Raw genomic sequence first — 72,089 nt, 5'->3', positions numbered from 1 at the left:
AGCAAAAGTGAAGGCAGCTGGATGAAGACAGAAAGAAAGCACTAAAGGAGGAGGTGGACAGGCTGAAAGCAAATAATTTTATAAGGGACGCTTTTTACCCTGATTGGGTGGCCAATCCAGTGTTGGTCCCAAAACCCAATGGGACATGGAGGACATGCATTGACTACTCGGACCTCAACAAGGCCTGCCCGAAAGACTGTTTTCCCCTGCCGAGAATTGATTAGCTCGTAGATGCCACGGCAGGGCATGGTTTGATGTCGTTCATGGATGCCTATTCTGGATATAACCAGATTCCCATGCATGCCCCCGACCAAGAGCATACGAGCTTCATTACAGACAAAGGGCTCTACTGCTACAATGTCATGCCATTCGGAATCAAGAATGCCGGAGCCACGTACCAGCGGCTCGTAAACATGATGTTCTCAGAGCAAATAGGGAACAACATGGAAGTTTATGTTGACGACATGCTTGTAAAGTCTCAACTTAACAAGAACCATGTTGATGACCTCGAAGAGTGCTTTGGCGTGCTCAGAAAGTACAACATGAAGTTGAATCCTCAGAAGTGCACTTTTGGGGTGTCTTCAGGAAAATTTCTGGGTTTCATTGTCAATTCTCGTGGGATCGAGGCTAATCCCGACAAGATAAAGGCCCTCATCGATATGCCTTCACCTCAGAAGCATAAAGATGTTCAAAGCCTGACTGGCAGGATGGCAGCTCTGAGCAGGTTCATCTCGAAGTCAACAGACCGCGGTCTCCCATTCTTCAACTTATTGAAAGGAAGTAAGAAGTTCGAATGGACAGATGAGTGCGAGCTAGCGTTTCAGGAGCTCAAAAAGCACCTAGCCGAACCGCCCATCCTATCAAAGCCTGAGACGGGAGAAGTACTGTTCCTGTACCTCTCAACTACCGAACACGCGATAAGCGCGGTGCTCGTCCGAGAGGAAGAGAGAATACAGAAACCCGTCTACTATATCAGTAAAAGATTACTGGGGGCAGAGTCAAGGTATCCACTGATGGAGAAGCTCGCCCTCAGTCTGATCCACTCATCTCGAAAGCTCCGCCCTTACTTTCAGGCACATCCTATCCATGTATTAACAGATCAACCACTAAGGCAAGTCTTGTCTAAACTAGAGGCGTCTGGTCGACTCCTAAAGTGGGCTGTTGAACTCGGACAATTCGAGGTCACCTACCATCCGAGGACGACCATCAAGGCACAAGCATTGGCGGATTTCATAGTGGAGTGCACCGGCATCGCTGATGACGAGGTAACAACCACGGCCCACGAGCTGTGGAAACTTTACGTCGACGGGTCGTCAAATGAAAATGGAGCGGGGGCAGGAGTTATTTTGATCACTCCTGCAGGGAGCAAATTTCACTCTGCATTAAGGTTCGGCTTTAAAGCATCTAATAATGAAGCTGAGTACGAGGCTTTACTGGCGGGACTACGAATAGCAAAGGAACTCAAGGCCAAAGCTATACATTGTTACAGCGACTCTCAGCTCGTAGTTAATCAAATCTTGGGAGAGTACCAGGCTCGTGGCACAAAAATGGCAGCTTATCTGGAGAAGGCAAAGTACGCATTGGAGTTTTTTGAGTTTTATGCAATCGAACAGGTTCCCCGAGAACAAAACTCAAACGCAGATGCCTTAGCTCGCCTCGCCACCTCCGCCGAAAATGAGGAGCTGAATGTTGTACCCGTAGAGCACCTGTCAATGCCCAGCATAACTAAGCCTGACGAGGAAGATGTGAGTATGATCGAGACAGAGCCGACCTGGATGAGCCCGATAGTTGAGTACCTCAAAAATGGAATTCTTCCGAAAGATCGAAATCAGGCTCGGAAACTAATGTATCAACTTCCCCGTTACACCACCCTGGACGGAAGGCTATACAGAAGAGGGTATTCCATGCCATTGCTCAGGTGTGTGACTCCCCCCGAGGCAAAGAAGATTATTGAAGAAATTCATGAAGGGTTCTGCGGAGATCATACCGGGGGGCATAGCCTATCCAAGAAGATTATACGCCAAGGATATTTCTGGCCAACCATTAAAACGGATTCTTTCGAGTTCGTGAAAAAGTGCGACAAGTGCCAGAGATTCGCCACGATACCCCGAGCTCCACCTTCCGAACTAACCATGTTGACATCCCCATGGCCTTTTGCGGTATGGGGCATCGACCTCATAGGCTCACTCCCAACTGGCAAAGGAGGAGTAAAATATGCTGTGGTCGCGGTTGATTACTTCACAAAATGGACGGAGGCTGAACCATTGGCGACCATAACTTCGAAGAAGATCCTAGATTTCGTGGTAAAGAACATCGTATGCCGATATGGAGTGCCAAGAAAGATTGTGTCTGACAACGGAACCCAGTTTGACTGCGATTTATTTACCAACTTTTGTAACAAGAACGGTATAATAAAGAGCTTTTCGTCAGTGGCTCACCCTCAGGCAAACGGTCAGGTCGAAGCCGTTAATAAAACTCTCAAGAGTTCCTTGAAGAAAAAGTTGGAAGAAGCAAAGGGACGATGGCCTGAGGAATTACCCCAAGTCCTTTGGGGATATAGAACTATAGCTCGGACATCAACTGGGCATACCCCGTTTTCTCTAGCATACGGCTGCGAGGCAATGTTGCCCATTGAGGTCGAAATTCCGACAATTCGAACTCAGATTTACGACCAAAGTTCCAATCATACTCAGCTCGAAGAAACCCTAGACTTGATCGAAGAAAAAAGGGAAGAGGCTCAGCTGAAAAATGCTGCTTACCAGCAACGGACCACGAGATATTTTAATAAGAGGGTTCGAGACCGAAAGTTCGGAGTGGGAGACCTGATTTTGAGACGAGTATTCTTAGCAACCCGAGATCCAGCAGCTGGGGTGCTCGGGCCGAACTGGGAAGGACCATACCAGATAGAGTCAATCATCCGACCGGGCGTATACAAACTTGCGAGATTAGATGGGAGCCTCATACCACGAGCATGGAATGGCGAACACCTTAGACCTTATTATCAATAGTATAGGAAAAGTGTTGCCTGTAACCATGATTTTCTATCCACGTTAGTTTGTTTTTGAATTTCATCAAATAAAATGTCTACTTTGTTTCACATGTAATTTATTTTTATTTTTGCAATCTCTCTTAATTTAATAACCTATGGTCACACTCATAGGATATTAAGGGGGCATCATTGGTATACATACCTCCAGCTTAAAAAATAAAAAATATAAAAAGTATTTGGATATAACCAAATACGCGAGCTTAGATAGTTCGGACTTAACCGAGCGAGCTTAGATAGTTCGGACTTAACCGAGTTATCAAAAACATTAAGTATTTGGAAATAACCAAGTACGCGGGCTTAGATAGTTCGGACATTACCGAACTACCAAAAACGTTTGGAGTTAACCAAATGTGCAAGCATAACAGGTTTGGAACAAACCAGCCAAATTATCGATCGATGATAAATGGGATCCAAAACCCATCACAAAATATGACGAGATCGAGGCTGGAACATCTTAAAATAGTTTCGAACTCATAACCTCGGAGCTAAGATACTAAGGATGAGGAAAAGTGACTAAAAGATTAACCAAATCATTCATATTACATGCCATATAAGTACTTTTCAGTTCATGGTTAAAGTAATGTCCGACCTTGATAAATAACGAGGTTGGAAACAGATAATTCGAATAAACTATGCATGAATGCATCGAATTTCGAGCCTAAATCCAAACTATGTTTGTATGCATAAATAAACATAACCGGTCCATCAATTATAAAAATATGCAAAATATTTCGAGCCAAGAAATGTAAGCATATAAAAGAATAGTAAAGGGAATTGTATCAGCCCCGTGGGCATAAGTTAAAATAATTACAGAAATAATGGGACGCAGCCCCGAAAACTGATCTCCCCGAGGTCAGAATCAAAGAAGAGGAGTCTCCTTGGCCTTCTCAGCATCAGTGGCACCGGACCCCTCAGGACGAATAGCATGACTATCCTCCTGAGCTCCCTCCGAAACGGTACTCGGAGCAGCTTTATCCTTCTCGAGCTGCTCAGCCTCTTCCTTCTCGAGCCGAGCATTCCATCGTTCGAGGAAGGACGCCTCGAGGGGACCCAAAAAACTGGTGTCCAGTTCTTCGTTATAGGCCCACATTCGGTACATGGCTGAATCGACCGTCGTTTCCTTATTTTCTTTGAACTCGGCAGTAAGGCGGGTTTTGATATCCTCCATGAGGTCGAGGGTGACGGCCTTGTCTTCCTCGAGCTTCTTATTGGTCTCCCGAAGCTGGATGTTATCTCTCTTTTGCTCCTCGAGTTCATTTTTCAGCTTCCCAATCTCCTTGGCCATTTCCTCACGCTCCTTAACCACTGCCTCGAGATTAATGTTCCCCGCCTTCAGGTCATCATTCGCTTTAAGGTGGAGGTCCCTCTCCTCTTGGGCGAGGGTCCTGCTCGAATGGACCTCGTTGTTCAGCTCGTAATTGAGCTGGGCAGTGAAAGCAAGAGCCTGAAAAAAGGAAGAAACCATCATTAGCCTCGAGACAGTATGAATGTAAGCAAAAGGAATATAGGATACTTACCGCGGCAGTGTGCTCGATACTCTTCTCGTACAGGACAGTGCGGTCCCGAGTGCCAGTTAGACACTGCCACTGAGGAGCCTCGAAATTGCCGTAGCTCTGGCCGATCCGGGACATTACATCCGAGATCAGCGTAGATCCGTGAGGACCGGCAGCATTATCCACCACATACGAATCCATATGGGTGGAAATGGTTAGCTTATGAGCTTGGGAAGCAGAAGGTCTTTTGGCGAGCTGGGTAGAAGGCATTTGACCCGCCACAGGAGGTTGGGATTCGACCACGGCAGCGATACCAGTCTGCAAGGCCGGCTCTACCACAGAGACGACGGCCTGCGAGGGTGGTATCGTCGTGGGGGCGTTAGCCTGGCCAGTCGACGCAGCAACAGAGCTCGAAGCCGGCGGGGGAGGAGGAGTTGTTTTCTTAGATCTCTTGGAGCTTTTCCCAAGCTGGCTGGTTTTCAGTCCCCCTGCCCTGGGGCGTTTGCTCCTCTTGGCACCCGCATTGTCGATAAGGGCGTCGAGGTCGGAGTCCATATCGCCTGCACAAGTCATCACAGTGAGTCAGTAAAAGAAATACAAGTTACCTCAACACTATATATAGAGTGGTGGAAGAAAAAACCTAACTGGAACTTTCCCCCGAGCTTGAGCTTGGGGACCATGAAATTCCCCCGTCTTCAGAAGAGGCGGGGGGAGGGCCTTCCCTATAAGTTGGTGATAACCTCGAAAGGTCCCTATAATCATTGGTCCCATACTGCACAGCTATCCCATTCCACATCTCGTCTGTGGTATACATAGTGTCGTATTTCCCGAGCCCACTATCAAACCTATGGACACAGTCATCTACCCAACTCCATATGTAGAAGTGGTATCTATCCTGTGGGCACGAGACTAGTCTATTGGGCCTGTGTTTTAATAAAGTGGGGGACCACATTCGCGAAGTAGGAAGGATTTTACCTCCATCGGAGTCCGAACTCGAGGCTTCATCATTGGCCTCGTTCCCCGACCGCGGACTTCTCGAGCGAATTGGGAGAGATTTTTTCCTTTCCCTCCTCGGAGGAAGGATGCCTGTGGGCAGAGGCACTTCCTCCCAGCGTTCATATTTGTTACTGGACCAGTCAGAGGTTGACTGGCCCTGTCCCAACAACCCACAAGCTCGTAGCTTGTCCTCATGTAGCAGAAATGAGAGAGACCTCCTGCCATAAGGGAGTCGGAGCAGGCTCTCTCTGTGCTCCTTCATTGTCTCGTCAGGGGTGGGACGCTGAAAGTTAGCTGAAAGGCGAGATACACTTCAGCTAAACATAGATTCAAGGGCTAAAGATTCGAGCTCAAAAATAGAAAGTAACGAGAATACTTACGAATTCGCCTAAACGAACGATGTCGAGACGGGAACAGACCGTCTGTCCAGAAAAAAGCCCTCTTGAAGTCAGGGGGATGGTTCGGAAGGTCTTCAAAGATTTTTGTCTCTTTGGGGTAGCTCGAAAGATAGTAGAAACCATCTCCTCCCCGAGCTCGGGAGGGATTACTCTTCAAACAAAAGAGATATAAAATCTCTTGGGGTGAAGGTCCTATCCACCCCAGTTCGTGGAATAAGGACCTCAGGGCAGACAGCACCCTATATGAGTTGGTGTTGAGTTGGAATGGAGCCAACCCAACGAAATCGGTGAAGTCTCTGAAAAAGGACTTCAGGGGCAGCAAAGCTCCTGCCTTTAGGTGTTCCTGGCTCCAAGCCGCGTATTTCACACTGGAATCGCGGCCCCCAGGAGCGAAACAGCTCCGTTCATGCCTTGTCGGAGCTCGACACTTCAGCGTGTCTAGCGAGCTAAGGCCATGAATGGCCAGGATGTCAGTTATCTGGTCGGAGGTGGTAACCGAGCTCTGGTAGAATTCGGCTTCAAACATCTCCCTCCTAGGCTGCGAAGACGAAGGCTCCGCCATTAAGGAAAACTGAAGTTCCCCCGGGTGGTATGCTACCGTGACTTTTAACGCGGGGTCGAGGGGAACTGGCCTAGGTCCGGGGTTAGGCTCCGGATAGATGGCTTCCCGAAGGACCCTTCTCTTCTTTTCGATGACCTCGTCAATCTGGCGGCGATAGTGGGCTCGAATGTCTTCTTGCTCGCGTGCGATCTCGTACTCTTTAATCCGACGCTGGTTCCGGACAAAGACCGACTCCGGGCTCGGAGATTTGGGCTCGTAAGGGATTGCTCGTAATGACCCCCACCGTCTTTCCAGATTCTGTGACATCTAACGAGAAAGAAAAAATGGTGAGGGCCATGCATGCAAAGATCACGAACTCGATAGGATGAGCTCGGATATCTAAAGACAAGAAATCAAGTATTTAGACCCTTGCTAAAGAGTCAGAGCGTGGCTTCCACAGGAAAGAAAAAGGAGCGTGGATGATTTCTTTTTGAAAATCCTGAAATTCAAGGGAAAGGAGAGTGGCGGTTAGCCAGGAAAAGCATTTTTGGTTTTCGTGTATTTGTCAAAACCCATGTTTTTATCCAAAAGCTTAATGAACAAGAAACGCCGCCTAGGAACTTCAAAACCCAGAAAATGGGAACCACATTCAAACGTCGAAACTGGGTATAAACCAGAGACGAACATCCAGAGTGAAAGTCCAGAAAGCCTAAAAGCCTATCGGTTCAAAACCTCCTATCGCATTATGCTAAGAACACATACTAACGTACACAGCAAGCACAGTATAAAAAGAACAACGAAAATGGCGTACTTACACAGTGATGGTGAATGCAGCGAAATCGTCGAGTGGAGGAGAGGTTGCAAGAAAGAACTCACTGACTCGAACAGACCAGGGTTCCTTTGTCTTTTGGGTCGAGAAAACATGCACAGGATGGAAGCTTCTTAAGAAAGTTTCTGGCTTTCTTGTTTTTTCTTTTCTTTCTGGTTTACAATGAACAAACGTAAAGAAGAAGACGAAGAGGAGATCTTATATATATAGGTGGGAAAACTGAAATCGATCAGGAGCGTTGGTTAAAATCCTCAACAGATCGAATGGAGGGGAATCGGTGATGAGATGACGCCGAAAAGTTGTCAGACGAACGATCGTGGGCATGTTCCCAAGGTACTCAAGTACCTAAAGTGAGCAATACCCATCTGGCACGTGTCCGTTTTTAAGAGTGTGACGGTATGGTTCCCGAAAAGAGTAGTTCAAAAGTTTCCTTCTCTTAGGATTCGAACAAATACTTTTGAGGGGGCAAAATGTTATACCCAGATTTCGAGCCATAGCAAATATGACCTCGAAAGCTGAGTTCGCATTAAATGGTCTCGTGAGGGTTAGGGTATGCTCTACGATTGTAAATCGGAGCCTGCAAAGTATGATACAGACCTCGAATATGGTGACCTCGAAATGATCTCGATCTCGAAGGATAGCTCTGAGAGCCCCTCGTCTTCAGGAACAACTTCGGAGCAGGGATCTCGAGCTTGATATGCTATCTCGAAAGCAATGTTAGCTCGGGAGATGTCAGTGGCTCGCACAATGACGTGAAACCTTAGATGCTGAAACCTTGGAGATACGCTATGATCACCTTGAATATCTACAAGTATTGTAGACATGGGGTGTAATCCTCATTTATTGATGTAAATCCCCAAGAATCATGGGATATTATTTAGTCAGTTATGCGTTTCCTGATCCTTGGGGAACGTTTCCTTTTATATCTGATTGTTGGCATTTAAAGCCATTTATTTTTATTCACAAAAGAGTAACTACCCAAAATATGTGGGATAGTATTCTGCATCCTTCTCTATAAATAGAGAAGTCATGCACCATTGTAAAGGCCCGAAATTCTGATCCTTGAGAGAAAACTCTGAAGAATTCATGCTTAAAGAATTTTCAGAGATAATCTTGAGTTTAATAACAGAGACTCGTGGACTAGGCAGATTTAACTGCTGAACCACGTAAAAACCGTGTGTCTGATTCGTTTGCTTATTTTAGCCATTGTCTTTAATTGTTTACGTGCTCTCTTCTTTTATCTGTTGACGAAAAACGGCGTCAACATAATGTATTTTTGTTATAGTTTAATTAAAATTATTTTAATATTGTGAAGTTTAGATTTTAATAAATTTTTTATTAATTATTAAAAAAATAGTTTAATGGTAGAGAAATAAAATATTAATAAATAATATAATAAATATTAAATTATAGAAAAAAGTTATTTTAATAACTTAGATAGTAATTGATATGAGAATAATAAAAATTAAATAATTAAAAATTTATTTATTAAAAAGTAATTATTAAATAATATATATAAACAATTATTAAGTAATTATATAAAAGAGTAGTTATAGGATTAATTAAATAAAAATAATTTCAATTAATTACATATTAATTATTAAGTTTTTAAAATAGTTATAATTAAATATGTTAAATAAATAAATAAATAATTTATTAATTAATTAAGTAATTAATTTATTTATTATTAATTAATAATTAATTAAATAATTAGGAAAGATTTAAATTAATAATATGATAAATAAATAAATAAATAATTAAGTATTAATTAAATAATTAATTTTTTAGTAAAGGAAAAATTAGATAATAGATAATTAATTAATTAATTAAATAAATAAATAATTTATTAATTAGGTATAAATTAAATAATTAGTAAACACTAGATAATAATAATTTATTTAAATAAAGGAAAAATTAGATAATAATTAACTAATTAATTAAATAATAAGTAAACATTTAAATTAATAAATTGATAAATAAATAAATAAATAAATAATTAAGTATTAATTAAATAATTAATTTTTTAGTAAAGGAAAAATTAGATAATAGATAACTAATTAAATAAATAAATAATTAATTAATTAAGTGTAAATTAAATAATTAATTAAATAATTAGTAACCATTAGATAATAATAATTTATTTAAATAAAGGAAAAATTAGATAATAATTAACTAATTAATTAAATAATAAGTAAACATTTAAATTAATAATATGACAAATAATTAAATAAATAAATAAACAATTAAGTATTAATTAAATAATTAATTTTTTAGTAAAGGAAAAATTAGATGATAGATAACTAATTAATTAATTAAGTATTAATTAAATAATTAATTTTTTAGTAAAGGAAAAATTAGATAATAAATATCTAATTAATTAAATAATTAATTATTTACTAATTAAATAAATAATTTTAGGATAAATTAGATAAAATAGCATAAAATTATTAAATGTGTTATAATATAATATAAAAGTATTAAATGATTTATAATATAATATAACAATTATATTATAAAAACATTATCAAGTAGCATAAAACTATTAAATGTTTTATAATATAATATAACAATTATAATTGTTTATATTATAAAACATTTTAAAGTAGTTTAAAACTATTAAATGTTTATAATATGATATAACAATTATATTATAAATCATTTTAAAATATAAGACTATTCACATATCGTAAACTTATATACTTTTATAACAACCTATGTATGGTCAATTTGGGTCGTTCATGCAGCAGCAGCCAGTATATCCTCATTATGGAGGATCGACACAGCAGCCCATTTATAATCAGCAGTACTACACTTCTCCGAATCAACAACAGCAGCAGTCTCCTTTGATTCGCCCACAGCCTCGGCCATATTATCCTTCGCCGCCAGTACCACAGTCTCATGAAGGTTTGAGTCGAAGCACGAATGTTGAAGATTTTTTAAATGAATCTTTTGATGAAGACAATAATAATTAGTTTAGGTTTTATTATTTATTATTAAATTTAAGTGTATGTTTTTTTTATTTTGAAAAGACAATTTTAGTATTTTAAAGTTGTATTTTTAATTTGGATATTAATTTAAATAATATTGATTTTATTTCCAAATTTTATTAATGTTTTTTTAATTATAAGTTTAGTTATTTAATATTAATTATATATAATTTATAAAAATTAATTATTTTTTTAAAATATGTTTAACAATTACCGGCGGAAACCGCCGGTAATAATGTGTCAGACATGAATTCTGACCAAATTATTACCGGCGGGCTCTGCCGGTAATAATCTTATTACTGGCAGGAGGCTAGTTCCGCCGGCAATAACGACCTTTACCGACCGGTTTTTACCGGCGGAGCCCACCGGTAAAAAATATTTCCGGTGGTTTTCCTGACTATTGCCGGCGGTTTTCTCCGCCGGTAATAACTGTTTTTGTTGTAGTGTGATCATACTGCCAAAGTAAACTAATCAAAGAATACATTAAAAAAAAAAATTTGAAATGACCATTCCCAATCACTGAACTCAATCTTAACCCAATCTATGAACTCAAGAAATCGATTTCCCAACCTCTGAACCCGTGTGACCGCAGACGATGCCGAAATTTGAAATGCAAACCTTCACCATTCTAGTACCATTGTCGCAAACGAGGGGTTGAATGAACACCATCCCAACCTCGACCCCGCACACCAATGGACCTGCAAGGACGAAAGCAACGAGACATATTGTCAATCCCTCCCGTCGTCGAGCCCTGTCGTCATCTTCGTCAAGCTTTTAGTGCCAAACATCTGCAAGAGAAAAGGGTTGGAGACCTAGAGAGAGCCGAGAGGTTAGATAGGTTTGAGAGATTGATAAATGAAATAATAAAAAAAAAAGAATAAATGCATGCATTGATTTCATATGGCGCCTATTATTTCATTTGTCGCCTATAATTTTGTTTTGTTCCAAAACTTTGTCCACGTTTTTTTCTCACATATTTTAATAAACCATTTTTAATGACATTTGTTAAATTTTGTAATATTTTAATGTAATATTTGGTTAAAATTGCTGCAGTGTTTTAAAAGTTAATTAATACATATTTTTATAAATATATTTACATAATTTACTTATTTTTTAATTATGTTTCTTGATTTTTATTACTTTGAACTTTGGCAATAGATACTTTTTATAAATATATATTTACATAATTTAGTTTTTTTAATTAAATTATTCATTAATTATATTTTTAGGTTTTTTATTTGAATTTCGGTGACATGTTATAGCTGTCGGCATTGAGCGTTTATTAACTGTCGGCGTTGTGGTCAATAGCGACACATTTTAACTGTCAACATTGGTCTCGAATTAACTGTCGGCGTTGGGGTCAATAGCGACACATTTTAACTGTTGGCATTGGTCTCGAATTAATTGTCGGCGTTGGGGTCAATAGCGACAGTAAAAAGCAACAATGACAGTTATTAGCTGTCAGCGTTGGTCTTTATGCCTACAATTTTTAACTGTCGGCGTAGAGTCCCGCTAAGCAATTACGACAGTCAATAGATTGGGTGTCGGGAAAGTCCAGTTTTGTAGTAGTGCACAGACGGCGCCAAACCATTGACGGTGAGAACTCGTCAACGATGTTAGGTCGCAAAATCAAAGCTTTGTAAGAATATAACTTAGAATGGACTTGAGGAAATAATAACCATAAAATTCACCCCTGATGTGTCGCCCCTAATAAAAAGAGCCTAATGGGGTACATTAGGGACGACTAATGGGCCGCCCCTATTATTCCAATATCAAAGGTGACTGCGTCGTCCCTAAAAATTGAGATGTCACTCCAAATTTTTTCACATATGGCATAACTTTCGGTCGATGTGTCACCCCTGATATGTCACTAGTCACCCCTGGTACTTAATTATTAGGGACGACGGTGTCTCCCCTAATACCTTTTTATTTATAAAAGAATAATAAAATTATTTTAATAATAAAAAATAATTAATTGAAATTTTAAATAATTAATTAAAATTTTAAATAATTAATTAAAATTTAAATCATTGAAATAGATATATTAAAAATAAAAATATTATATTAAATATTTAAATTAGTTCATTAAGATAACAAATATCCATATTGTTAATATAATGTAACAATAACTAGCAAGAATTTAAACATACTCTCATAAATTAGCTGCATCGTCCTCCATATTGTCTTCTTGTTGCAGTATTATATTAAACATACTCTCCTAAAAAATATTATATTAAATATTCAAATTAGGGATGCACATTTTCCCCATGGGGACCCGCCACTAATGGGGCGAGGAATCCCCGTCTAAATGAGGAACGGGACGGGGATAACTTTCAATTCCCGAATGTTAAATGGGGCGGGGACGAGGATAGCACTCCCCGTCCCGACGGGGCCCCGTTTAAATTTTTATATATTTTTATAATATTTTATATGTATTTTATATCTTTCTTTATGTGTTTTTGTAGTATAGTAGTAACATTTTTAATATTTTAAATTTTATTTAGGATAGTGTTTTATAGTTTAATTAATAAATATTGTGCAATATTTTAATTTACATATAATTTACGATTTTTTTTTAAAATTTATTTTTAAAATAAATGGGTTCTCCGTGGGGATTCCCCACCCCGTCCCCGATAAGGAATAAGCGGGGATGAGGCGAGAACGGGGATCAGAAATATAAATGGGGACGGGGACGGGGATGGGGACGAGGGAGCACTCCCCGCCAATTCCCCGCCCCGTGTGCGTCACTAAGTTGCGGTGGCTGTGGCGAAGACGGCATCATCGACCAAGAATATTGGGGAGGTAATGTGGACGATCTTGCTCCATACATGTAGGGATACGACGGTGGAATCGACCGTGGATTATAATGACCTCAAAGTATTTAAAAATACTGGGTTGTGCCAGCTTTAACTTTTACTATAGTTTCTACGTAAATTTTTCAAGAAGTTGCTTTCTCACCGTTTACCAAATGCCTTTATTGCATAATTTTTTTTCTTTCAAAAAACAGCATTTAGCTAAGCTCTCCCAAACAGACCTATAGACTCGTTTATTGGAAACGAATTAATTGGCATACATTATAAATTAATGTATTGAGGTTTAGAGGCTCAATCAATAATTCAGCATTGGTTGAATACTAACAAGCATGTTCATACACATGCTTAATGAATATATATTGTGTTTAATATCATTATATATATTTTTCTTGATTTATTATATTTGCAAAATTATCATAAATGGATATTACTATTATATAGCATATTATAATTATTATAGAATTTTAATCATTATAATCTTTGAAAAGAATTCAAAGATTATGGCCGCGTTTCAAATTATTTTATATTTTTTGTTTTTAAAATTGTACTTTCAGAAATGAAAAGACAAAACAGTTATTGTAGTTTTTAAAGCACAGAAGGTGTTTGGTTAATATTTTCAAAAAAACTATTTTTTAATTTTTTAAAAATTTTAAATAAAAAATTAATGAATATATTTATAAAGGGAATTTTTTTCAAAGCTTTTAATAAATAATGGATGATGTAATGTGAAAAAAGGTGATGAAAAATAAGGAGTGAGAAACTAATAAGGAGAGAAAATTTGAGGATTATAGAAAGTGAGATGAAAGAGAAATTGAGAAGAGAGAAAGTAATACGAGAAAAAAATGAGAGAGAAAATGATGAGAAAGATAGTGAGGATAGAGAAAAAATGAGAATATAGTAAGTGATGAGAAAGAAAATGATGAGATAGAAACTGATGAGAGAAAAAACAACGAGAGAGAGAGAAAGTGATGAGTAAAAAATAAAGGAGAGAAAAAGTAGAGAGAAAAAATAAGGAGATAGAAAGTGATGTGAGAGAAAGTGACAAAAGAGAAAGTAGTAAGAGAGAATAAATGATGTGTGACAATAATAATTAAAAAAGTGATGTGAGAAAAAAATGGACAAATTTTTTTCATAACAACATAAGACATTTTTTTTTGTTCTCAAAATTTTCTATTTCTTGTAACTTGGTTTTTATAAATTGTTTTATGAAAATAATGCCAAATATCCTACTTGTTTTTTTTTTTTTTTTTAAATATTTTTAGATTTTAAAAAAAATATAAGGAGCCACCATAGAGTCTTTCGGTATGTAGGAATCTGGAGACGAGAATGAGAATGTGAACACTTTCTCATGTTTGATACTGAGTTTGATTTTTTCTAACATGGAAAACTGTACTCTGTTTTAACTTCCAATACCTTATCTCTTCTATATAAAAAGTATTTAGATAAAGGGAAATTCTTAGTTTTAATGGTTTGTTGTGTTAACTTTAACGAAATATACTTTTAAAACTAATTAAAAATCAATATTTATTAATAATATTAATATTACTCAAATTCAAAATCAAATTTAAATGTTGTAAAATATCATTATTATAATAATATATAATATAATTTCTCAGATATATACATATAATACAAGAGTAAATATTTAATAAGTATATTAATAAAAATTTAAATGTTATAAAATATTACTATGATAATAACATATAATCTTATTTTTTTACTAATTATATTAATATAAATTTAATACAAGACTATATTAATATAAATTTAAATATAATAAACACTAATGCAAAAAAATGTCATTTGAGTCAGTTCTCAATTGCCACAATTGACTTTTTGCGTTAGTTTTAAAAGTGACGCAAACTCTCATGACTCAAACCAACTTGGCATTAATGTCACTGGAACAGTGATGCAAATCTGGCATTTGAGTCAGTGTAGCACTAACTCAAATGACATATTTGCATCAGTGCTCCACTAGCCCTAATGCCAGGCATTTGCTACACTGACTCAAATGTCGGTTTGCATCAGTGCCCCACTGACGCGAATGTCAGGCCTGTTTGCATGCTCCACTGCCACAAAAGGTAAAAAACGTGATTTTTTACATCAGTTAGGAACTGCCACATAATGTTTTAACTAGGGAAACTGCAAATGTTTATGCCAATTCCCCTAGCCTATTTGATAAAAAAAACAGCAGCAGAAACAAAAAACAGTAGCAGGAATAGAAAAATAGCAGCAAAAATAGAAAAACAACATTGTAAACATAAATAAAAAAGACCATAAATTAATAAAACATTTGTATAATCAACATTTGTGATTAAAATCTACAAAAGTAATTCAGATTTCAAAGTTAATCATTGTATGTAGTTATAACTATTGCCTTCTAAAATTCTAAGCATTAAACACTTAAACTAAAGTTTCCTCACCAAACTCGCTAATTTGCTAACTGAGATACGCCAAAATTGATTCAGTCAATTCATCCCATATCTCGTTGATTTCGTCAGCCATATATGGTGTTGTACTCTTAAACTATTAAAGAAATATTTAAAATAATAAGTTAGAATTAATTCATCCAAATAAAATCATAAGCGATAATTTAAATAAAATTCAAAGAGTAAAATAATACCTCATTTTTCAAGTAGGTCTTCGGTCTAGGCTGTGAAATCAAATCTATAGCAAACTTCATAATGTAATAGCCACACTCAGTAGGCCCAGTTTGGTTTCGACACTATTACAGTATAATTATACAAATGTAAGTATCATATTTGGAAAATTATTATAATAAAAATATGTCCAAAACATTAATAAGATAAATAATAATTTACTTACTTTAGGAACACAAACTTTTAGTTTAATAGACTCTTTTTGTCTTCAGTGTGTATCATATTGATCTAATGCCCTGCACAAAATATTAATATTTATCCAGATGTGAGTCCAGATGAAATCGTAAATTGATTAAGTAATATGCATAACTTACATGATAATCATCTCATTGATTTCCGGACAAAAATATGAATTTATAGGATCCCAAAATGCCACTGAATGACTGTGTGGCTTAATCAATACTAACATCCAGTGAAAGCTACAACCAATAATACTTTTGTTTATGATATTTATCAATAAAAAAAGTATATGGATATAAAATTATGATGACTTACTTGTTATTCCATGCACAAATTAAAAATTGTGTCTCTAGTTCCATCTACAGAAATCGTTCGAAGAGATTTTTAGCACGTGCTTCATTAGTTCCTCCATCAGTGGACACTAAAGCAGGTTTCATGAAAGTGTACATGCGGCTCAACCCCTTTGTTTGGACTAAATCATTGAGCACCCTACATATAAAAAAGTTAATAAACTAATAAATTTCAAGTTACACTAATTAAACTATAAATTTGCAAACACCATTGTACCTCATATATAATGTTAGCTTAGTCTGTCCAATCATGTCATAGTTGCAAAAGTGGAGGATATCCTCCTTCAATAGCTGAGCATCATTTGAGAATCCAAATACCCTTTCTACAATTAGAATTTCTACCCCGTGGTCACTTTTCCACCGATCAATAAACTTCAACAAACATTTCAACATTTTTGCCATAGGCACTTCTATAGGATCCTATGTCAATGCCTCTATCTTTGCCTTGATTGTCTGGGTTGTTAAGTAGAGGGCGCAAGTGACTCTTTAATTTGTTGATTAGTAAGGACCCAATGTTGTGGCCATCCAACATCATACCTGAATACTTGAACAAACAATCAAATAAGCACAACACAATTCAAATATAATAATAGAATACATAGTTCTAGGAAAAATCGGGCAGCATTTCCCACATAATAGTGATCTAACCATCTATGAACAATAAGTCAAACAACACAATAAGTTTTTTCCTTATAGCTCTGCAGCACACAAACAAAATTTTCAGAACATACTTCACTCAAACACACAATTCTCAACGTTCTATTATCACCGCAACACACAATTTTAATCTCAGAACCTACTTTACTATGGATGAATATTTAAGATACTCAAACGCTTCTAACAAAAGTTTAATAATACTAAAACAAGAATTTAAATAATATATGTACCTCTTGAAATTAATAGTGTTACACCCAAATTTTGAGATTAAATGAATAGCCTCAAAAAGTAGGCTCAAGAAGGTTAAGCTCGGGATCTACAAGTGTTAGCAGTACACTTATACGAATTGCCAAGTTGTTCTAGATCTGTTATTAGCACTCGAGCAGGAGTCCCATCGTTCGAGCCTGAGCTACAGGCTCGAAGACACTAGCCTTCTCCGAAGAACATACTCGGTCAAATTACTAGATGAGGAGGAGGCTACAACTGGAATGATGAGCTCGACGCTTGACTAGTCTCAAAAGAACGCCAGCACAACGATTGACCCCATTGACACATTTTGCATGCGGAAAGGCTCTTAGGAAATCCCTATTTCGTAGGGATTCGTTATGATCATATATTAAATCCCTATTGTCATGGGATATTATGTAATCAACGCATTTATTGTATTTATTTCAAATTTAAATGCTTGATTGTAACTTCCGTGAATTGGGGGAAGATATTCTTACGGCTAGGTCCATAAATAGCCTGGTGTGATTCATTTGTATTTACGCGCCAATTGCATGGGAGAAAACTCTGCCAAATTGCTTTCATTCAAAGCATTGCCGGAGTATCGATTATAACATTGACTCATGGAATAGGCAGATTTTAACTGCTGAACCACGTAAAAAACCTCTGAATCATTCCATTTTTTCTACATTCTTATATAGTGTTCTTCATAATTAAGTTGACGAAAAATGACGTCAGTAGTTTGATGCTTTCATTGAGAGCATTAAGCAAATTGTTGTATTGTTTAATCAAAAACCTCCCGCACATCATCAATGGCTGCCTTGAACGTCCCCGGAACTGGTGGGCGACCATTGCCTCAATCCTCGAGAAGCGTACTTCTCAGCCTGAGAACCACCCACGGAGGCTCGGGAAGCAGGCCGTGGTAGATCAAAGCCCCGATGAGGGGAGTGCATCATCGACCTCTAAGGGGCAGCCTAGTCAAGCCCCTGGGCCTGATGAAGATTTATATTATAAACTTGAAAAGTATGTACCAATCGTGGAATTGGAGAACTGCATATGGCGTGAGTAGTTAGTCGAAGCTACACAACGAAATGAGAAGTTGGCTAGGCAATCCGCCAAAGTACACGTACCACCCAGAAGGACCATAGGATGACCTTGGAGGAGTACGACCGCCAGAATGGCTGAGAAAAGGGCCCAACAGGCCCAACCGAGGCCCAAGACAAATATCGGCAACGTTCGATCTAGGGGAAACATATACACTCAAAACACTACTATGAATAAGCCTACGGGAAATGCGTCTGCTAGAACTTGGAATAATCGAGCTCCTTCAGTAACTCAGAACGAAAAACCCCGAACCTGTCAGGAACAACCCGGAGCCTGTCCGAGCCAATTCTAGACCTTCCAAACCCAATAACGGAAGGCCACCGCCATCACCAATAATGCATCTGCCCTCTCTGTTAAGACATCCATCTCCAGCTCAAGAGGCACCCCAGCCAGCTCCCAGCAGGAACCGGGTAGGGGATCAGGCATCTAAGAGGCCCTATTTGTGTGCTCAAAGTGGGAGCCAAGACAGAACCATAGAGCTCGACCTCAACAAGGGGGTGAACGTGAGGCCCCGTGAGAGGCTCATCGAGGACACAGGGCACCTCAGCAACTTTGTCTTTGCCTCATAGTTAGACTTAGGTAAAATTGTTCCATCAGGCATAGCATCGACTAACAATTATAGCAAACCATCAAAGTAATGATTGCTGCACTTGTTAATAACTTTCAGATGCATCAGCTTCACCAAGAAGTTCAACGCGGAATACTTTCTGCAACCCGGGTATAGTTCACTTGACATCTCCTTGAATAAATTGTCATACTTGTCGCGATGTTGAACATCATCTTGGGGAGGATCATTATAGTTTCCAGAGGGAGTGTCATGTTCAGCGTAAACATCCTCCAGGATATTCGCTATCTCATCTCTATCCTGATCTCATACCACATCTAGTGGAAGCGGCAGCGCCTCTCCATGGTAATGCCACACTTTGTAGGACTATATGATGCCATCGAAATTGCATTTATAGGTTGGGACTTAACATTCCCACATTTCTTGCACGGACAACGAGTCAAACCCCGATCGTTCACCATATTTTGAGCAACCTAGAAGAACTCCTTAACACCATTTCTATACTCCAGAGACCAACGATTCCTCGCACTCATCCAGCTTCTGTCGCTCGCCATATTCAACTAAAATTATTAAGAGAACAAATTATCACTAAGTTATAATAATATTTATGATGTGTTGACGCTGTTTTTCGTCAACTTGAAATGTAGACCACGTAAACAGTAAATAATTATGGCCAGAAAATACAATAAATCAAGGAGGATTTTTTACGTGGTTTAGCAGTTAACTCTGCCTAGTCCACGAGTCTTTGTTATTAGAACTTAGGAAATTTTTGGAAATTCTTCAGAGGTGAATTCTCCAAAGTTTCTCCCCAAATCAAAAAATTTCAGTCCCTTACAAAGGCACAGGACTTCTCTATTTATAGAGGAAGTTTCAGGATACTATCCCACAAGTTTCTGGGAAGTTATCCTTTACATTAATAAATTTAATGGCTTTAAAAGCCTATAACTCCTATATACAAGGAAACGCCCCCTGAAGACTAGGGGGCGTATAACTGACTAATAAATATCCCTTTATTATAGAGAAGTTACAACAATAAATGTTGACTGCATCTTTTCAAGCGACTCACTAAGCTGTTCGAAGTCAGCAATCAACATCGTCAGCATCGTGCCAGTCCAGGTCTCTGAGTGACTTTCGAGTTATATTATTTTCTTGAAGCTTCCTTACCCCGAGCTCACACTCATGCAAGCTCGGGCCACTTGATCCGAGGTCACCCGACAATGGACGTACTCCTATATTCTATCTTTCGAGCTTGTAAGGACTTCGAGGCTGCCCATCTTCGAGGTTGCCACCTGCTTTGAAGGTTTGACGCCTAGGATACGAACACATATTCTAGATATTGCGAACTCACACCTGACGAATCTAGCTTTCGAGATCACAATTCTCAAGGCTCAAAATCTGGGTGTAACATTTTGCCCCCTCAAAAGTATATGTTCGAATCCTATGAGAAAGAAACTTTTGAACTACTTTCCTCGGGAACTGTACCATCACACATACTCGAGTATGGACGCATGTCAATTGGGTATTGCTCATTCAAGGTACTCGAGTACCTTGGAAATCTGCCCACGATCATCCGCCTGCCACTTTTTCGGTACCATCTTGTCGTATATTCCTAGCCGTCGGATTGGATAAGGATCCTAGCCAATGGCTTGGATTAACCCCTTTTTACCACTTCTGATCGTCTATATATAAGGCCCTAGTCATCTTCTTCCTTTTACCTTTACGTTAATCAGAGAAAAAAAAAAGAGAGAAAAACCCAGAGGCCATCCCAGAAAGCTTTTTGCTTTTGCATGTTCTCCCAGCCAAAGAAGAAAAGGACCGCCAGCTTGTTCGAGACCGTGAGATTATACCTGCAGCCTCTCCTTCAATCAACGATTTCTCTGCAATCGCCATCTTCATTGCGTAAGTATCTGATGATTTTCTCTTTTTTTTTTTCAATTTCTGGCTTTGCTGTTTTTTAGTTCTTAAGAATGCACTAGTTCATTTTGTAGTTTGATATACTAGAACGGTTTGATCCATAGATATTAGGTTTAGGGTTTCCCATTACTAGTTCTAAATCCAGTTTATATGTAGAAAGACCCAAACATGGTCTCTTTTTTCTAGGTTTTCAAAATTTGGAAGACGTATCTTGCACACCAAGATATTGGGTACAAAATCTTGGTTTTAAAGAACTCACGATACCCAAGAATACCATTTTTGAATAACCACCACCTTTTTCCCTGATATTTCGGGATTCTCAAAAATTAGACCCACTTCCCTCCTTTTTTTTCGTGGAATACACGTTGTGACCCTTAATCGGGTTTCCAGGATTAAGCTCGTCTCGTATCCAAGAACTTCCGAGCTTGTTTCACCAAGCTCGTTATTCTTGACTCCTTGCATGCATGGTCCTCACCATTTTTTCTTTCTTGCTAGATGTCACATAATCTAGAAAGACGGTGGGGGTCGCTGCTTGCCATCCCGTATTCGCCAAAGACTCTGAGCTCGAAGTCGTTGTTCGCCCGGAACCAGCGCCTGATTCGTGAACACGAGCTAGCTTGCGAACAAGAAGAAACATGAGCTCATTATCGTCGTCAAATCGTAGAGGTCATAGAGAAGAAGAGAAAAATCCTTCGAGAGGCTCTTTATCCGGAATCTGACTCAGGGCCCAGACCGATCCCCCTCCATCCTAGGCAAAAAGTGATAGTCGCATACAACTCGGGAGATCTTCAATTTTCACTGATGGGGGAGCCCTCCACCTCGCAGCTGAGGAGGGAAATTTTCGAGGCCGAGCATTATTGGAGCTCGGTTACCTCGCTAGGTCAGATAAACAATATCTTGGCCTTTCACGGTATAAGATTGTCAGACTCGTTGAGGTGTCGAGGCCCTACCTCCCACGAGCGAAGCTGCCGTGCTCCAGAAGATGGAAATCTTGACAACAAGCTAAGGTATGCGGCTTGGAGCCAGGAGCATATGAAGGCAGGAGCGATACTTCCTTTGAAGTCTTTCTTCAAAGACTTCATGGAATTCGTTGGGTTGGCTCCATTCCAGCTCAACACTAATTCATATAGGGTTCTGTCTGCCCTGAGGTCGATATACCACGAGCTGAAGTGGGAAGGATCAACGCCAGAGGAGATCCTGTATCTTTTCTACTTGAAAAGCAATCCCTCCCGAGCTCGGGGAGGAGACGGCTTCTATTACCTTTCGAGCTACCCGAAGGAGAAAAAGATGTTTAAGGATCTTCCCAATCATCCTCCTGATTTGAAGAAGGCCTTCTTTTGGACAGATGGCCTATCTCCGTCTCGATATTATTCATTCAAACGGATTCGTAAGTGCCCCAACCTCCTTTATCTCTGTGCTCAAACTTTTTTCTATAGGCTTGTACTTAGTTGAAATGTATTTTATTTTCCAGCCAACTATCGTCATCCCACTCCTTCTGACGAGATGAAGGAGTGTAGGGAGACCCTGCTCCAACTCCCTTATGGGAGTAGATCGCTCTCATACCTTTTGCATGAAGGTAAACTTCGAGCTTGTGGGCTCTTGGGAGATGGCCAGTCCACCTCGGACTGGTCCAACAAAAAATACGACCGCTGGGAGCTCGTGCCCTTGCCAACAGGCATCCTCCCCCCCAAGGAGAGAGGTGAGGCCCCCGCCTCCAATTCGCAGAAGGAGCCCGCAATCAGGGAACGAGGCCAACGATGAAGCCTTGAGCTCGAGCTCGAGCTCGGATGATCAAGGTACAGTCATCCTAAGCTCGAAAATGTGGTCCCCCACCTTACTAAAACACAAACCCGATAGGTTAGTATTGTGTGAGGACGTTAGGGATCATTTTTATGTATGGACTTGGGTAGATGAACGGGTTCATAGGTTCGATAGCTGGCTCGGGAAATACGACACTATGTATAGCCTGAACGAGGTATGGGACGGAATAGCTGTCTAATATTGGACCAACGACTATAGGGACCTTTCGAGGTTGGCGTCCACCTATAGGGAAGGTACTCCCCCCGCCTCTTCTGAAGATGGGGGAATTTCATGGTCTCCGAGCTCAAGCTCGGAGGAGAGTTCCAGTTATGTTTTTCTCCACTTGTTTTTTTTTTTATATCTTCTATGTTTGTTAGCCCCATGCTAAATCTTGATTGCAACTGTGCAGGTGCTATGGACTCTGACCTTGACGTCGTGCTCTATAGTGGCAAGGGGGCTCAAAAGAGTAAGCGCCCGAGAGGCTCGTGGAGGTTAGACCGACCCTCCAAAATCCTCAAGCGTACTGAGAAGACTCCACCAGCTCCAACTACTGCGAGCACAGCCGAGGACCCGAATGCCCAGGTTGACGCATCCGTCTCGGCTGCACCTGCCACGCTTCATCTGGCTACAATTCCTCCAACACTCGGCCAACCCCCGAAGAAACCCTTAACCTCCAAGTCACTCCTGCCGTCGGGCCGACCTCATGTTGATGAGTTCATGCTTGATAGTGCCGCCGGGGCCCACAGACCTGTAATTGGCTCGGATATCCTCTCTCGGGTGGGTCAGAGTCTTACAGGATTCGACGCTGATCACTGGGAGTTTGTGAATAAGGTCCAAGACTGCAATACTCTTTATGATAAGAGTATTGAACTTACTGCTGCGGTAATTTTTGCAACTTACTTTTAATTGCTTATGTGCCTTGGCTTCTGTTCTAATTCAATCTCTTTGTGTTTCAGGCTCTTGTCGTCTCGGCTCAGCTTAATTATAAGCTGACCAATGAGGTGCATACGAGCATGTCTCTGGCCCAGGAGTCTAGGAATCTCCAGCTTAAAACGGCTGATGAACTCAAGGAATCGAATACAGAGCTTGAAAAGGTGAAGGCTCGACTTGCGGAGCTGGAGAAAGCTAATGCCAAGCTCGAGGAGGAGAAGGCTGCCACTTTCGAGAAAATCAAAAATGAAAAGGCTCGCCTCCTTACCGAGTTCAAAGAGAAGAAGGACAAGGCGGTCGATCAATCCATGTATAGGATCTGGGCTAGCAACGCTGACCTTGATACCAGCTTCCTGGGCTCTTTCGAGGAAGGATTTGTGGCCAAATGGCAAGCTCGGCTTGACGCAGAGGAGGATGCTCAGGCTGCTCGGGAGGCTGCTCAGAAGGTTAGTCATGCTATTCGTCCTGGAGAGTCTAGTGCTGCTGGTGCTGAGAAGTCTAAGGAGACTGCTCCTTCTTGAATCTCATCTCGGGGCTGCGTCCCTTTATTTTTGTAATTGTTTTAATTTATGCCCGTAGGGTTGATACAATTTCTTTTTCTTTTAATATATATGCATTACATTTCTTGATTCGAAATATTTTTCACATTTTATTTAAAGAATCGCGTAAGTTTGTTTATTCGCACAAACATAGTTTGGATTTAGGCTCGAGGTTCAATGCATTCATGCACAGTTTGCTAGAATTATCCGCTTCCAATCTCGTTATTCGTCAAGGTCGGATATTACTTTAACCATGAACCGGAAAGTACTTGTTTGGTGTGTAATGCAAACGGTTTAGTTATATCTTATTTTTTAGTTACTTTTTCTCGTCCTCGGTTATCTCTCCGAGGTTATGAGTTCGAAACTATTATTTTATAAGATACTCCAGCCTCGATCTCGACTTAACTTGAAGTGGGTTTATGTTCCAACTTATCGTCGATTAGTTTTAGCTGGTTTGCTCCAAAACTGTTAAGGTCGTGATTGGTTTGTAATCCATACACTTATATGTTTTTTGATAATTCGATTATATCCAAATTATCTTAGCTCGCGCATTTGATTATATCCAAACACTTGTGTATTTCGTATATCTCAATTTATTTTTCAAGCTGGTGGTATTTATGTTATATTATTTCATATAATATAATATTAGATTAAATAATGTGACAAAATGTGATTTGTCACACAAATGTGATTTGTCACACCTTGTAACATATTATTGAGAGTCACAAAATTGGACACATGTGTGTGTCCAAATGTGACATATTTTGGAGTTACAAAATCAGTTACAAATTTGTAACTCCCAAATATTACCCAATAATGTGTATATTATATGTTACACATTTGAGATTGGATTTCATAAAGCCATATGAGAAATGGATTATTTCATAATGTGATTATTTGTTTGAGAAATTCTCACATTACACTTGTGTTCACATTTTATTTTGTGAAATATATAAAAGAAAGCAACTAAGTGAAAGTTACTTTCAAATAAGTGTGCCTTGCTTTAGCAAGTAAATGAATCAAGATAAACATTGAGGTTTTTTATCTTGATCTATTGAGTGTTTATCATGAAGCTTAAGGACTCATGATGAACTTTGAGAATTATAGGCATAGATTTATCTTGGAGGATAAATGACTTATTAGAAATGAAGAGATTTATATTTTAAAGCGATATTTGATTATCACTATGTGAGAAATGTGGGGGTGATGCTCCAAAGTTACTCAATTATAGTCATTGTTTGATTCAAGAAGGAATCAATTTAAACATAAAAGAGAATTTTAGAAACAAAGAGGTTTCTAGAATTAATATTCAAGGAAAATGTTTATCTTGGATATAAAACTATAAAATAGTGGGGGTGTTGACTATGGTCAAAATCACTATTTTAATGGGGTAACTATTTTAATCAAACTATGGCTAGCAACAAAGTTTGAATAAAATAATGAGGAGTGTCTAAGTATGCATACATGAGAAAAGAAATGATTCAAATGGAATCATTTCTACATCTCAAGGGGTGGGACTTAGACTCCCTAAAGAGATTCACGGTTGATGGTAACCTATCTTAATACTAGTAACCAAACTAGTATTAGGTTCAATAGGTAATAACAAGTCAATCAAGTGAATAGATAGTAGTACTCAAATTTTGTCCCATCTGAGATATGAGTACTAGTGTGTTACCAAATTGAGGGTTAAAACCGAAAGGTTTTTAATAGAACTCAGTCTTGAAAAGACAAGTATTTTAGGGTAACAAAATACTGTAAGAGTTCTACCTATATAGACCTAGAGGTGGTGCCACCCCTCATGAGAATTGGGAGTCATTCTCAAGAAAAGTCTATGAATGGAATGTGCACATGGCCATTAACGGTGCAAAAGCGAGACATTGAGGTCTCAAGTGAACACAGCAAAGGTGTGTGTGTTATCACCGGTTTGTTATCAAGGGATAGTGGTTCAATGCTTCGGCAACCAAAATTTCGACAAACTTTGTGATAATTACACTAAGGTAAAATTCAAGTCGAAAGACATTTTACTTTATGCACCAATGCAAAGGTTTCTATAGAGAGTGATTATTTAATCAAGTGGGGGAATATTATATTTTAATATAATGTTTGATTGATTAAATAAGTGTTACAAAAAGTGATTATTTAATCTAGTGGGGGAATGTTATATTATTTCATATAATATAATATTAGATTAAATAATGTGACAAAATGTGATTTGTCACACCTTGTAACATATTATTGATAGTCACAAAATTGGACACATGTGTGTGTCCAAATGTGACATATTTTGGAGTTACAAAATCAGTTACAAATTTGTAACTCCCAAATATTACCCAATAATGTGTATATTATATGTTACACATTTGAGATTGGATTTCATAAAGCCATATGAGAAATGGATGATAGAGATATGATTTTAACTCCCATATTGTGTATGGAAGTTACAAAATCAAGTGGGAATAAATTGGAACGTTTTGGAAAAAACTGAAAAAATTTGTTGCGGAAATTGACTGAGCGCCGCGGCCCTAGTGTCTGAACTTGACTGAGCGCCGCGGCGCCTAGAACAAGCGCCGCGGCCCTAGTGGCTGACAGCTTCTTTGAATTTCGGTTTTTATCCAATTTTGAACGTTCCCAACAACCAAGTAACTCCCAAATCTCTATTTTAATTCCATAAAACACCCAATTAATCATTGGTAACAGCCATGGGGGTTGGAGGAATTTGAAATTCAAAGGGGTATCTCAAACTCTATAAATAGGAGCCTAATGCTCACTTGTAAGACACACCATTTTTTCATCCACAAAGCACTTGGCTGAAAAATACACCAAAAGGCTTGATAATTCCAGAGAGCTATTTCCTAGAGAGATCCCTTAGTGCTTAGAGAATAGGGGGAAATAAGCTTTTGGACAAAGGTCTTGAACCTTGTTCAAGTTGGTGATCCCACTACTCTACACTTTGGTTGTGTGAGAATTTGTTTGTGTTTTTCATTCTTGTGTTCTTCTTATTTACTTGTATTGTTATAGTATTGAGTTTGTAATCTTCCTCTTCTACATCTTTTTTTTACTTGTATTTTGAGCAATTGAGTTGTAATACTTATTTAATCAATATTATCTAGTCCATTGTATTCTTGGCATAGAGTTGTATTTTTGGTTTTTCCATATTTCCATTGAGCAATAATATATATTCTCTAACAATCAAAAGCTTATTCTTCTCTTTGTTTCAATGGAAGGGGAGACCATCAAGATCATGAACCAAGACCTAGTGAGGTTGGATAGGTTTGATGGATCCAATTTCACTAGGTGGCAAGACAAGGTGAGATTTCTTTTGACAACACTCAAGATAGCCTACATCCTTGAGTCATCCTTGGCACCTCTAGCCGAGCCATCCAACAAAGACACTCCCGAGGAGGTGGAGAAAAGAAGGAAGAGAGAAGAGGACAACCTTCTTTGTAGGGGTCATATCCTCAATGCCCTATCCGATAGGCTATATGATCTCTATACCAATACCAAATCCGCGAAGGAGATTTGGGATGCCTTGGAGAGTAAGTACAAGGCTGAGGAAGAAGGTACAAGAAAATTCTTAATTTCTCAATATTTTGAATTTTCTTTCATTGATGGGAAAACTCTTTTACCTCAAATTCATGAGTTACAAGTGATTGTGAACAAGTTGAAAGTTCTCAAGATTGAGCTTCCCGAGGCCTTCCAAGTTGGTGCAATAGTGGCAAAATTACCACCAACTTGGAGGAGCTACAGGAAAAGAATCCTCCATAAGAATGAGGAGTACACTTTGGAAGAGATCCAAAAACACATTAGAATTGAAGAGGAATCGAGAATAAGAGACAAGGGTGTGAATGAGTCTAAAGATGAGACTTCCAAGGCCAATGCGGTTTCACACAAGCATCCAAAGGGCAACAACAACAACAAAAGGGGTAGTAGGAACCCTTTAGGGCCAAAGAAAGATCATTGACAATTCAAAGACGTGAGAGGTCATTGTTTTGTTTGTGGAAAACCCGGGCACTATGCTAGAGTGTGTAGGTACCGAAAGGACCCACATGAGAATGAGGTAAATGCTATAGAAAAGGAAGAAGAGATCCTAGCATGATTACCATGTTTATGTGCCTTTTTGGGAAAATTGTTATTTTGTAATAAAGCTTGTACTCTTGAAAGCTATCAATAAAATTAAAGTATTATTCTATGATGATTCTTTATTTTGCTATGAGACATTTGTGTGAGACATTAACAAAGTTTCAAAATGAACTTGTTAAAATAATAAGTAAGTGTGTAGACCTATTATTTCATAATGTGATTATTTGTTTGAGAAATTCTCACATTACACTTGTGTTCACATTTTATTTTGTGAAATATATAAAAGAAAGCAACTAAGTGAAAGTTACTTTCAAATAAGTGTGCCTTGCTTTAGCAAGTAAATGAATCAAGATAAACATTGAGGTTTTTTATCTTGATCTATTGAGTGTTTATCATGAAGCTTAAGGACTCATGATGAACTTTGAGAATTATAGGCATAGATTTATCTTGGAGGATAAATGACTTATTAGAAATGAAGAGATTTATATTTTAAAGCGATATTTGATTATCACTATGTGAGAAATGTGGGGGTGATGCTCCAAAGTTACTCAATTATAGTCATTGTTTGATTCAAGAAGGAATCAATTTAAACATAAAAGAGAATTTTAGAAACAAAGAGGTTTCTAGAATTAATATTCAAGGAAAATGTTTATCTTGGATATAAAACTATAAAATAGTGGGGGTGTTGACTATGGTCAAAATCACTATTTTAATGGGGTAACTATTTTAATCAAACTATGGCTAGCAACAAAGTTTGAATAAAATAATGAGAGTGTCTAAGTATGCATACATGAGAAAAGAAATGATTCAAATGAAATCATTTCTACATCTCAAGGGGTGGGACTTAGACTCCCTAAAGAGATTCACGGTTGATGGTAACCTATCTTAATACTAGTAACCAAACTAGTATTAGGTTCAATAGGTAATAACAAGTCAATCAAGTGAATAGATAGTAGTACTCAAATTTTGTCCCATCTGAGATATGAGTACTAGTGTGTTACCAAATTGAGGGTTAAAACCGAAAGGTTTTTAATAGAACTCAGTCTTGAAAAGACAAGTATTTTAGGGTAACAAAATACTGTAAGAGTTCTACCTATATAGACCTAGGGGTGGTGCCATCCCTCATGAGAATTGGGAGTCATTCTCAAGAAAAGTCTATGAATGGAATGTGCACATGGCCATTAACGGTGCAAAAGCGAGACATTGAGGTCTCAAGTGAACACAGCAAAGGTGTGTGTGTTATCACCGGTTTGTTATCAAGGGATAGTGGTTCAATGCTTCGGCAACCAAAATTTCGACAAACTTTGTGATAATTACACTAAGGTAAAATTCAAGTCGAAAGACATTTTACTTTATGCACCAATGCAAAGGTTTCTATAGAGAGTGATTATTTAATCAAGTGGGGGAATATTATATTTTAATATAATGTTTGATTGATTAAATAAGTGTTACAAAAAGTGATTATTTAATCTAGTGGGGGAATGTTATATTATTTCATATAATATAATATTAGATTAAATAATGTGACAAAATGTGATTTGTCACACAAATGTGATTTGTCACACCTTGTAACATATTATTGAGAGTCACAAAATTGGACACATGTGTGTGTCCAAATGTGACATATTTTGGAGTTACAAAATCAGTTACAAATTTGTAACTCCCAAATATTACCCAATAATGTGTATATTATATGTTACACATTTGAGATTGGATTTCATAAAGCCATATGAGAAATGGATGATAGAGATATGATTTTAACTCCCATATTGTGTATGGAAGTTACAAAATCAAGTGGGAATAAATTGGAACGTTTTGGAAAAAACTGAAAAAATTTGTTGCTGAAATTGACTGAGCGTCGCGGCACCTGGAACAAGCGCCGCGGCCCTAGTGTCTGAACTTGACTGAGCGCCGCGGCGCCTAGAACAAGCGCCGCGGCCCTAGTGGCTGACAGCTTCTTTGAATTTCGGTTTTTATCCAATTTTGAACGTTCCCAACAACCAAGTAACTCCCAAATCTCTATTTTAATTCCATAAAACACCCAATTAATCATTGGTAACAGCCATGGGGGTTGGAGGAATTTGAAATTCAAAGGGGTATCTCAAACTCTATAAATAGGAGCCTAATGCTCACTTGTAAGACACACCATTTTTTCATCCACAAAGCACTTGGCTGAAAAATACACCAAAAGGCTTGATAATTCCAGAGAGCTATTTCCTGGAGAGATCCCTTAGTGCTTAGAGAATAGGGGGAAATAAGCTTTTGGACAAAGGTCTTGAACCTTGTTCAAGTTGGTGATCCCACTACTCTACACTTTGGTTGTGTGAGAATTTGTTTGTGTTTTTCATTCTTGTGTTCTTCTTATTTACTTGTATTGTTATAGTATTGAGTTTGTAATCTTCCTCTTCTACATCTTTTTTTTACTTGTATTTTGAGCAATTGAGTTGTAATACTTATTTAATCAATATTATCTAGTCCATTGTATTCTTGGCATAGAGTTGTATTTTTGGTTTTTCCATATTTCCATTGAGCAATAATATATATTCTCTAATGGGAACATACACGTCCCTCGGAGGAGGGGCTTGGTTTTCACGCGGAGGTGGGAGCTGAGCCGCCTGAGCCTCTGTGGCTAACCTAGCCAACTCCTCATTCCGCTTATTGGCTTCAGCCAATTGTTGTTTCAGCTGCCAGTTTTCAAGTTCCATAATGGGAACATACCGTTCAGGATTGTAGTACATATCCTCATCCCTTGGAGGTGCTGGTGGTCCCCGAGAATCGGAGGACTCGCTTCTCTCTTCAATATCCGGGTTTACCATTGGCTGCTTCCCAGGGTGTCTTGGATAGTTTTCTTCAGGAATGTTTTGATCGTTTGCGGCCATAACTTGTTCAGGGATCGCACTGCTTAAGGCTCTCAATGAAAGCACCAAACTGTTGACGTCGTTTTTCGTCAACTTGAAATGTAGAACACGTAAACAGTAAATAATTATGGTCAGAAAATACAATAAAACAAGGAGGATTTTTTACATGGTTCAGCAGTTAACTCTGCCTAGTCCACGAGTCTTTGTTATTAGAACGTAGGAAATTTCTAGAAATTCTTCAGAGATGAATTCTCCAGAGTTTCTCCCATGATCACAAAATTTCGGTCTCTTACAAAGGCACAGGACTTCTCTATTTATAGAGGAAGTTTCAGGACACTATCCCACACGTTTCTGGGAAGTTATCCTTTACATTAATAAATTTAATGACTTTAAAAGCCTATAACTCCTATATACAAGGAAACGTCCCCTGAAGACCAGGGGGCGTATAACTGACTAATAAATATCCCTTTATTATGAGAAGTTACAACAATAAATGTTGACTGCGTCTCTCCAAGCGACTCACTAAGCTGTTCGAAGTCAGCAATCAACATCGTCAGCATCGTGCCAGTCCAGGTCTCTGAGTGACTTTCGAGTTATATTATTTTCTTGAGATCAACTTGGAAAGGGTAAATACCATTGAGGCTGCCTTACCCCGAGCTCACACTCATGCAAGCTTGGGCCACTTTATCCGAGGTCACCCGACAATGGACGTACTCCGATATTCTATCTTTCGAGCTTGTAAGGACTTCGAGGCTGCCCATCTTCGAGGTTGCCACCTGCTTTGAAGGTTCGGCGCCTAGGTTGCGAACACGTATTCTAGATATTGCGAGCTCACACCTGACGAATCCAGTTTTCGAGATCACAATTCTCAAGGCTCGAAATCTGGGTGTAACATGATGTATTATGATCTCTTATTTTTAAATCAACAAATTATAATGTATTACGGAAGAATTGCTCAATTATGTCTTATGCAATTATATTTTTTTGTAAATCATTTAATTAATTGTTGGTTTTATTTATTCATTATTTAATAAAATATTTATTAATTAAAATATAATTTTAAATTGATTTAATTATATATGAATTGCATTTTGTAATTATTTTTAATTATTCCTCAAATTTATTAAATTATTTAGTTAATTATTATTTAATAATAATTTTATTATATTTTTATTTTACTTAATTACATTTGATTTAATTAATTGTTTTTTCAACATCACTTAAAATTAAAATTAAAGTTTACTTAAAATTTAATTATTATTTTTTGTAATTAATGTTAATTTTCCTAAGACTAACAAAATTTGCGCAGCATAACGGCTATATTTTAAACTATCTCAAAATTTTATAAAACTTGCAAACTATACACAAAAAAATACAGAATATTCCTAGAGCAATATACATAATATTCTCAGAGCATGCACACCATAAACAAATATTAATAACATATATCAAATCTTTTTATAATAATAACATCAAAACAATTTATTTAGTAAATATTTATAAACACATAATCTTTAATATAAAAAAATAAAGTATAATACAAATATACAATATAATATAATAATCTAATCTATTTTTTTTAATATACATATAAAGAAATAAAATTAAAAAAAAATACATACTCAAATCTGTTTTTTAAATTTTTTAATAAATACTAAGAACATATATTATAAAAATAGTAAATAAAAAATATATATTACAATGGGTAGGAAGCGGCTCGGAGTTGCGGCAGTGGCTCGGGGTCGACAGTGGCTAGGCAGAGGCTCAGGGTCGGCAAAGCTAGGAGACTCCACAGAAACAAAAAATAAATAAAAGAGATTCAATACATAACAAAAACTAAAACAATAAAATACAAAAGTAAAATAAACTCACCTTAGGCAGGGGCTTGGGGTCGGGGGTGGGTTGGCGTTGGAGGGTCGGGGTTGCCAATGGAGGCTCGCGGGATGGGTTGTCGATGGAGGCTCAGGGATGGTGTTGGAGGGTCGGGGTGGTGGCGTTGGAGGCTTGGGGGTGGTGGTGGGGATTGAAGAAAGGGAGAGAAGGCTCGATGACAATGTAATATCGTTATGACTTTTGCTGGCGCGTTTCGTTGCACTAGCAAAAGTCTACACTGCGCTGCCAAAAGTCATGCCCAAAAACCCTAATCCAAAACGACACCGTTTAAATAACTAAGACTTTTACCGACACAGTATAGACTTTTGTCGGTGCAACGAAACGCGCCGGCAAAAGTCTACCCAACCAACCTTCTTTAAAACGTGCATGAACAGTAATATAAAACATTGATTTTTGCCGGCGGGTTAGGTGAAATGCTCCGAAAAAAGTACCTAACAAAGACATCCGTCAAATGTTCATAAATCTTTGTCGGCGCAATTGCGAATTGTGCCGGAAAAAATAACATATATCGGCGCAAATTAACGCCGGCAAAAGATTGTGTTTTTGCCGATGCCTTTTGCGAATTGTGCCAGTAAATGTTTCTTTTATCGACGCAATTCCGTATTGCACCGGCAAAGACCTACTTTCTTGTAGTGAAAACTAAGCAAACGTGCATTGCACGTTGCTTGCACATAGTATTAAGGACATGTATTATGTATATCTCAATAATTTATCTGAATTTAAATAGTTTGATAAAATTAACTAGACAAAAATGTGACAGAGGATGTGCTTATAAACAAGAGAAATACATAAATTAAGGATTTCAACTCAATAAACATACGTGCTTGTAAAATACTAATTAGTTTAATATGTGGATATATATGCGGACTAAGTAACTAATTTGTTACAATATATATGTTAGGAATATTACACTTACAGTGGAAGACGATGAGAAGGGATTTAACACATTTCACAAGTAAATCAATTAAAGGGGAGATGGAAAAGAACACAAGGCTTAAAGAAGTCTCTGTGGAAGTTTTATTCTAAAATGTTATTTCCTCGAATAATTTGTAGAAATGTTTTCGTCGGGTGTTACAATGCTATTAGTGGGTGTTTATGGACCTAAATGGACGTTTTGAAAGTTACACGACCAAAAAGAGCTTACCAAAATGTTACAAAACAGCTCCAAAAAAAGAGTTAGCACCAAAACATGTTGTAACTCTAATTTTATTTTATTTAATCAAATAATTAATTATATTATTTCAAATAATATAACGCAATAATTATTGTGTACTTTATAACCTTGTTGTAACATAACCATTTTAGTTGTAACATTTTTTAATATTTTTCAATAAGTATTCTAATAATAATTAAAAAATAAAAAGAAGGATAGGATAATATCTTTTAAAATTTATGTTTCAAAAAATACACACATGCATCCCCATAGTTCAATTAATAATTCTATCATAAACAAACGCTCAAACATTTGTGTTATTTTTACCAATAATTGATTGAACTATAGTTATTTCTCACATAAGAAATTAGTAAACTAGTATTACATAGTGCCATATTTATAGATTATAAAATAAAACAACATAAGATACATACTTCAAATGTATGTTTAACCTTGATTCTTTGTCAAAGAAATAGCCAAGTTTATGTAGTGCCAATTTTCATTCGCCATTGATTCGATGATTTTGTGAGTGAACCTCTCAAATAAATCATCCATGATACTTTCTCCAAATTGTTTCATCAGAATAGGTTCCAAAACTGCTCTCATATAATCCGAAACATACTTCCCTCTGTTGTATTTATCTATATTATCATCATCAACAATAATACTATGAATGATTTTTCCTTTTTCTTCGTTTAAGCCAGCATCCCAAGCAATTTCGAAAACTTCAAGCTTCTGTAACTTAAAAGATCCTTCGTCTTCAATCACCATTCTCACTTCTTTCGCAGTGGGGCAATACACTGGCATGTTAAAATTGTCCAAGCTTTTCTCTTCAACTATACCCTAAAATAATAGATTATTATTATATATATATAAAATATTTGCATATACATTAAATAAAGTTTATATATATATATATAAGAGACATGCATCATGTATTATATTACACAAAATGGTACCTCGAAGACCATGTCATTCAACGCCCTTCCCATTATCTCCAACACGTGTTTAGGATCATTACTTATAGCACTGCCGATCATTGTTAGTACCATACATCCACCAATGACAATTTCCTCTGAACGATACCTTAAAAAGGTTGTGAAATTCTCTTGGAACTGACACGAGTATGCTTTCCCAACCACATCAGGACTTGCTTTCGTAATATAAATATTCCCTTTGTTATGTGCTTCTCCGGTCTCGCTAACCAACCCTTTGGGAGTCTTGAAACATATTAATATAAATTTAGTATCTTTTGTCGAATAAATTTAATATAATTTAAATTCCTAAAACAATAATTTCCAATAATTGTCGTCTAAACAATATATACCTTAGACAACCAATGTAAACTGTAAGAAGAAAGAAAGAAGTGTATGAAGTTATTAGGGAAAAGCCTTTCGTAGAAGCTCCCTGGCATGGCCATGACAAAGCATAAGGGACGATCAAACTTGTCTCCCTTCTCATTCTTCTTCTTCTTCAGCCTCTCATAGAAGCTCGAAAGTGATTGAAAGACAGTGTTGAAATCGTTTCCAGGAAGATCATTGAGGAAAACTTGGAATGTCAATGGCTTCTTCATCATAGTCATTTGGTTTACTATTGCATCTAAAATATAAGATGTAACAGCCAAAGAGTTTGGCCCGGAAGAGCAACCCAAGTCAGCTATTCTCATACAATCTGGAAATATATTACAGTAAGCTTCCAAAGCACTCTCTTCCACCCTGGCTCTCACTTTTGAAATAACCATCTTCTGCAATATTATATAATCACCACACATATTAACAGTAAGTGTATATATATATACTTAAAATGATGATATATGAAATATATATATACACATACGTATATTTATGTATACACATACGTATATTTATGTATACTGTTCATACTTGAAGTGAAGAGTTTTTTGCATAGCTTGCCTTGCCGACACCACCTTTCATGTGGAGAACTTGCTTCTCTTCCATATTTTTTTTCTTCGTATGATTGTGTGGATGAGATACCGAGACGAAAATATTGAGAAAAGTGATGAGGACTAATAATTATAATGAGAATGTGTTGTCGTTGCCACTTAACAAATTTCAAAGTTGTTGTAGTTCGTTGGATTAATTAAAAATAAATCTGACGGCATAGATTAAGCATATGTGAATGTATACAATATTATCATTTCAACAAACAAAAAAAACCCAAAATATTGGCATAAAAAAACTAATGTCCCTATTTTAAAAATTGATTATCTAATAAATTGTTCTATCATTTATTTATTTATTTATTTAGGAATGTATGACTTTAATATAGTTGTATATCTATATTAGTTTTGTTTATCAACTTTTACTTTAAAGTTATATTGATTTTTTAAGTTTTATGGGTTGTTGGTATATTATTTTTCAGTGTATATGTAATTTATTGTATGTTATATATATATATAATATTCTAGTTTCTATCTTATTATACATAATGGTAGAATATAATTTTGTTATAATTTTATCTTCTTATAATTTTGCATCATGGTATATACATTTTAATGGTAGTATATAATTTTGCTAGCATAGTATATACATTTTTTAGTAATAATTTTGTAAGTTTTGTTGGTATATTATTTTTGAACTCAGAATATGTATTTTGTGGTGTGGTATATCATTCAACAACGAATAAAAAATGAAAAAAAATCAAAATAACTTTAAAATAAAAACTAATATACTTATACCATAATATTAAAATATTTAGAATAAAATAATAATTTGCTAAAGAACATATTTGGTAGTATGTAATATTAAAAAAATAGTTAGACTATTTTACTACAAAATTAAAAATATTGACATTTATTTATTTTGACACATTATCAAGGATTATTTTGTACCAAGCCCCATATTATTATACTCACTAGTCATTTATGGTCAACTTTGTTGTGTCATAAATATTATTGATATCAAATTTCCAGTCATCATCATACTTTTTGGAAATACATAACCAAACTAGACCTAGGAGGCAATTGTACTATATTTTTCTAATAAATTAATTAATGGTAACATGCGTACCTCTAATAAAAACAATTATGTGGGGACATATTGTTTCAAAGTGATAAGTGTCAGAAGTAGTACTTCATAACCACACAAAAGAAAAAAAAATGAAATCAAATGGGTCCTTTTTTTCTAACCAAACGAAAAGAGAGCAAGAAATTTTTTAGTCTTTTATTATATGAAAACCTAAAGGGCAATTACTGATTTAGTATCCCATATTTTATTGAAATACACACTTTGCACGATATGTTTTTAATAATACTAATTTGATACATGTAATTTGAAATCATACATATTTAATAATCTAAACTTAAATTATTGTGACTTCAATTGTATGGTTTAAAATTGATGCGATATAACTATTTATAATGAGAATGTAGTGATACAAATAAATTCGACAATACAGATTATAAATATATGTGAAAAGTATCACTACAAAAAACAAGGCCTACACCGAGAACAAATGTCCTCGGTATAAGCCCAAATGTCCTCGGTACACCCTCTACTGAGACAATGTCGTCGGTAGAAAGTTATCGGTACAACCGCGTCGGTAAAACAAAACTTATACCGACGACATTAAAAATGTTCCCGGTATAGGTTTTACCGAGGACAATGTCCTCGGTAGAAAGTGAAAAATGTCCTCGGTACAATCAACCCCAATTTGTCATCGTGCTGGTATATACCGACATCTTTCTGGTATATACCGAGGACAATGTCCTCGGTATAGACTTTTCCCGAATTTTTTTTTATATTTGTAATATTTATTCCCTTATTTATTTATTTAATTTGAATTAAATATAAAAAAATAGAATAAAATTAAAACACTTATATTAAACATATAAATAAAAACATAAGAGTATGTTCGCTGAATCAAAATAAAGAGTTGTGTTAAACATGATAATGTAATAGTCAATTGTAATAAAATTCATATATAAGTCCTACTGAGTCGGTGCTCCAACATCGGGATCATCGGGTGGTGGTGGGGCAGATTGAGATCCCGGGGTGATACAATGAGTCCGGACATGCTCCTCTAACTGTTGAAGATGCTCTCTCATCTTAGACAACTCTTCATCTCTAGTTTGTGAAGGACGAAAATCAAATGGAGTTCGATCCCTTATGTTAAGGATACGTCCATATCCTTTCTGGTGGCCCCGTCGTTTTCCGAAGACAGTTTGTACCAAAGATATGTCTTCATCTTCAGGCGCACTCGAAACTGGTGTGGAACTCTCAATATCAGTTGCCTGTGTCTGATATGTGTCGCGGTATGCACGCAATTCCTCCTGTGATACAATGTATAATGTAATTAAAATTTTGAAAAATGTTTAAAAAAACTTAACGTACCCAAGTATTTTTTGCTGTCTCTGTCACCCACCCTGTGCCTGATTTATGGTGAGTATCCATCCAGCTATCCGGGATGGACTCAAGTTGCCCAGTCTCTAAATTGCGCTGTCACGTACATATATTTTTATAAAATTAATAATTAAACGTAAATAAGAAAAATAAACTAAAAAATAATTAATTAACTAACCTTTTTATAGCGCAGGGCTGGGATTGACTGAGAACCTCCATAGCTAAGCTCTTTCAGTTTCCTTCTATTTTCCTTGTTGACCACAGAACGTTTCTGCAAAAAGTTATCGTTAGTAATATATTTAATTAAGATAGTTAAGTTTAGCAAGAAATTAATACCGTAATTTCTGGGCGTCGGAAAAATTCAATTGCTTTTTGCCACTGCGTATCCGTGCAACCACCATAACGATTTTGTGGCCCATTAATCGTTAAATGCTCTTTAATATCGTACTTCCAGTCAGAATACTTTTTAGCACACGAAGTATCAATGCCTCTCAAGATCCCAGGCATATGCCCTTCTCCATATCTAGTACGCCCAATATCAAACAAATTATCCTAATTTACAAGCATTTATTAGTAAATATGATATATAACATAAAATGAGAATTAACATAAAAATACATAAACTACTTACTTCCAAATGTGCAAGTATTCTTTCTTTCGAGGCATTTGGTACTTTTGACCATTGAGGACAGTCCGGATCTGTGTACTGTCGAACAAGTAATCCGAGCTCTCTTGAGAAATTTGATCTGTACTCTCCGATCTCTTTATATGTTCTCCCCCGCACATCCCACTCGAGAGGGAGAGGACGCCCCAACTGTTCCCTCTTTTCCCGCGTGTTCAATCCTTTATGGCGTCCACGTTTATTTGGAGGCGCTATTGTATGCAAATTCAATATTTTAAAATTAATATGGATTATTCATCAAAAAAAAAATTAATATGGATTAATTGTTAAATTTTAAGGAGTATATCAATGTGTAAAGTATTACCTCGTTCACAATCAGCTGGGATATCTGACGGTCCACGTGGAGGATCGCATCCTCCACCATCACCCCCGTGAGATTGAGCAATAACATCAGCCATATCTGTCAAATTAATCGATATTAAAATTACATTTATCACATAAAAATGACTATATAAAATTATTTATTGTTAAAAATAATTACTTCAACATATTATAAAATTACAACTTTATTATCACTATAATAATCTTCACAATCATCATCGGTTTCTATGTGTTCATCTTCATCTTCATCATCTTCATATTCAACCTCCTCCTCCTCCTCCTCCACTTCCTCTTCCTCCTCCTCCTCTTCTTCTTCCATTTCCTCCTCCATCTCCTCCTCAATTGCAACATTATCTATCTCAACAAATTGTAATGGAGCCCCCGTACGTTCAAAGCTGATTTGTGGCAACGGTCCAAGATCAACGAATAATTGGAAATTAGAGGAACTAGTGTCGTGCATAACATCTACTTCTACATCCTCCGCTTGTTCTTCAACTAGTGGGATGTCCCACACATTTCTGTGACGCACTTCTTGGACGACTTTCCAATGAGATTTATTTTTAAGGTCTTCAATGTAGAAAACTTGGTTAGCCTGAGTTGCTAAGATAAATTTATCATCTTTGAAGGCCTCCGAACTGGTTTTGATACTCGTTATGTTTTGCTCAAACTTTAATCCTGAAGACCGATTAGTGTCAAACCATTTGCACTTAAATAATACAACAGAACAACTAGAAAGATATGACATCACTAAAACTTCTTCCAACTGGCCGTAATAAGTACTATTTTCGACACCCGCTACAGAGACTCCACTATTTTGAGTTTTGCGATTCTTGTCCCTGTCATAACACAAAAATCTTACTCCATTTACAACACACCCAGGGTACGATGCAACACGAGTTGAAGAACCGTTTGCTAAAGAGATTAATTCTTCATGTACTTCCAAGGATCCTGTTTGTCGAAGATGATAAATCTTATTATAAAACCAATTAGGAAATTCCTCTCTATGTAATTGGTCTAGGTTTTCAACACCTCTAGTCTGTAGAATTTCCCTATGCTCTCTGCAACAAACAAAAACAACTAATTTATCAGCTACTAATAAATGTTATAATAAACATGCAATGAATTGATGAACTACTTTAATTACTTACCGAAGATATGGCAAGATCTCATTGCAGTTGTTTAGAATATACCAATCCGCTATTTTCTTCCCTTCATCTTCCAAAATTGTCAATGATTTCTTACCAATTGGACGACCCTGAGATCGAAAGACCGACATCTTTTTAAGTGATGGACCAACATCTACATTTCAGTCTGGACGCTTGAACTTTGTCTCAACACCTTTCAAGTACATGGAGCAAAATGTTAATGCCTCATCAACCACATATCCTTCTGCTATTGACCCCTCTGGACGTGCTTTATTACGGACATAATTCTTCAATTTTTTCATATACCTTTCAAAAGGATACATCCACCTCATGTGAACCGGTCCTCCAAGTATTGCTTCTTCTGGTAAATGTATTAGTAGATGGACCATGATATCGAAAAAAGCAGGTGGGAAAATATTTTCTAACTTGCAAACAATCTCAACAATTGAAGTTTTGACTTTTTCTAAATCTGAGACTTTTAGAGTTCTCGCACAAATGAGCTTCAAGAAAGTGCATAACTCAATAATAGTTGTACTCATCGATTTCTCTAGGAATGCATGCACACCAACTGGCAAAAGCCGTTGCATAATGATGTGACAATCATGCGATTTCAAACCAGTGATCTTATTGTCATTATCAATCACATTTTTCCTTAGGTTAGATCCAAAACCATCTGGAAACTTCACTGATTTAAGAAATCGACAAAACTTTTGGCGATCTTCAACAGTGAAAGTGAATTTGGCCGCAGGCTTTTGTATCCGACCATTCAACTTCCTCAGCTGTAACTCTGGTCTCATCTTCATCTTCTCCAAGTCTACTCTGGCACTAACTGTGTCTTTGGTCTTATTCTCCAGCCCAACTATTGTGCCTACTAAATTGTCGCACACATTTTTCTCAACATGCATAACATCTAGATTGTGTCGCAACATTATGTTGGCCCAATATGGGAGCTAAAAAAATATACTTTTTTTCCGCCAACCAACTTGCTCTTTTGTACGCTTTCTTTTTTGGCCGCCATAACTGACATGCTTACCAGGAAGAGAATCAGGTATAAAACTCATTTGTGTGAACATTTCTTGCATGGTTAATGGCTTTGGTGGTAATCTTTTTTCAACGACACCATATGTCTTCTTGTCCCTTCTAATGGCATGTTTGATTGGTAAAAAATGTCTATGACCATAAAAAGCAACCTTCTTTTGTAAACGAATAGATGGTGTTGCCACATTGCAAGTAGAGCAAGCATGATAACCTTGGCCAGTCCATCCAGAAAGGCTACTCCTGGGTAATCGTTTATAGTCCACATCAAAGCTGCCCGAAGAGTGAAGAAACTGCCATCGACTGCATCTCGAGTCTGTACACCAGTCACCCATAATTCTTTTAACTCATCAATCAATGGTCTTAAGAAAACATCAAAATCTTTTCCTGGCGAATGAGGTCCCGGAATTAATAAACTCAACATGAAATTAGTTTCTCTCATGCACAACCATGGTGGCAAGTTATATGTCGTCAACACTACCGGCCACATACTATAAGAAAGACTCATATTACCAAAGGGATTGAATCCATCTGCAGTCAATCCAAGCCGCACATTCCTGGGTTCCATTGCAAATGTTGGATTATTTCGGTCAAAGTCCTTCCAAGCTTTCCCATCAGCAGGATGACGCAATACACCATCTTCTTTTATACGTTGCTCGTGATGCCATCTCATATGTTGAGAAATGTGCCTCGATGCATATTTTCGCATTAACCTAGGGGTTAAAGGAAAATAACGCATCACTTTATGATGCACTTTCTTTCCCTTGGTGTTCTTGTCCACCCATCGATCCTCCCCACAAACAGGACATTTGCTTTTTCCAGCATGTTCTTTCCAAAACAGTGCGCAATCATGCTTGCAGACATGGATTGACTCGGAGCCCAATCCAAGTTTCCGCAACAACTTTTTCGCTGCATAATGCGATTTTGGAAGGTTATTTGGGGCTGGAAATGCATCATGTAACAACTCCAACATTCCATCAAATATTTTGTTGGGAATTTTCCCCAACACTTTGAAATGCATTAACTTCACTAGGAAATTCAATGATGTGTAATTTTGACACCCGGGGAATAATGGAGCCTCGATCTCAGCAAACAAATCGTTATAATGTTGCCCACCCCTGTAGTCTGTTGTAGGTATCTCTTGACCGCGCTCATTCTCCGCTTGTTCATCATTGTCATTTTGCATAAGATCATTGAGAACATCCATCATTTCATCTTCATCATTTTGATCTATCCGAGCTCTCATTGGTATTATTTCATCCTCTCCATGCCAATGCCAATTGGTATATTTCCGTAGAAAACCATTTACAAAAAGATGATTTTCTAATACATCAATCGTCTGAAATTCAACGTTGACACACCTCCTACACGAACATTTCACCAATCCCCTTGAGTCAACGCACTGCCGAGCTCTCTGGAGAAAATCCATCACACCAGCCTCATACTCATCGGATAATCGATCTGTCAAATTAATCCAGCTCTTGTCGATCGACATTGTATGAATGTAGCACTACACGGAACACTAATCATCAAACTTACAATCAATTTGTGTGTGTCCTAATTCAGAGAGAGGCAAATGTAAGAGTCTTCAATGACTTACCCTCTCTAAACGGGTCTAAGGCTTCTTGTGATGAACACTAAAAAAATATAATATTATCACTAGGTGATAATAACACTATTATATCTTTGGTAATAATTTCTTATTACCAAATAAAAAAGCAAATAAAATTAAATATGTTTTTTTAATGTCTTATGCTCTTTGAAGTTAATTATGTTGTTTTATGATATCTAACTATAATATATTTCAGTGTAAATATTATTAAAATTATTTAAATTTTACATATTAATTTAGTATTTATTAAATTAAATATTTTACTTATGCTTTATTGAATAGTTTTATTAATTTAAACAAAATTTCTACGATTTGTTTAAAATTTATTTATTTACTTTAGGATTTAATTATTACTTAAATTATTTAATTAATGTTTATTTTTATTAAAATTTAGTTGCATAATGTTAATGTTAATTTTTTTTAATCTTAATTTTAAAATATATTATTTATATAAAAAAAACGTAAATTATTCAAAAATTGAAAAAATTTTTTAAAAAAAATACAGAAAAATTAAAAACAACTAACAAATATTATTAAAAACATATTTTTTTAATTTTAATTTTAATAATGATTAAAACTAACAAATATTAAATTTAATTTTTTTAATTTTAAATTTAATTTTAATAATGGTTTTCTAATAATATATTTGTTAATTTTATTTAATCAGAACTAACAAATATTATTTTTTTACATATTAATTTAGTATTTATTAAATTACATATTTTACTTATGCTTTATTGAATAATTTTATTAATTTAAACAAAATTTCTAAGATTTGTTTAAAATTTATTTATTTACTTTAGGATTTAATTATTACTTAAATTATTTAATTAATGTTTATTTTTATTAAAATTTAGTTGCATAATGTTAATGTTAATTTTTTTTAATCTTAATTTTAAAATATATTATTTTACTTATCAATTCACTATTTATTAAATTAGAAATTTTATTGAGTACTTCTACTAATATTCACAATATCTCTAAATTTTACAATTCTATAAAAAATTCGGCAGCATAACGACTATATTTTCATCTATCCCAAAATTTAAAATCCTGCAAATAACAAATAAAAAATATCCAGACCCAGATCATGCAGAGAGCATTACAAATACATTTTAAACGACTATATAATTTATAATTATTAGTCTAAATTTTATTAATTATTCAATTTTCTAGCCAAAATATTAAAATTCTACTAAAAATTAACAACAACAAATTAATCATCAATATTCATAAAATCTTAATTTTTACTACTAACATAAGCAAAAAACTTAAAATTAACAACAACAACATACTAACATTACCACCAAAATTTTCAAATTAACACTCAAATATTTAATATGTTTACTAATATGTTTAATACACATAAAATTCACCAAAACAACATAGAATTTATTTAAAAAAAATACTAATTAATCATATAACAATTTTCTAATTCCTAATATCATTTTCACTAATACTTATTTTGAAAACCTAAAAATAAATACATTCTATCTAATATAATTATTTCAGATTTTTATTAAAATTAATATTATATTATTTATATAAAAAAACATAAATTATTCAAAAATTGAAAAAAAATTAAAAAAATACAGAAAAATTTTAAAAAAAACGTACCAATGCCTTCAATATCTTGCTAGCAATCTCTATAGTCCAACAAAAACCGAATACCCAACCTTCAAACAAAAATTAGAAAATATCATTATACAATTTCATAAATATATATATATATAAAAAAAAAATGAATAAATAAACCATACCTTCAACAAATATACAGAAATTCCTTCACCCTTGGCAATTTTGGGGCTTAAAACCGAGGTTTTATGGAGGAAAATGGCGATAATCGGCGGAGGGAGGCGAACGGTTCGGAGAAAACCCAGAGAGGAAGGAGAAGGGGCTTCGCGGCTGAGGGGGATATTTATAAACCATATACCGAGAACATGTTCTCGGTATAGGTTCTCGGTATAGCAACTAAACTTATTCAGAACCGCGAAAATGTCCCGCGCATATGAAATGTCTATACCGAGGACATGTTGTCGATATAATATTCTCGGTATATAACCTTTTTTTTGTAGTGTATATATATAGTGCTATCAAATTTTCAGTCTCACTAATAATTAGTCTAATTAACTATTTACCATTTTCACCAAGTACGTAATAATATAGTCACATATATTCATGTGACATTATGTGTGTGTTCATTTTCAATGAAGTACAAATTTCACTTAATTTTGCAAATTATAATTGATAATATAATAATGTGATTAAATTTGATATTAATATGCTAACTATTATTCTATACTACAAATATGATCATTGTAACATAATTGTTAATATTATACTTGCTGATTAATGATATAAATATTGGCCAATTAACACAAATCCATTTCTCCAAATTTAATTTAATTTAAACAAGTATATATGTGCTATATAATTACAACAATTTTGTGAGATTATGTTTCATAAAATTCAATTGATTTGATTGGAGGAGATTTGAAGGATATGGGTTGATTGGAGGGGATACATGGGAAAGGTGGAATCAAAACATAAAATAAAACGAAAAATATCAGATAGTTAACAAATACATAACAAAACAGAAAGTAAACAAAGTAAATCAGTTTTGTCCTTCCCCACACTCACTACTACAAAAACGGGCTTTCCCAACAGTTTTTAACTGTCGCTATTGAGCAATTGACGAGTCGACTAACTGTCATAATTGCCTATGCCGGCGTAGGGTAGCTACGCCGACAGTTAATAAGTGTTGTCGTTGCTGGCTACGCCGACAGTTAATAGGTGTCGCCGTTGCTGGCAACGCCGACAGTTAATAGGTGTCGCCGTTGCTGGCAATGCCGACAGTTAATACGTGTCGCCGTAACATTAAATTTATATATATATAATAATTTTTTGATATATATTTTTAAAAAAATTTAATTATATTTTTAACAATTGAAGCTTGATATAAATTTAAATAAAAAAATTACTCACATAATTAATTATTATTACCATAACTTGTAAAAAAAATTATATTTATCATAATAAAAATTCATATACATACAACATTTATTCATACAATTGAGATGTAAATAATACATCAAATCCGCATGAGACTAAATAATTCTCAATAAAAATTCATTATAATTCTTAATAAAAATTCATTATTCTCAATGTAAATAATACATCAAATCCTCAATGTACATAATTCTTACAAGCAAGAAAGAAAATAATACCCAACAACTTGAAGAATTTCTTGTTGCCTTGGTTCTCTTATATAATTGTCTTGGTTCTCTTAAATATCCAAGTAGAGTTTTAGCCTACAATACAGAATAAACATCATTAAAGTCAAATCAAAACTAAAATAAATAGAGAACTTGAGGTTGCATAAGAAATAAAAAAGATGAATGTGGATTTTAGTCACAAAAATGATTTATATAAAATATGTATTTTTCTTATCAAATTGGATAGCCTCATGCTACCGATCTTTATTTAGTCCCAAAGGCTAATCAAAGACAAGCAGCAGCCACAACTGCATGCTTTGCAACTTTATCAATAAGCTCATCCTTCTTAGCTCCCGCAATCTTGTTAATAATTTTCCCTTCTGTGAGGAACAAAAGGGTTGGCATTGCCTCGATTTCCCACTCCTTAGCAACATCCTACATGCATATAACAATATAAAAGGCACAAATGTCATCATATTATCTTTTCTCTTTTCTAAATATCATCAAAACCCCAAAAATCAAACCTAAACCATAATTGTGTATGAACAAATTATCATAGAGACTACTACTAATGAGAGGCCTCATCTTAACTCCTTTGTTAGTATAAAAAAAAAATTTGTAGATTAATACCTGCAACTCATCAACATCAACTTTCAGGAATATGGCACTTGAATTCTTCTTAGGTCGGTGAGGATTGGGGCAATGACACGGCAGGGTCATCACCATGATGCAGTGAAATCAACCACAACCTGTAAAGAATAAAAGAAGTCAAGAGCACAAACAAGAAAAATCGGCAAGAACTTTTATATATTCTACTCAAAATTTACATATCAAAACAAAGCATATACATAAACATTAAAATAGGTAATCCCAAATCCACCAAATTATATCACCGTAGAATAAATCAAGCACAAGTTTTGAGCTTTCAGAGATAACAAAGCAGGATGGGACAACCTTAATCGAAAATTTTCTGGGAAATATCGTAATAGAGTTCTAAGCATTTCTTAAAAAAAAAATAAACTCAACTCACACAAACAGAAACAATAACATAAGAAAAGTAATAATATCAAAAGGTAAAACCAAAGCAAAGCTTTAATTTTTTTTCATTACTAGTTTCTTGGAGTCCTTTCCCTTCTGAAAATGGTCGAGCCCCGACCCTGACCCCCCCTGTGCCATCGAGCCCAGACCCGAGACCCCCACCCGCCGTCGAGCCCTGCCCCGAGCCCCCTGCCGCTGTACAGCTCGACCCTGACCCCCTTCGCCATTGAGCCCAGAACCGAGACCCCCCACCTGCCGTCGATCCTAGCCCCCGAGCCACCAATCGTTTCCATCGAGCCCAGTCCCGAGCCCCCTGCCACTGTACAGCACGACCCCGACCCCCCTGCCGCCGTCGACCACCTTCTCCTTTTATTCTTCTTATGCTTTTGTGCTGCTGAGAAAAAATGACCTAGGATTGTGTCTATTATGATATTAGAGGTGAAGCCAAAAAATCAAATTGGACACCTATATAAATATTTTTATATACACCTTTGTTTAATAAGATGTATTGGTGTAGTGGTAAAGAGTACTTGATTTGGACGGTGGAGGTTCAAAACTTGCTTGCTCCATTATATGATATATTTTTTATATATTAATTTAGTAATTAATATTTTTTTATAAAATTAAATTAAAGTATTGTTACTCTTAATATCAAAATTAATTTAAAATTTGATATAAAATTATTATAAAAACAAAAGTTAATATTAAGAAAAATTTAGAAACAAAAAAATCTAGTTTTAAAAGTTTGTAATAAATACATAATTTTAATAAATACATATTTACATAATTTAGTTTATTTTTAAAATTTTATTATTCATTAATTATAATTTTTTATTTGAATTTTGGCGACATTTTATGACTGTCGGCATTGAACTTTTATTAACTGTCGATGTTGAGGTCAATAACGACATATTTTAACTGTCAGCATTGATCTCGAATTAACTGTCGGCGTTGGGGTCAATATCGACACATTTTAACTGTCGGCATTGGTCTCGAATTAACTGTCGGCGTTGGGGTCAATAGCAACACATTTTAACTGTCGGCATTGGTCTTGAATTAACTGTCGGTGTTGGGGTCAATAGCGACACTCAAAAGCAATGGTGATAGTTATTAGCTGTCGGCGTTGGTCCCTATGCCTACGGTTTTTAACTGACGGCGTAGAGTCCCGTTAAGACAGTCAACAGAGTTGACTGTCGTGGTTGGGTGTCGGGAAAGCCCAGTTTTGTAGTAGTGACTTAAACTATATATTGTCCTCAATGGACTCAAAAAAATAGAAAATAAAGTGGAAAGAGAAGAAAAGAAAAACTCCCTCAAAACAGGTTACTCCTCAGGAATATCCATATCTACAGCGCCTACAACATCCTCATCATCATGGGCCTGATATGGCACAATGGGCATGGGACCAGTGGTGGGTATGCTTGCAACCAAGTAGGAGCAGGTGAATATCCAGACATATCCACATTCAAGCGAGTCTAATTCATCCTATAACAGATATCTTGATAGCTCGCATATTCAATAAACATCTGGTTGTGAGCTAGGATATGTTGAGTATTGGCCCTAATATCAAATCGGCCATGATAAACCTCTTGCTCCAAAGCTTGCAAACATTGTAGGTCGCTACACATATAGACCTACAGCGACGCCATTTTGGCAACGACATGTCGTCACTGTATACGTACAACGACAACTTCTTGATCTACAGCGACGACAAAAGTCATTGTTGTAGAGTAATTTTCTTGTAGTGGCAGCTCTTCTCGTCGGAGCTGGCGGGCCGGCACATAAGCTTGCCAGATAACTTTAACCCATGGTAGGATAACAGCTCAGAAATCTGCATGGTTGAGGTGATTGAACTTTGATAATGTTCGGCCTCGAAGAAGGAGCTCTTTGTGGCTGGGATGGAAAGAAATATGGGGGTTGTGTGTGTGGACAGATGATTTGATAAACCCTCCATGAGGTTGAATCAAAGTACGCCGAGGGAGCAGGCTATGGTGACTTTAAACTTAGGATCTAGTGGAATTGGCGGATCTCGGGGTCCGGATCAGGATACACAACAACTCGAAGTTTCTTTCCTTTTCCCTCTTTGACCTTGTCGATCGGACGTCGAAAATGAGGTCGGATATCCTATCGTTCGAGTTGTTCCTTGTGCTCGTGGATCAGCCCTTGGTTCTGTGTAAATGACGATTCAAGTCAAGGAGATGTAGGAGGGTAAGGGATAGCGAGCTTGGGCCCCAACCGATTCTCTGAAGACTGGGACATCTCACAAGAAAGAAAAAGGTGAGGGCCCATTTTAAAAGAAAAAAAAAGGTGGAAAAGATTCAAATTTCAATAACTCGAGTTTGCAAGCTCGAGATAACGAGATCGCCTAATCGAGCCTGAAGGCTCGAAATGGCGAGATTAACTCAAATGCCAACACCAAACTATTACAAAGTTCAGGGAATCGAGAGTGTACCCACGCAAGAGTAGGGCGGTTATGATCAGTCTAAGTGTATCCCGAATTTCTAGGAAAAATTGGGTTGTTACCCAAAAAGGAGATATTATCGGGATACGTTCATTAAAACCTTAATCCAAAACCCTTTTTCCTTAACCAACATGAAACCTAAAACCTAATGCCCCATAACCTAAAAAAGGTTCCATTTTTATTGGTTTTTACCAAACCTTTTGCCTATACAAATTTCCGATATCTACGAATATATCCAAATTAAAAAGCTACCTCTTTCACAGACAATTTTCATAAATATAGGAAAAAAAATAGTGAAAGGAGCATGCATAATACGAAGAACAATGGAAAGAACCGGAGAGTCGACTGATAATGATGATGCAAAGAGATCCTCGGAAGCTCACCTTCGAAGGGAGATCGAGTGGGAAATTGAGGGATTTTTGAAATATCTGGTATTTTCTTAAAAATATGTAAGGCTCTGGTTCGTGTATTTTTTCTTCTGAAGAATGGAATGTTAAAAAAGGTAAAAGTGAATGAAGTGAGGAAGAAGAAAGGGTATATATATAGCAGAGAAGAATTGTAAAAGATGAACATATCTGAGCCCTTGATCTGAGGGACCACATTTCATTTCAAAGAGATGGTGGCAGAAAGAGAATGGGAAAAGACGTGCGCAGGTAAAAGGGTACACAGGTACTCTCGGTAAGCAATCCCCTGGTGACACGTGTCCACACTCGAGTATGGTGGGTGGGCACGTTTTCTGAAAGTGAAGTTCAAAAGTATCCTTCTCAGAGGATTCGAACCAACACTTTTGAGGGGAAAAAATGTTACACCCAAATTTCGAGATTAAATAAATAACCTCGAAATGTAGGCTCGAAAAGGTTAAGCTCGAGATCTACAAGTGTCAACAGTACACTTATATGAATTGTCAAGTGGTTTTAGATCTCTTATTAGAACTCAAGCATGAGTCGCATCATTCGAGTCTGAGCTACAGGCTCGAAGGCACTAACCTTCTCTGAAGAATGTACTCGGGAAAATGATTGGATGAGGAGGAGGCTGTAATTGGAACGATGAGCTCGAAGCTTGACCAGTCTCGAAAGCGCGCGGGCACAACGATCGAGCTCAATGACGTGTTTGGCATGTGGAAAGGCTGTTAGGAAATCTCTATTTCATAGGGATTCGATATTATCATATATTAAATCCCTATAGTCATGGGATATTATGTAATCAACACATTTAATGTATTTATTTCAAATTTAAATTCTCGATTGTATCTTCCCTGAATTGGGGAAAGATATTCTTAAGGCCAGGTCTATACAACAGTAACTCGTGGACTAGGCAGATTTTAACTGCTGAACCACGTAAAAAACCTCTAAATCCCTATATTTTTTCTACATTCTTGTTTAGTGCTCTTCATAATTAAGTTGACGAAAAACGGCGTCAACAAATAGTCCTACTTAAATAAAAAAAACATAACTATATATAATCAACCTACTTAACTGTTAATAAAATATTTCAAATGTTTTTTTATAAATTAATTAATTTTTTTCGAATTTTGTAGTTAACGTCTCCCACAATTTTTAATGACTTACCCACTTAATCATAAACAAGAACTTTTAATGATTTACCTCATTAGACTTAAAATATCTCTAAATAATTATAATATATATTACCATAGTTGGTGTAAGTTATCGTAGCAGAGTCATTAAATGTGAAAATTGTTGTAGTAAGATTTTTCATTTATATCTTTTGGCCTCATGAAATTAATTTGCATATATACTATATTTACGTATTGAAATATTAATTCATTTCACTGTACGAACAAAAGTATGTGGTACATATTTGTTGATTTGAATGAAGTGATAATCAAATGATAAGTATGATGATAGATCAAGGATAATGAAAAATAGTGAGTGGTACATATTTTCCCATAAAGTAGATCAGATTTCTTAGATTCGATGTGCTCCTATACCTAACCAATAAGAATGATCAATGGGGACAAATTTGTTTTTGATTTTTGTTTTTTTTGTAAATGTACGGAAGGGCGATAATTGACAGTGGTTAAAGAATAATACAATGTTCCAATTATTAGCATCACAAACCAGTCATCAACATAAATAAATATGGTTTGAATTTGGTTTAATTTTTCAATTTTACACCAATAAAGTAATGCTAGAGACAAAAGTTACATACAAAAATTATATACATAGATGCACAATTAATAGGTGACACTATATATATCGTTAAAAATTTGTCACTTAAAATTAATTACACATGTGAGCAGTTTATATTCTTTTTATTACCCTTTATCTTTATCAAGGAGAGTGGTGTTGGAACTTGGAATTTGTTTAAAGAGAATTGTTAAAAAAATAGAAAAAATGTCTTTTTGTCTCCTTAGTGAAAGAGTCTCACATGGGATGAGAGCATTTATTTACAGGTAAATATAAAGTAAAGACTCTACCTTTGGGGATGTGCCCTAGGGGTACCCACTTTTTTGTGAGAAGGAGGAGACACACCATGGCTTACTTACATGTGTGTCACCGCCTGCTGTCCAAGCTGAGATGGTTAATTAAATATTTAATTTAATTAATTAATGAAATTAAGTCGAATGCTTTTACAGAAAAATAAACTAAACTTTTTCTCATTTATCCTTTGCTTTTATTTGCACGACTTTAACTCTCCACCCACGTCTCGATTAATGTTTTTCTTCCCGTTTTATTTTTTGTCTACACTCTCTGTATAATTCGACAGCACCAACGGGAGAAACAAATCTCATTTTAAAATAAACACAATTTTTTATATGGTTTCTGAGTAGTAGCGTTGTCTGGATATTTAGTATTTCCGGTCTTCTATAGTGTATTGGTTGTTTTATGCTGGAGTCGACGGGATTGATAGTCTGCTTGCACAATTCAGGACAGTGTCACGATCCTCTAAAATAGAGTAACGTAGTTTGCAACTTAACCTAGTGATTCGATTCAGTAATTTCGTTCCTCTTTTATTTTCTACAGCAACGTACAGTTGAAAATCACATGCGCTATTTATATATGTGAGAATTGTTCTATATTATGCACGTCATATAACGTCTCTCCATGTACACCTTTTAATTAATTCAGTCCTAATACACCATTATTATGAAAATAACATAATTATTCTCATATAATATTAGGAATGTAATTTTTCATAGTATTAGAAATGAATTAATTAAAAAGTATCGATTAGCTCTCGCTAATATAATGAAAATTGTTGTATTTTATTATGTTATACGTCACTTGTGTAATTTGTTTTCTTAACATTGAAAAAAAGGTAAACATTACTGAAAACACAATGATATATGGAATAAATTGCATATGATGATATTTATATTAAATTTGATTTGTTCATATATATAGATTAACTTTTGGGGATAGAAATTAAATAAAAAAAAACTCTGAAATGTAATTGTATAGAAATGCTTAGCCGGTCGTAATTTCAAAACAAATAGAAAAATGATATGATGTTTTATGCATGTGAAAGTATCTTATAATACTAAGTAGCACTCGAGCACGAGTCGCATCGTTTGAGCCTGAGCTACAGGCTCGAAGGCACTAACCTTCTTCGAAGAATGTACTCGTGCAAATTATTACTGGATGAGGAGGAGGCTGCAATTGGAACGATGAGCTCAACGCTTGACCAATTTCAAAAGCGCATCAGCACAACGATCGAGCTCAATGACGTGTTTGGCATGCGAAAAGGCTGTTAGGAAATCTCTATTTCGTAGGGATTCGTTATTATCATATATTAAATCCCTATTGTCATGAGATTATGTAATCAACACATTTAATGTATTTCTTTCAAATTTAAATGTTTGATTGTATCTTCCCTGAATTGGGAAAGATATTCTTACGACCAGGTCTATAACAGTGACTCGTGGACTAGACAGATTTTAACTGCTGAACCACGTAAAAAATCTCTAAATCCTTCTAATTTTTCTACATTTTTGTTTAGTTATCTTCATAATTAAGTTGATGAAAAACGACGTCAACAAATAGTCCTACTTACATAAAAAAAAAAACATAGCTATATATAAGCAACCTACTTAAATGCTAATAAAATATTTTAAATATATATACAAATATATATAATTTTTAAATTAAATAAAAATAAAAATTAAAAAAATCACATAAATATATACTTGAATTACTTATATCTATACATGCAATTTGCTATGTAAAAATAAAATTCAAATTATTTTCATTACTTTAGATAAAGTTATTAAATAAATTTTAGCAAAACATATATATACTTAATCAACCTTAAAATTTAATTAAAGAATTAGAAAAAATGTTTAATTTTTGGATTATATAGTAAAACAAATTAAAATAGTAAACATATTTGTATCATCCCAAAAGTAAACGATGTGGTATTTCAAATCTACATTAAAATTATTTTTCATATTTTAAACATATATTTCTAATAAACCCACAAATTATATAAAAGAATGCACAAATATCATTTTTTTTCTATTATTCTAACTATGACACATTGTTTTAATCTTGAAATCTTACCTCAAATATGCTTGAAATCAACTTTATTGATACAAGATTTGCCAAAATCCGCTACAATTTAAAACCCAAAAAATCCAATATTAATTAACCCACTAATATTTAAAGAAAATAAACAAAACAATATTATCCTAACTATAATACATTCATCAAATCTTAAAACCATACCTGAAATGAAATATTTAGAGCCCAAAATCGCGAAAATGCACCTGAAAATAACAGTTGAAATTGCCCTAGAACTGCAGTTCTCCTGAGGTTCGTGCGGCGCGAGGAAGAAGCAGAGGAATGATGAAGGTATATCAGGGGAAGACTTCTAACGTCTCCCCTAGGAAGACGTGTAGGACATTTGACGTCTCCCCTGGGAAGACGGCTGATGTGGCACGTCTTCATAATCTGAATTTTAAAAATGAATTAATTTATTCTGAATTTTGTAGTTAACGTCTCTCACAATTTTTAATGACTTACCCACATAGTCATAAACAATAATTTTTAATGACGTACCTCATTAGACTTTAAATATCCTTAAATACTTATAATGTCTTATATCATAATTGGTGTAAATCATCATAGAGTGTAAATCATCATAGAGTCATTAAATGTGTAGTGAGATTTTTCATTTATACCTTTTGGCCTCTTGAAATTAATTTGTATATATTTACATATTAAAATATTAATTCATTTCATTGTACGAACAAAAGTATGTACGTATTTGTTGATTTGAATGAAGTGATAATCAAATGATAAGTATGATGGTAGATCAAGGATAATGAAAAATAGTGAGTGGTACATATTTTCCCATAAAGTATATCAGATTTCTTAGATTCGATGTGCTCCTACCCTATACAATAAGAAAGATATCAATGGGGACAAATTTGTTTTGTTTTGTTCTTTTTTTTTTTTTTGTAAATGTTCTGAAGGGCGATAATTGAACAGTGGTTAAAGAATAATACATTATTCCAATTATTAGCATCACAAACAAGTCATCAACATAAATATATATGGTTCGAATTTGGTTTAATTTTTCAATTTTACACCAATAAAGTAATGCTAGAGACAAATTAAAGTTACATACAAAAATTATGTACATTGATGCACAATTAATAGGGTGACACTATATATATCGTTAAAAGTTTCACTTAAAATTAATTACACATGTGGGCACTTTATATTCTTATTATTAGTCCTTATCTTTATCAAGGAGAAGGAGAGTGGTGTTGGAATTTTTTTAAAGAGAATTGTTAAAAAAATAGAAAAAAAATGTCTTTTTGTCTCCTTAGTGAAAGAGTCTCACATGGGATAAGAGCATTTATTTAGAGGTGAATATAAGGTAAAGACTGTTCCTACTTTTTTGTGAAAGGAAGGAGATACACCATGACTCACTTAACTATCACACACGCGTGTTACCATATTAAGTTGAGATGGTTAATTAAATATTTAATATAATTAATTAAGTATAATAGAACGTATTTAAAGAAAAATAAACAAAACTTTTTCTTAGATTTTTCTCCTCCGTTTTATTTGCGCAACTCTAACTCTCCACCCATGTCTCGATTAACATTTTTCTTCCCGTTTTATTTTTTGTCCACTCGCTCTATATAATTCGACAGAACCAACGGGAGAAATAAATCTCATTTTAAAATAAACACAGTTTTTTATATGGTTTTTGAGAAGTAGCGTTGTCTGGATAATTAGTATTTTTGGTATTCCATAGTGTAATGGAGGTCCATGACAGAGGTATATATATCTAGGTTGTTTTATTCTGGGGTTGATGGGACTGATAGTCTAGTTGCGCAATTCTGTACAGTGTCGCGAACGTCTAAAAGAAAAGTGACCTAATCTGCAACTTAACCTAGTGATTTGATTCAATAATTTCATTCCTTCTTTATTTTCTACATCAAGGTAGAGTTGAAAATCACATGCGCTATATTTATATACGTGAGAGTTGTTCTATATTATGCGTGTCATATAACTGTTCTACACCTTCTAATTAATTCAGTCCTAATACACTATTATTATGAAAAATAACATAATTATTCTCATATAATGTTAGGAATGTCATTTTTCATAGTATTAGAAATGAATTAATTAAAAAGTGTCGATTAGCTGTCGCTAATATAATGAAAATTGTTATAATTTATTATGGTATACGTCACTTGTGTAATTTGTTTTCTTAACATTGAAAAAAAAGGTAAACATTACTGAAAACACAATGATATATGGAATAAATTGCATATGATGACGTACGTACTTTTCAAGAATTGTGACCAACATTAAATCCTTCAGTTTATATGCTTGGTCTATCATAATTATAGCAAGGGATCTCTCCCATCATGTTATGTAGCACTTCGTTCATATGTTGCTTATCAAAGTAGATCATGAATTTGTATCAGTTTAAAATTTGATTAATTAATCTCATTTCATAAATTATTTGAAAATTGATCTTTAAAATACATATATATATATATATATTTATAGCCATCCATATTACAATGTAAAATTACAAAAAACGCATACACACTAACACACAGACATTTATTGAATTAAAACATTAATGTACATTCTTAGTGCATAAATATTGATCCATCGTGAAAATAAAACAACAGTAGTACTTGATGTTTCGATGTTTAAACTTGGTCATTTCTTTGTCAAAGAAACAATCAAGTTTACATGTTGCCAATGTTCATTGGCAATTGATTCGATGACCTTTTGGGTAAACCGCTGAAACAAATCGTCCATGACACTTTCTCCAAATTGCTTCGTCAAAATAGGCTCCATAACTGCTCTCATGTAACCACAAACAAATTCTCCTCTTCTGTGTTTATCAATGTCATCATCGTCATTAATGTTTGTATTATTACTAGTTTTGCCTTTTGCTTCGCTAAAACCAGCGTCCCAAGCAATTTCGTAAACTTCCAGCTTATGCAACCAAAATGATCCATCATCTTCAATCACCTCTCTTATTTCCTTCTCATTTGGACTATACATTGGTATATTGAAGTAATCCACACTTTCCTCTTCAATTATTCCCTAAAATAACAAATAATTATTACTATATACTCTATCACACAAAATATATTTAGCAATTTTAGTTAAACACAACAATAAAAGACAGGGCAAATAACGATTTGGTAAGCTGTGTTTTATCAAAATATAGACTTGGTACCTTATATTTTCAATAATGTTCATCCAGTACTACGTAATTTTAAATTGTATATATTTGGTACTCTGTACTCTAATTTGATCAATATGACAAAATTGTCCTTATTTATATGTAATAAAATAATTAAATTTGTGTTTAAAACTCATAATTGAGGGTATTTTTGTCATATTGATAAAATTTTATTTATCAAATTTGAGTCAAGCTAAGGTACGAAATATATATGTATGATTTGAAATTACAGGGTACCACCGAATGAACATTAATTATTAAAAACACAAAGTATTAAGTATGTATTTTGATATAACACAGAATATCAAATAAGTATTTACCCTAAAATATATATACTTAATTATACGTACCTCAGAGACCATGTCATTCAACACCCTACCCACTATCTCCAAAATATGTTTAGGATCATTATTAATAATACATCCCAATATTGTTAGTATCATACAACCACCAATCACCATTTCCTTTGAACGACACTTTAAAAAGGTTGTAAAGTCCATTTGAAATTGAGTCAAATGTGCTTCCAGAGCCACATTAGGGCTTGTCATTGTAATATAAATATTTCTTTTGTTGTGAGCTTCACCGGTTTCGCTAACCAAACCCTTTGGAACCTTCAAAACGTAATATTAATAGTATGAGTTGTTAATTAACACAAATAGAGACAATAAAATTTGAGAGTATATGATATATATTGGCTCGTTTAACTATCTTACCTTAGACAGCCATTTCAAACTACAGAAGAATGAATTAAGTGCAAGGAGTTATTAGGAAAAAGCCTTCCATAGAAGCTTCCCGGCATGGCCATGACAAAACAAAAAGGATCAAATAAGTCTCCTTTTTTATGAATTTTCAGCCTCTCATAGAAGCTCGAAAGTGATTGAAAAATGTTGTTAAAATCATTCCCAGGAAGATCGTTGAGGAACACTTGGAATGTCAATGACTTGTTCTTATTCATTTGGCTCGAGCAGTGGGACATAACAACATCCAAAATGTAAGATGTAGCAGTTAGAGCAGTTGGCCCAGAAGAGCAACCCAACTCAGCTATTCTCATACATTCTGGGAGAGTATTACAGTAAACCTCCAAGGCTTTCTCTTCTATTATGGCTTTTACTTTGGAAATCACGATTTCCTGTGAGCAAATTAATTAATCACACCATCATATATGCATACTATTCTCTATATATATATTCAATATAAAAAAAAATGAATATATAAACTATAATATTAAGTTTAGTCCAATAATTATTATATATATAAATAGTGTGTGTGGACGTACTTGAAGTGAGGAGTTGTTTGCATAGCTAGCTTTGCCGGCACCACTATTCATGGCGAAAACTTGCTCTGCTGCCATTGCTTTTTCTTTAATTGCAGGGATGATAAGATAATCAGACTACAATATTTTGATAAAATATATACGATAAGATTGAGAACTATTTATCATGGGGCATTGGCTGATTTTCCTATCTAAGATAAAGAGAAAAATATCTGCCTTTAAAAATGCATTTAAAATTTACAAATATTATATAGACAATTTTAATTATAATTAAGAAATTGAAAATGTGTAATTGCTATTTTACGAATATTTTCCCCAACACATTTCCTAAATATATATATATATTTATATATAAAGGGAGCCGCTTCCGTGCAAACAGGTGCAGTCAAGTGGTTCTATGACAGTGTATATTGTAGTTATTTAAGACAACCTGCAAATTTTTAAGAAATTTAGAATAATTTACCGTGTCGAAAACAAAGTTCAAACAACTTGTTGCATGCGTGTATTATTTTGTATGCGCATGTAAAATTCAGTTGCTTGAACAATGTATTGAGTACTTTAAACTATTTCAAATTTCTTGAAAATTTGTAAGATATCTTCAATAACTACAATATACCTAATCATAAAAAAATTAGAAAAAAAATTATTTAAGTACCGAAATAGTTAAATTGCTTCACTAGTGCAGCTAATTTTTTGAATGCACTGTAATCATGCTCTATATATATATATATATATATATACATACACTGCTGTAATGTATTTCCTTTTCCATAAACTAGATCTTTATTTGATGTGCTCCTAATTAATAATACGAAAGTTCAATAGGGACTCATTTGTATTTTTAATGTAATAAAAGCAATACGTGCCGATGAAAAACACTATAAAAAAGTATATACAAACAAACTAAAAGAAACAAAAATCATGCTAATAAATTTAATTGAACCGAACTGCATTCATATATGGTATACATTATGACTGTAAAACAATTGAGCATTGGTTGAAGTCTAATAAGATCTGTAAATTATTATAGCATCACAAACCAATAATCAACTTAATTACATATGGTTCGAATTCGGTTTTAAATATATTTTACACTAAAGTTATGCTAGAGATAAACAAAAAAGTTACTACAACAAAATATAATGGTTTAGCTATCAAGAACAATAATAGCCACGACTTATATATATATATACTAGATACAAGTAATATGCAATCCACGTTTGTTTAATTTTATTTATAAAATTTATTAATATTTTATTAAATTTGTATCATTTTCATATAAATTTTAAATAAATAACAAGATTATATATAAAAAAATGACATAAACATATTAAATGAAAAATTTAAGTAAAACATTGTTTATGAATTTTTTAAATATATATAATATAATAACTTTTTTAAACATAAAAGATAATTTTTTGAATAAAAATTAAGATTATGTATTATATATTATTATTATAATGATATTTTATAATATTTAAATATATATTATTATAAGTATTAAATATCTAGTATTGTATTAGATATTATTATAATAATAATATTTTATACTACTATTTGAATTCATATTAATATAATTATCAAAAAATTAGCATTACATATTATTATCATTATAATATTTAAATTTATATTAATATAATTATTAAATATCTAGTTTTGTATTATATAATATTATAATAATGATATTTATAATATTTGAATTTGAATTTATATTAATATAAGAGAAGGGGCAATGGCGTCGGAGGTGGTGGTGGTGGTAGTGGTAGCAGTGGGTGGGTGTTGGTGGATGGGTGAGAGGAAGAAGATGATAGTTTTTAGGGTTTTTGTTTTAATTTATTATTATTTTATTTTAAGAGTAAATTGTGTAATATAAAAAATTGATTAATAAATGAGATCATTTAGCTTAAAACTATTGAAACTAGACCAAAGTGCAAATTGCACTATAAAAAGAAGTTATTTTGCCAAAGAGCCTTAATATAATTATTATATATCATCTTATATTAAATATTATTATAATAATGATATTTTATAATAATTGAATTTATATAAACATAATTAAAAATATCCACTTTTAGTTAGTTTTGAAGATATATTCTGTTAAATATTTATAATATTTCGTTAAAGTTAACAAAACAAATTGTTAAAAACAAAAATATTTCGTTATCTACATATGCACTTTATTTTTTATAGAAGATTTATATATATTCATGCATAATTAATTTTAACATGTAATATTTTTAAGTGAGAAAATATCATTTGAACTTAAGTAGTTAAAACTCACATTATATTTTTAGTATCCATTTATATTATTATTCATTTTTAAGCACACAATCACATCACTTCTACAAAATATCTCTTACATGTCACTTTTTTAGGACATGCACCTAAACGCAAATCCTTAAAATGATCTTTCGAGTTTTTAGCACATTCATTGAGAGTTTTTAAAAAACATATTTGAGGACGCATAATGAGATAAACAAAAGTACGTGCAATATTTTTAGGACCTCCTATTTTTATCCCCATAACTCTTTTGTGTAATTCCTTTATCATATATTTATGAAAAATTACATCATTATTCTCATATAATATTAGATGATGAACCTATTAAATAATAAAATAGATAGAGAAGAATTTTTTTTATCTTTTATTAATAATAATTCTGTATAGAAAAGTGTATCCATAGTTGAAGATGAAGATTTTTTGCCAAAATAGACCCCACCATAGATGAACTTGAACAATATCAAGAAAAATATGAAAGAAAAAAAAAAAAAAAAAACTCCAACAGTATTGTAAAATAAAATATCAAGTGTATTGAATGAAACAATATACTTTGAGTAATACCTAGAAAATCTTGAATGGTTCTAACTTGAAGACGTTCATTTATCTCATTCGGATGTCTCTTCATCTTGGGCAAACGAAATCATGAATAAAAGTAAAACCCAAAAAAATAAAAATAAATCAAAACCCACAATTTAACTTATAATAAGGGTTTAAATTTTAAAATAAAAAAAATAAGAAACTTAAAAAATGATAGTATTTCCTATCTCTCTCTCTCTCCTCTTTCTTATACATCTTCTCTCTCTTTCCTCACATATAGAAACTAAAAAAAAAAAAAAAGAAGTTTTCTAGCGATGACATGGAGAACATTGTCATTAGGAATATTTTGGGAAGAGGTGGGATTAGTTCCCGCCTATGCCTACTTTTTTTGTAAATATACTAAAATGGTAATTTGGTTTTTTGGTATTTTTTGTAAATATGCTTTCACCAAATTTTAGTTCAGAAAACTACTTTTATCTATTAGAAAAATTTAAGAGTTCATTTTTTTTCTTTTTTAAAAAAGAAAGTAAAAAAAAAAATGACATAAGGAGTGTCTAAATTAGAATTTAGCTTAACAAAAGAGAATCATAATGATTTAATCCTGTTTATCAATGATTGAGAGATTATGCAATAGTATTAATAAAAAAAAGTATATTAAATTATTAGGGTACTATATATATATATATATATATAAAAAAGTTAATTTTTATTTAATGTACAGAACTAATATAATTAGTACATGTTATATTATGTAATACCATTATTATCCCGTTATCATAGTCATACTCACTAACTTTTCAATAATTAATAATTTCAACATATCAAATTACATATACAGTGCATTGCTACAAGACACCTTTAAGTGCACTACATGACATATTGCTATTGGTATAAATTAACATTGGATCTCACATATTATTTATAGCGTAAATACTTAATGTTTTCAATTTTATATACTTATATACTAATATTTTTTTTCATCGGCAAAAATATTAAACGTTACGTTTTCATTACTTCCGTCACTATCAAGTTGGTTAACTATGCTAAGGTTAATTATGATGCCATATGCCACTCTACTAATAGTCCACATCATAATTTTTTTTAAATATCTTATTAATTGATTTTAAGAAAATAATTAGAACTAAATTTTAAATAATAAAAATTAAAAAAAACATAATTACTTCTAAAAAAACAAAAAAATAATTCTTTCTTCTTTTTTCTCTCTCTCTCAATTCCTCTCTCTTTCTTCCCATCACCTTCTTCCTCTTTCCCTCTCTTCTGCTTCTTCCTCTCATCTTCTTTTTCCTCATCAAACATTCTCCATAAACTCAACATATTTAGCTAAACATCAAAGCTATATCTCCAATTTATCCCCCAAAGCTTTCAACCCAAAAATAAAATCAGATTTCCAAAAAATAAATTAATCAAATAAATGAATAAACTTAGAACGAAATTCATAAAGAAATTAGAACCAAAATAAGAAAATCAAGCCCCATTACCACCAAGAAACTTGACTAGCTCTGTTGCAAAAGCACTTCGCCGCCCAACTCGACCCAGTCCTCACAATAGCCCATCGCTGCCCGAAAACTCGACCTAGTCCTGTCGCAACAACCCCATCATTGCCCAGAAACTTAACCCAATCTCGTTGCAACAGCCCTGTCGATGCTAGAAACTCAACCTATCCCCATCGCTGATGAAGACAAACAAGGAAAAGAAAGATAGAGATCGGGAAAGAGATAGTGGGTTAGAGAGGAAGATATGAAGCAGAGAGAGAGAGAAAATTTTTTTTGATGTTTTTTTTATAATTTAAATTTATTTTAATTAGATTTTATAATTTTAAAACTGTAAAATACATTTATGGGGATTCAACTTCCCAGAGGCTACCCCAAATGTGCATTTATCGGGATTCAACTTCATCCAAAACTTGTGGAGGACTGAGAATTCTTCTGTCAAATCATTCACATGGTTTGGGGTTGTCTTGGACTTCACCAGCTGGTTCTTGAATATTTTGTTCACTAACCTTTGTTACGTGGCCCTTGGATTCTTTAAACCAAAGGGGCATCACTTTACAACAGTAAACATATTTGTCTGTTCGAATGCTGGTATGCTCCTGGTCTACGACATGCATAGCGATCTGGTTGTACCCCGAATAAGCATCCATGAACGTGAGGAGCTCATACATGGAGGTTGTAACGCCCTGGATAACCAAGACCGTTACACTGTGTATTTAAAATAGTGCAAGACTTGCTAACCAAGTCATTTAAACAAAGTGTGAATTCCACGTTGTCAACAAATTAGGAATAAAAGATTTCGGTCACAAACAGGCTATTTTCGTTAAAAATGATAGTTTAATACATGAAACTCAAAACAGGATTTAGACGTCATAGTTACAACAAATTCCAAGAGTTACAAATAGTTCAAGCCACTCTAATGGAAAAATACACATTTTAGGTTTCCGTCCCTGTACAATTCCTCGACCGTGGCGGCCGAGCAGCTGACAATGTACACCTCGCCCCCAGAGCTCTCCAACTCATGGTTGATTCAGCCTACCCTTGCCTTTACCTGCACCACGTAGCACCCATGAGCCAAGGCCCAGCAAGAAAGCATGATAACATAGCAAAATCAACATCATCTATCAAATATTTCACAATGCACAACCAAGAATTCAACATTTCATAACATTTATCCAATCAGTGATATCACACAACAGATTAATAGTTTGTCATCCAAACAGCCAGCAAATCACGTTCATAACACAATATTCACAATCATAATCAACAGTTCATCACATCATTAAATGATATTCAGGGTCAGCGCCCTTAGTCGCACCCTCTATTTAATACACTGTCTTCGGCTCTCTTGGGCCGCCCCCAGTGTAATACTCACTGACTCCGGCCAGCTTAACCGAGCTTAGTGATAGATAAGCTGCCTCAGCTACCAGTGGCCGAGCCGCGCCCTGTGCGCAAAAATTGATTCCGACATTCTTAGGCCGGTTATCGCATGTCCCATAGCATAATAATACCATCTCATGACATGATATACAAGTGTAGGGAGCTCTTAGTCCCATCGTGTCCACATGGTTAAACACGTTCACATAACAATGCATACAAACATAGGGAACACTTAGTCCCAACCTAGCCACATAATCAGGTGCAGCTTTCTTACCTTTGGCTTTCAAACGAGCTAGTTATAAGCGATGTTCCTTGAGCGCGATCCGATCCCCGAGCCCTAGCTTAGCACCTAGTCACAACCAAGATAAAGGTTACCATTAACAATCTTAAATGAGCTTCTAAACCAAGTTCTAGTCCTCGGAACATTGAACTTCACCAAATATGGTAAAAGACTCAACCCCGAGCACCCTAGGTTAAATTCCCAAGCCTAAATTCTCAAAATCCCAAAATCCCTTAAGCGCCGCGGCATGGCCCCTGACAGAACCCTCCATGGGCACAAAAACAGGTAAGGGCCGCGGCATTGCTTGGACCATGCCGCGGCCCGCCCTCCATCCTCAGCATGCCACAACATCGAAGGGTCCCAGCTCACCAAGAACCATGCCGCGGCCCGACCCTTCGAACCCAGAAAAAACCACCATTTTCAATCTCTAAACCTCACCTAAAACCATCCTAAAGCCCCCAACTCAAAACCAATTAATAATAACAACATTAGTGTAATGCCCTGAATTCTCCGATGTATTTAACGGCGTGAACAGTAGGCCGGGAGGGCCGTACTTGCTTAATTATGTTATTAATTGATTAAATGCATGTATATGTTGATTATATTATGATATGATGTGAAATGCATGCATATGTGTCCATATTTGTTCGAGCCATTTGGCATGAGACGATCAAGGAATGTTAAATATCGGTTTGGTTATAACGGGCTTAAGCTCGGGGCTCGGGGTGAGTCTCGGGGTGCTTTTAATGTTTAGAGTGTTACCGGGTATTAAAGGGTAACGGGAGGTGAAATATTGGTGTTTGAGAATACTGAGATTAGGCGGAATTGGGAAGCGTTAATTATCATTAACGGTGTAGGTGGAAAATGTCAAAATTGCCCTTGAGTGGTTTTAGAAGCTTTATTATGCCTAGGGGTATAATGGTATTTTGGTATATGGATATATATGATGTATGGATGGCTGTAAAACAAAACCCAAAACAGATTTTGCTTCATCCTTCCCGTACCTTCCCTTCTCTTCATTTTCTTGGCTTCTCCTTTGGAGATTTTGAGCTCAAGGGGTGGAACTAAGCTAGGAAATCAAGGGGCTTAAGCTATAGACTTGGTTCAGCCATTGGAGAGGGTGCAATACTAAGTTTGAGGTAAGCTTTGATCATAAATTTTCTGGTTTTGCCCTGTTTTAATGATAAGTTTCAGCTTGTGTTTTTATGGAGGATTGTTGGAATTGATGGAGGTTTTAGGGGGTTGTCTTGGGTTATGATGAAGGAGAGTTTTGAGTGTTTTTTAGGGGTTTAAATGGGTGTTTGAGAGAGGTTTGGGTGGTGTTTAAGTTGGGTTTGAAGGGTTGGTTCTAAGTGAAATCGTAGAGGAAGAAAAACAGGAGTTTTGGCTGAACTGGGTGTTGCGCCGCGGCATGGCAGGGGTGAGCCGCGGCCCTTGGGGGCTGCTGGGTTTAGGCGCCTCTGTCTGAGGGGCGGGCCGCGGCATGGCCAAGGAGGGCCGCGGCCCTTAAGGAATTTTTGGGCAAAGTGAGCTTTTAAGCATGGGGATTCAAGTCTAAGGCCTCGGGATTGAACCTACTACCCGGTTGAGTAGTGTTTGAGGTCCCGGAGGTTAGGTTTTGGTTTGGGAACCTTTTATTATTCATTTTATTGATGGAATCCCATAATTTGGTTATGACCAGGTAACCGCTAAAGGACCAAAAAGTCGATCCTTCTCAGGGTCACTCTTTTATTTGTTCTTGCTCGAGCCGGAGGTAAGAAAACTGCACCCAAAGTGTGACATGCTTGGATATTTGTGAGGCATGTTGATTGTATAAATATGGACATGGATTGAATACAGAATCGACAAAAGTATTAGTATCAGCTGTGAGGCTGTGACTTATTTGTCAGGCTCGGTAGTGTTACTGGACACAGGTCAGGAAGCGCTGACTTACTTGTCAGAACGGCCTTAGCGTGAATCACGCAAGCCAACAGAGATTAGATCTAATCGACCATTAGCATTGAATGACTCAAGGAGCATTAATGCCTGACCGACCCTGAGGGTCGATGAACAAACAGAGCCTGGAGGCTAGTGGCTTACCTATCAGCCACTCTCCCGCTACAAAACAGAGCTTGAAGGCTAGTGGCTTACCCATCAGCCACTCTCCCGCTAAAAAAGAGAGCTAGGAGGCTAGTGGCTTACTTAACAGCCACTCTTCTGCTAAAATCACGTGATGTTCATTTTCTTGTTGAAAGCTTTATGTTTAGTATGATTATAATGATAATCATTTGATAATGTTATTGAAAAGTGTTATGTTTTCTTGCTGGGCCTTGGCTCATGGGTGCTATGTGGTTCAGGTAAAGGGAAAGAAAAGCTCACCTAACCTTGAGTAGGAGAGCTGATGTGGTGGTGTGTATATATGCGGCCGCTTGACCGCCACGGTCATGGTGTTCTCAGAGGAACTAGGGGGTTTACCCTATTTTTGCCGCTTAGGTCGGCGGGATTGTAAATTTGAAACTGTAATTACCATTTTGTACTGAGAACCACTTGTAAATGTTTTGTTTAGCTCTGCAGAGCAGTTTGTAATAAAATCTCCATTTCCTTTTTATTGGTTTTGTACCTTAACCTGTTAATCACACTTAGAGCACGTTTTTTACCAAAGGACTCAGGCAATGAGTCAAATTTCTGGTCCACCGTTCACCGTAACTGTTCTTGGGTAGCCAGGGCGTTACAACTTGGTATCAGAGCAATGCCAAGGTTAAGGTTCCTGTAGACTGGCTGGGCATGTCCACACATCACTGAAGTCAAGCTCGACTCTTGGTTTGGTAACTCTTTATGTAGTTATGTGCATAACTGCCTAAATGTGGTGCAAATGCTTTACCTGTATGTGTGAGATATCATGTACTGTTAAATGACACATGCTGACTGCTGAGTGCCATAAACACGTATCTGTTTGTGCATATTGAATGACTGTGGAATATGATAATTGTCTGCTTGTTCTTGGACCGTGAGGCGGCAAGAGGTTTAGTTATTACTACCTGACTGGCCGTATTGGTTATTATTGTTTCAGTAAGGTATCAGTGACAGAATGAACCCAGAACAGACAGACACTACAGCTGGCCAGAGTGGTCAGGGTCAGAATAATGACAACAGCCAGGGTCAAGAGAATGACCATTCTCAGATTCCAGAGCCTGCACCTGCAAACTGGCAGCAGTTGTTTAGTGATTTGCAGGCTATAGTGTTGAAACAAGGGGAGGAGCTTCGTCTCCTGAGGCAGCAGCAAGTGCCTGCAGTGGTTAATGTAACAGAGGCACCTTCTGTGTCAGTGCCAGTTATTGGGCAGCAGACTGGGGTTGAGAATAGATTGGAACCTCTTTATGAGCGGTTTAGGAAACAGCAACCTCCTGTTTTTGAAGGCAGCGCTGATCCTATTAAAGCTGAACAATGGATGAGCATGCTTAACACTATCCTTGACTTTATGAAGGTAGTGGGTAGTGAGAGGGTGGCCTGTGCTGCCTATATGTTTCAGGAAGATGCCCGGATATGGTGGGAAGTGGTTGGTCAGCTATAAGAGCGGCGAAGGCCGATGAGTTTATGAGGCTACTTCAGGGAAGCTTATCAGTTACTGAGTATGCCTTAAGGTTTGACCGTTTGGCAAAGTTTGCCAAAGAGCTGGTGCCCACTGATGGGACCAAGAGAGAGAGATTCCTCCAGGGGCTACAGCCCAAGTTAGCTCGTGACGTTCGCATCACCACTGTGGCAGGAGTCACTACTTATGCACAGGTGGTGGAGAAGGCACTCACAGCTGAGAGTGCAGAGATTAAGATCTGGCGTGACAATGCAGCCAGAAGGGATTTCAGGAGGCCAGGTTCTCCATTTGTCGGTTCTGGTAGGGGTGTTGGCCCCAGTGATCAGAAGAGGAAGGTTCCTGACACCTTCCCAGTTCCAGGTTCTGACAGGAGACCTCGTGGTATTACAATGGGTCGTCCTGGGAGCAGTGAAGCCTGGAAGACTCGTCCTGAATGCCCTAAGTGTAAGAAGCGCCATTTGGGGGAGTGTAGAGCAAAGGCCTGCTTTTTGTGTGGAGTAGTGGGTCACCTTAAGAAAGATTGCCCTCAGATAGGGAAAGAAGAGCCCAGAAAGGTGGACAGCTCGACCCCAGCTCGAGTGTTCACGTTGACTCAAGCAGAAGCTGAGGCTTCTCCCTCAGTTGTTACAAGTCAGCTTCTTAGTGCAGGAACCCCTTATCATGTGTTAATTGATTCTGGTGCTACACATTCCTTTGTTGCTAGTAGCATTATTGATAGGTTGTGTAGACCTTGTGATTTCTATGTTGTGGGGTTTGGTACTTTGTTACCCACTGGGGAGATAGTGGTATCCAGGAGATGGGTCAGATCTTTGCCAGTGACAGTAGAGGGCAGAGAGTTGTCAGTGGATTTGATAGAGTTAGTTATGACTGACTTTGATATGATACTGGGTATGGATTGGTTGGCAAAGTATGGGGCAACTATTGACTGCAGAAGGAAGATGGTCACCTTTGAGCCTGAAGGTGAGGATCCTTTTGTATTCGTTGGTACTGTGCATGGACCCCGTGTTCCTATGATTTCTGTGTTGAGGGCTAGGGATCTTTTGCAGAGAGGATGCATTGGATTCTTAGCCAGTGTGGTTGATACCACTCAGGTCGTGCTAGTGAGACCAGAGGATACTAGACTTGTATGTGGGTTTCTGGATGTGTTTCCAGAGGATTTTCCAGGGTTGCCACCACACAAAGAGATTGAGTTCGTTATAGAACTGGCACCAGGGACGGAGCCAGTGTCTAGAGCACCGTACAGAATGGCCCCAGCTGAGTTGAAAGAGTTAAAGGTGCAATTGCAAGAGCTGCTAGATATGGGTTTCATTAGACCTAGTTTCTCACCCTGGGGTGCGCCAGTTCTGTTTGTAAAGAAGAAAGATGGTTCTCTAAGAATGTGTATAGATTACAGGGAACTGAATAAGTTGACAATTAAGAACCGATATCCTTTGCCAAGAATAGATGATCTGTTCGATCAGTTGCAGAGTATGAAGGTATTCTCTAAGATCGACCTTCGTTCTGGTTATCATCAGTTGAGGGTCAAGGAGGGAGATATACCGAAGACTGCTTTTCGTACCAGGTATGGGCATTATGAGTTTCTGGTTATGTCATTTGGGTTGACTAATGCTCCTGCCGCTTTCATGGATATGATGAACAGAGTGTTCAATGATTACTTAGACCAGTTTGTGATCGTCTTCATCGATGATATTCTGGTGTATTCTCAGACTGAATTAGAACATGAGCAGCATCTGAGGTTGGTTCTGCAGAGACTAAGAGAACACAGATTGTTTGCTAAGTTTAAGAAGTGTGAGTTCTGGTTGTCTCAGGTATCCTTTCTTGGACACATTGTCAGTAAGGAGGGGATTAAGGTGGATCCAGCAAAGATCGAAGCGGTCAGAGATTGGGCAAGGCCAAAGAATGCTTCTGAGGTTAGAAGTTTCCTTGGATTGGCAGATTATTACAGGCGGTTCGTGGAAGGGTTCTCAAAGATTGCTAGTGCTTTGACTGAGCTGACACGCAAGAGCCAGAGATTTGTGTGGTCAGATAAGTGTGAGAACAGCTTCCAGGAACTGAAGCAGAGATTGATTACAGCTCCGATTCTGAGTCTTCCGACAGACCAGGAGAAGTTTGTGATTTACTGTGATGCTTCTCATTAGGGTTTGGGCTGTGTTCTGATGCAATCAGAGAGGGTTATTGCCTATGCTTCTCGTCAGCTGAAGGAGTATGAAAAGAGGTATCCTACTCATGATCTGGAGTTGGCGACTGTGGTTTTTGCTTTGAAGATATGGAGGCACTATCTCTATGGAGAGAAATGTGAGATCTTTACAGACCACAAGAGCCTGAAGTATTTCTTCACCCAGAAAGACCTGAATATGAGGCAAAGGCGTTGGCTGGAGTTAGTGAAGGACTATGATTGTGAGATCTTGTATCACCCAGGGAAATCCAACGTGGCAGCTGATGCCTTGAGCCGGAAGGGTCCGGGGCAGATTCATGGTATGAGGCTGATAGCCAGAGAGTTAGCAGATGATATGACCAGAGCTGGTATAGAGTTGCTGGTGGGCCAGTTGGCTAACATTACACTACAGTCTACACTGTTAGAGAGGATCAAAGAGGGTCAGTTGAGTGATCCACAGTTGATCAGGATTAGAGAGGATGTTCTGGATGGAGCATCCAGGGATTATACAGTGTCTGAGGTAGGCTTGTTGAGATACAAAGGGCGGATATGTGTTCCGTTAGACACTGCATTGAGGCGAGAGATTCTGGATGAATCTCATACTACACCTTACTCTTTACATCCAGGCACCACGAAGATGTACCAGGATGTGAGATCGTTATATTGGTGGCCGGGAATGAAGAGAGATGTAGTAGAGTATGTGGCTAAGTGCTTGACATGTCAGCAGGTCAAGGCTGAGCATCAGAGGCCGGCAGGGTCACTGCAGCCTCTGGATATTCCTGAGTGGAAGTGGGAAGACATCACGATGGATTTTGTGGTGGGCTTGCCCAGGACTACTGGTCAGCATGATTCCGTTTGGGTGATAGTGGATCGCTATACCAAGTCAGCTCACTTCTTGCCAGTGAGGACTACATATACAGTTGATCAGTATGCAGATCTCTATGTGAAAGAGATCGTGCGGCTCCATGGTGCACCTAGGTCGATCGTGTCAGATCGGGACCCCACTTTTACTTCCAAGTTTTGGGGGAGTTTGCAGAAAGCCATGGGGACAAAGTTGAAGTTCAGTACAGCTTATCATCCTCAGACAGATGGACAATCTGAGAGGACGATCCAGATTTTGGAGGACATGCTGAGAGCGTGTGTATTGGATTTCGGTGGTTCTTGGAGTAAGTACCTGCCTTTGATAGAATTCTCCTACAACAACAGTTACCAGTCTACCATTGGAGTAGCACCTTATGAGATGCTATATGGTAGGAAGTGCAGATCTCCCATCCATTGGGATGTGACAGGAGAAAGGAGGTACTTAGGTCCTGATGCAGTTCAAAGGACCAGTGAGGCTATAGAGAAGATTAGAGCTAGAATGCTTGCTTCTCAGAGTAGACAGAAGAGCTATGCTGATCCCAAGCGCAGGAACGTGGAGTTCCAGGTAGGAGACTATGTTTTCCTCAGAGTCTCACCGTGGAAAGGGGTGAGAAGGTTTGGGAAGAAAGGCAAGCTGAGTCCTAGATTTGTAGGTCCATTTGAGATCCTGGAGAGGA

The 72,089-nt window shown here is 35.9% G+C and overlaps 4 protein-coding genes across 5 annotated transcripts; all 4 read right to left on the bottom strand.

Annotated features, from left to right (window-relative positions):
• Positions 1-34,224: 34,224 nt before the first annotated feature.
• On the bottom strand, positions 34,225-36,028 carry LOC133781734 (probable caffeine synthase MTL2). 2 transcript variants are annotated; one of them, XM_062220803.1, is made up of 4 exons: positions 35,898-36,028; positions 35,342-35,758; positions 34,974-35,234; positions 34,225-34,857 (listed from the first exon to the last, which is right to left on the bottom strand). In XM_062220803.1, exons 1-4 carry the CDS (start codon positions 35,970-35,972, stop codon positions 34,462-34,464), a joined length of 1,149 nt encoding a protein of 382 aa, XP_062076787.1. In that variant the 5' UTR covers positions 35,973-36,028; the 3' UTR covers positions 34,225-34,461. The 2 variants fall into 2 exon arrangements, with proteins under 2 accessions (XP_062076787.1, XP_062076788.1); XM_062220804.1 differs by having other exon boundaries at positions 35,873-36,002.
• Positions 36,029-46,558: 10,530 nt separating this feature from the next.
• On the bottom strand, positions 46,559-47,542 carry LOC133783833 (thioredoxin H-type 2-like). Its single transcript, XM_062223452.1, has 3 exons — positions 47,496-47,542; positions 47,016-47,134; positions 46,559-46,820 (listed from the first exon to the last, which is right to left on the bottom strand). Exons 2-3 carry the CDS (start codon positions 47,109-47,111, stop codon positions 46,671-46,673), a joined length of 246 nt encoding a protein of 81 aa, XP_062079436.1. The 5' UTR covers positions 47,112-47,134; positions 47,496-47,542; the 3' UTR covers positions 46,559-46,670.
• Positions 47,543-56,891: 9,349 nt separating this feature from the next.
• Positions 56,892-59,020, bottom strand: LOC133783831 (probable caffeine synthase MTL2). The gene is made up of 4 exons (XM_062223451.1): positions 58,844-59,020; positions 58,281-58,696; positions 57,918-58,178; positions 56,892-57,425 (listed from the first exon to the last, which is right to left on the bottom strand). Exons 3-4 carry the CDS (start codon positions 58,113-58,115, stop codon positions 57,033-57,035), a joined length of 591 nt encoding a protein of 196 aa, XP_062079435.1. The 5' UTR covers positions 58,116-58,178; positions 58,281-58,696; positions 58,844-59,020; the 3' UTR covers positions 56,892-57,032.
• On the bottom strand, positions 58,295-58,918 carry LOC133784747 (probable methyltransferase TCM_000331). The gene is made up of 2 exons (XM_062224023.1): positions 58,844-58,918; positions 58,295-58,696 (listed from the first exon to the last, which is right to left on the bottom strand). The coding sequence occupies exons 1-2, from the start codon at positions 58,916-58,918 to the stop codon at positions 58,295-58,297; spliced, it is 477 nt and encodes a 158-aa protein (XP_062080007.1).
• Positions 59,021-72,089: the final 13,069 nt, after the last annotated feature.

The sequence above is a fragment of the Humulus lupulus genome, chromosome 6 (genome assembly GCF_963169125.1).
Source record: "Humulus lupulus chromosome 6, drHumLupu1.1, whole genome shotgun sequence".
Classification (NCBI taxonomy): Eukaryota; Viridiplantae; Streptophyta; class Magnoliopsida; order Rosales; family Cannabaceae; genus Humulus; species Humulus lupulus.
This window is presented reverse-complemented; position numbering and strand designations above follow the sequence as displayed.

Coding starts and splice junctions, on each gene's coding strand:
- LOC133784747 (XM_062224023.1), bottom strand. CDS start 58,918: ATGGCAGCAGAGCAAGTTTTCGCCATGAATAGTGGTGCCGGCAAAGCT. Junction 58,697..58,843: donor CAAACAACTCCTCACTTCAA/GTACGTCCACAC, acceptor ATTTGCTCACAG/GAAATCGTGATTTCCAAAGT.
- LOC133783831 (XM_062223451.1), bottom strand. CDS start 58,115: ATGACAAGCCCTAATGTGGCTCTGGAAGCACATTTGACTCAATTTCAA. Junction 57,426..57,917: donor TGAATGACATGGTCTCTGAG/GTACGTATAATT, acceptor TTGTTATTTTAG/GGAATAATTGAAGAGGAAAG.
- LOC133781734 (XM_062220803.1), bottom strand. CDS start 35,972: ATGGAAGAGAAGCAAGTTCTCCACATGAAAGGTGGTGTCGGCAAGGCA. Junction 35,759..35,897: donor CAAAAAACTCTTCACTTCAA/GTATGAACAGTA, acceptor ATAATATTGCAG/AAGATGGTTATTTCAAAAGT. Junction 35,235..35,341: donor GTTTACATTGGTTGTCTAAG/GTATATATTGTT, acceptor ATATGTTTCAAG/ACTCCCAAAGGGTTGGTTAG.
- LOC133783833 (XM_062223452.1), bottom strand. CDS start 47,111: ATGGTGATGACCCTGCCGTGTCATTGCCCCAATCCTCACCGACCTAAG. Junction 46,821..47,015: donor TTGATGTTGATGAGTTGCAG/GTATTAATCTAC, acceptor ATATGCATGTAG/GATGTTGCTAAGGAGTGGGA.